Source organism: Hemiscyllium ocellatum, chromosome 17 (genome assembly GCF_020745735.1).
Source record: "Hemiscyllium ocellatum isolate sHemOce1 chromosome 17, sHemOce1.pat.X.cur, whole genome shotgun sequence".
NCBI lineage: Eukaryota > Metazoa > Chordata > Chondrichthyes > Orectolobiformes > Hemiscylliidae > Hemiscyllium > Hemiscyllium ocellatum.
The window spans coordinates 18182315-18243262 of NC_083417.1; the positions used below are offsets into that span (position 1 = coordinate 18182315).

The 60948-nt window shown below is 38.8% G+C and overlaps 1 protein-coding gene and 1 long non-coding RNA gene across 3 annotated transcripts; one reads left to right on the forward strand and one right to left on the reverse strand.

Annotated features, from left to right (window-relative positions):
• Positions 1–27607: 27607 nt before the first annotated feature.
• LOC132823882 (uncharacterized) lies at positions 27608–53066 on the reverse strand. Of its 2 annotated transcripts, XR_009645610.1 has the most exons (4): positions 53005–53066; positions 51998–52124; positions 33237–33501; positions 27608–29041 (listed from the first exon to the last, which is right to left on the reverse strand). It is a non-coding gene; the product is annotated as an uncharacterized LOC132823882 (long non-coding RNA). The 2 variants fall into 2 exon arrangements; XR_009645609.1 differs by lacking the exon at positions 53005–53066 and having other exon boundaries at positions 51998–52176.
• foxf1 (forkhead box F1) lies at positions 53008–58658 on the forward strand. The gene is made up of 2 exons (XM_060837973.1): positions 53008–54402; positions 56837–58658. Exons 1-2 carry the CDS (start codon positions 53421–53423, stop codon positions 56995–56997), a joined length of 1143 nt encoding a protein of 380 aa, XP_060693956.1. The 5' UTR covers positions 53008–53420; the 3' UTR covers positions 56998–58658.
• Positions 58659–60948: the final 2290 nt, after the last annotated feature.

Consider the following 60948-nt stretch of genomic DNA (forward strand, 5'->3'; position numbering starts at 1 on the left):
AAAGTGAGGACTGCAGATGCTGGAGACCAGAGTTGAAAAATGTGGTTCCTAAAAAACACAGCAGGCCAGGCAGCATCCAAGGAGCAGGAGAATTGACGTTTCGGGCATAAGCCCTTCTTCAGGCCCGAAACATCGATTCTCCTGCTCCTTGGATGCTGCCTGGCCTGCAGTGTTTTTCCAGCACCGCATTTTTCAACTCTGGATATTGTTCAGACCTTCTTGCATTTGAACATGAAATGCTTCTGTAACTGAGGAGCTGGGAAAGATGCTAAACATTGTGCAATCATCAGTGAACATCCCCACTTCTGACTTTACGAAGATCATTGATGAAACAGCTGAAGATGGTTGGGCTAAGGACAATATCCTGAGGAACTCCTGCAGTGATGTCCTGGAGCTAAGATGATTGACCTCCAACAATCAGGACCATCTTCCTATGTATCAGGAATGACTGCAACCAGCCCCCTAATTCCTATTGATTTCCTACTGAAAAACAAGTGTTATAACATGGGGTAAACCCCCCCTGCTAATTTAAACTAGCCACACAGAAAAAGTTCACCTCATGCCGTAATCTGTTAAAATTCGAGAGGCAAAGAACTATCTCAGAGGTTACAATTTAAAGTAAAAATTAACAACTTTATTCTTTAAGTCCAACAAAGAATATTAAAACCAATAAATATTTCCAGCTCCTTTCTCTTAAGCCTATCTTTTATCTCCCCCTTGACAATACTGGTCCGATAAAAATACTGATTATGATTTACAAAAAAAAATGTTTCACAAAACAAATCAGCTTTGATTATTCTCCTTTGTAGATTCTCCTCTGTAGATTTCATCTAGTCTGGTTTCGATGTTATGATGTACAAACTTCTTATAGACAGGTACCTTTCAGAGAGCTCTTCAACTAGCAGTCTATATTTGTGGATGTCCTTGGCAGTTCTTCTTACTGTTCAAAATGTCTGGTTTTATACCCCAAAACATTGAGTAGTTTCATTGGTTTTAATATTACCGAAGTACTAAATTCAAATTTGATTGGATTTTGGTATCTTGGTGTATAATGTAAACTGATTGGCTGAATTTAAACTTGTTTTTGTTTCATGGCAACCGAGTACTGCTATTTGTTTCAACTAAGTGTTATATTTTTCTTTCTGTGCTTTGTCAGTCCTTGCTAGCTTTTCAACTCTCTTAAAGATACAGTATACCTCTACACCTTCATAACACCTCCCCCCTTAAGAAAAAAATTCATATTCAAAAGCTAGTTTCTTTTTTCTCTGCTCCTTAATCACATTACCATGACATACCTAAAAGTTTAATCTAAGTTCATATTAACTTCTTCCCACACACACACATATATATATATAAAAACCTTGAACAGGTACCAATCTCATCTATACCTTATTAGTTAAATCCAAGTAACACATCTGTGATTACATTCTTATGATGCACAGCATGTACGATTTGTAAATTGAAAGTTTGTAAAGTAAGACTCCAATGAAATAGTCTCATATTCTTGTCTTTAAAGCATTCCAAGAATGTAAGAGGATTTTGATCTGTGCGCACAACCATCTCTGACAATGTTCGTGACATATACATTAAAATGTTCTAAGGCCAGTACCAAACTCAACAGTTCTTTATCGATCATGGAGTATTTCATCTGGTGGATGTGGAATTTCTTCAAAAGGTAACGAACTGGTATTTCAATCCCATCGTCATCTTCCTGTAGGAGTACAGCTCCACCTCTTATGTCACTAACATTGATGGCGCTTGAAAAGGTTTTGAAACGTTTGGTGTACGTAAAGCAGGTTTGGTAGTTAATATTGCTTTCAAATGGTTGAATGCCTCCTGGCATTGTTCTGTCAACCAAAACTTTGTGTTCTTCAGCAAATCAGTTAATGGGGCCACTACACTGCTGAAGTTTGGAACAAACTTCCAATCAAATCCACTTAGTCCCAAAAACTGAAGCACCTCTATCTTCAAGATTGGTCATGGAAATCCCTTGATGGCTTTTATCTTTGCGCTCCATAGAGTTGACCTTCCATGACCAATGTTATGTCCCAAGAACGTCACCTCTGCTTTTGTGAAGTCAGTTTTGTTTAAGTTTATTACCAATCCTGCTTCTTGTAGTTGTTTAACTATACCATGTGATCTTTCCAGGATCACTATATCGTCCAAGTAGACTGCACAGTTTGTTAACACAGTCACAATTCTGTTCATGAGTCTTTGGAATGTGGTCGGTGCATTCTTTATTGCAAAGGGCATCACTTTGAATTGATATAGCCTATTTGAGGTTACAAACACAGAAATTTCTTTTGCCGTTTCTGATAAAGGTACCTGCCAGCAACCAAGCAGTCAGACAACTTGGTGATGTAACTAGCTTGTCCAACTTTCTCGATACAATCCTCTAATCTCAGCATTATATGTGAGTCCAATTTTGTAATGTTGACCTTCCGATAATCCACGCAGAATCATTGAGTCCTGTCCGGTTTGGGAATTAAGACGATTGGCAAACTCCACTCACTCTAGCTTGGTTCGATAATATCCTCATTGAGCATGGCCTCCACCTCCTTCTAGACCTGTTTGGCTTTGAAAGGATTAAGCCAATAGTGGTGTTGTTTTATTGGAGAAGTATTCCCTACTTCTACTTTATGTACAACAGCATTAGTTCTCCCCATCTGGTTCCTAGATATATCCTCATACTGCAGAAACAAATCTTTTACATGTGTTCTATGCTCCTAAGACAGATAGTTTACTAACCTATCCCACTCCTCAAGGACTTCTTCATTTTTAACGTATTTTGAGGCACATCAAAATCCACCTGGATTTGATTCCTCTCTCTATGGGGCAGTAACTAATACTTGGTTCTCCAGTTCTTTCTCTCCTCTAGTTCTCTGGAGGGGACCTACAGTATCATTTATAAGCCATGTGAAAAGTTCTTCAAATGTGGGAATTGGCAACAAAGGTGCTGGCTTTATTACCACCTGTGGCTTACCTACCATTTGGCATGTATACCACATATGGCAAAGGTTAGCCACATCCTTGTGCATTCCAGGCCAGTAAAAATGTTTTTGTACCTCAGCCTGAATCTTTCATATCCCTAGTGACCTCCTACAGGTAGTAGGTAACACTTTCTGTCTGCTATTGGCAACACAATCTGGTGGAGTTCAGCCCATTTCTCCTCTGCAGCAACCTGCCATGGTCTCCATTTCCACCTGAGAATTCTACCTTTCAGGTAATAGCCCTCCGGAATATTCTCTGCCTCCTTTACGGAGTACGCGGCAGGGGCGGCACGGTGGCACAGTGGTTAGCACTGCTGCCTCACAGCGCCTGTAGACCCGGGTTCAATTCCCGACTCAGGCGACTGACTGTGTGGAGTTTGCACGTTCTCCCCGTGTCTGCGTGGGTTTCCTCCGGGTGCTCCGGTTTCCTCCCACAGTCCAAAGATGTGCGGGTCAGGTGAATTGGCCAAGCTAAATTGCCCGTAGTGTTAGGTAAGGGGTAATATGTAGGGGTATGGGTGGGTTGCGCTTCGGCGGGTCGGTGTGGACTTGTTGGGCCGAAGGGCCTGTTTCCACACTGTAAGTCTAATCTAATCTAAATACGCATTCATATATCTTTTAATATCTTGTCTTTCTGTTGCAAGTCCCTTAGCCTTTCAGGACTAAGCACTTCTGTCAGACCCTCTATCTGTTCAGGTTTTTCCTGCACCATTACATCAAACAGGGTGTCTGCTAATTGAACTGCAAATCCTTCAGCTTTCTCTTTAGTTTTGGCTTCATGTGTGAGTTATGATGGTGGGTTCTGGTTACTGCACAGTCTGGAAAAATACCAAGATATTTTTGTTTTATCTCCTCAGTTCCTTGGTCTTCCTTGGGCTTCTCCACAACAAAGGGTGTCACTCCCACTTTGGATCCTGCTAAATCATTCTCAAGAACAAACTGAATTCCTGGAATTGACACTCTGTCAAGCACTCTTATTGTTACTTCACCAGTCTTGAGGTGGCACTCCAAACTGATCTTTCATCGGAGAACGCTGAACCGCTATTCCACAAATTACCACCCTCTCAAGTTACAGATCAGAAAGTGTGCAAATTCACTCATCTCTTACCATTAGAGACTGGTTAGATCTTGTACCTCTCAAAATTATAACTTCTTGTCCTTTTCCCCCTGTTCTCTCTGAATAAGCTTTATTCACAGAGGCACATTCTTTGTAGAGATTAGGCACTAACTCCATACCCAGTCCCTAGCACTCTCCTGTTGTTCCTCAGCTCTTCTTGGGGTCTCCTTTACTACCTTCACTAATGCTACTGGCTTAGCTTCTTTTCCCACATCTTTTCCCACAGTGCCTTTCTTTAACGACCAGCACTGTGTCTTTACATGTCCCACCTTCTGGCAGCAAAAACACCTTTTTCCAGTGCCCTTCTGAAACTACCGGCACTGTACGTTTCTGTGTCCCACTCCATTACAGTGAAAACACCTAACCCTTTTCACCTCATTTCTACGCTCTTGGGCTTCTTTAACCTGTGGTAAACACTTATTAGTGCTCTCTACTCTTTCTTTCATAGTGAAGGATTTCCCCTCCTCCCAACTTCTATCCCTCACAGGAAAAAATTCTGGCTGGAAGCTTGTCTTACACTCTATCATGTCATCATCTGCTAATTCTGCTGCACTTCTCACTTCCTGAACTTACTGTTCCTTCACATGAATTCTTATCATCTCTGGAAGTGAGTTTTTAAACTCCTCGAGCAGAGTAATCTCTCTTAGAGCCTCATTGGTCCTATCTATCTTTAAAGCCCGTATCCATCTATAAAAACAACAATGTTTAATTCTTTTGAACTCAACATAATTCTGACCTGGTTCCTTCTTTATGTTTCTGAAGTGCTGTCTATATGCTTCTGGTACCAATTCATAAGTACTTAAAATAGCCTGTTTAACCTCTTCATGATCTCTTGTCCCCTCATCTGACAGCACGGCAAATACCTCACCAGCTCTGCTGACCAGTTTAGTCTGAACTAGCATTACCCAGAAATCCTCGGATCACTCCATCTGCCTAGCCACTTGTTCAAATGAAATAAAGAAGTCTTCAACATCTTTCTCATCAAAATGTGGCAGAGTTTTGACATATTTGTATATATCACCATCTCCTCTTTTAATCTCCATCTTATCAACTTGACTTTGCTGACTATGTCACAACTTCTCAAGTTCAAATTTTCTCTTTTTGCGTAGTTAATAACCATCTCTCTCTTTCCTTTTCCTCTCTCTCTCTCTTTCTTCTCTCTCTCTCTTTCTCTGTCCATTTCTTCAGCTAAGAACCTTCTCTCTTTTTCCTCTCTCTCTCTTCTCTCTCTCTCTTTCTCTTTCTCTGTCCCTTTGTTTATTTTCTAACTCCATCTTCCTCAATTGTAATTTAAGTTTTTCTACCTCTACAGCACTTGTCTGTTTCTCTGATGCACCTAAGCGTTAGAGTAACTCTCTTACAATTTCAGCTTTACTTTTGTCATTGGTTAAACCCAAATCTAACTTGTTTGCTAATTCTAAAAGTATGGCCTTTTTCTTTCCTTCTAAACTTGTTTGCAAATTTGAGAATCATCTTCAAACCCAGAACCTCTTTGGCAATTTTAAGAACTGTTTCTCTCACTTTTAATTTAACCAACCACAAGTCACTGAAATTAAACAAATTTTATTTGATAATTACATTTAAATTGCATTAAATTACATTTTATTTGAAGTTATAGGACACTAACCTGCAACCTAAATCTACTGGGATTTTACATACCACAAAGCTATTCAAATTTGTCCAAATCTCAGACTGGATCTGCCTCAACCTGTTCAAATCATGGGCAAAAGACCCCAAACTATACAAATCCTGGCAACAAACCCCCAAAGTGTTCCAACATGGACAACCCCCCCCCCCCCCCCCCCCCCCCGCCCCACCCGCTAATTTAAACTAGCCACACAGAAAAGATTCACCGCATGCCATAATCTGTTAAAATTTGAGAGGCAAAGAACTATCCCAGAGGTCACTATTTAAAGTAAAAATGAACAATTTTATTCTTTAAGTCCAACAGAGAATATTAAAACCAACTATATCCAGCTCCTTTCTCTTAAAACTATCTTTTACCTTCCCGTCTACAGTACTGGTCCGATAAAAATCCCAATTATGATTTATAAAAAGAAAAATCAGGTTTCACAAAACTAATCAGCTTTGTTGATTCTTCTTTGCAGATTTTCCTCTATAGATTTCCTCTAGGTCAGTTTTGATGTTCTGTTGCACGAACATCTTATAGACAGGTACCTTTCAGAGAACTCTTTAACTAGCAGTCTATATTTGTGCACGTCCTTGGCTGTTCTTCTTCTAACTGTTCAAAATGTCTGGTTTTATAACCCAAAACATTGAATCATTTCATTGATTTTAATATTACCGAAGTATTAAGTTCAAATTTGAATCATTTTTGGTATCTTGGGGCATAATTTCAATTGATTGGCTGAATTTGAATTTGTTTTTGCTTCATGGTAACCCAGCTGCTGGTATTTGTTTCAACCATGTGTTACATTTTACTTTGTTCAGGATTCTCTGTGCTTTGTCAGTCCTTGCTAGCTTTCAACTCTCTTAAAGGTACAGTACACCTATTGTTGACTATTGTTGAAATGTTGTCAGAACCCATAGCACAAGACCCTAGCAATATCAAGTAGATCCAACAATTTTTGATATCACATGGAGTGAATCAAATTGGGCGAAAACTGGTATCTGTGATGCTGGGGACCACTAGAGGAGGCTGAGATGGATTGTCCACTCAGCACTTCTAGCTGAAGTCTGCTGTGAATATTTCAGTTTTACCTGTATCGAAAAGGAAGGAAATATTTCAGAGAGAAGATTGGAGCAGAGAAGATTAAGAAGTGACTTTATTGAGGTGTTCAAAATTATGAAGAATTTTGACAGGATTAAAAAAGGATATTCTTTTTCTACTAGATGGGATGTCAGTAACTAGGAGTCACAATTTCATGATTGTCAGCAAGATTGCTAGGAATGAGATGAGGAGTAAAGTCTTTACTGTTTTGGATTTGCTTGGGAGAATAATGGTAGCAAATTCCATCAGAAGTTTTAGAAGAGAGCTGGATATATATGGAAAGTGATAGATTCACATGGCTATGGAGATAGGTCTGGAGAATGAGATTCACTGCGTAGCTCATTTGGAAGCTGTTACAAACATTATGGGTCAAATGGTCTTTCTGGTGCTGTTAAATTCTGTTTTTTCCATAATCTTTTGCACTGATATACTGGGCCCTTCCATCTTTGTGGAACCTCCTCCTCCAGTGAGTTGTTAATTGTCCACCGCGATTAAGACTGGGTGATGCAAGACTGAAGAGCTTAGAATTCATTCTTTGCTTGTGGGGATGCTTAGCTGTGTTTATCACTTGCAGTGTATGCTATTTGGCATGCAAGTTGCCCTGTTTGGCAGCGTCACCAGGTTGACACCTCATCTTTAGGTATGCCTGGCTCTGCTTCTGGCATACCCTCCTGCACTTTCCATTGATCCAGGGTTGATTCTCTGAGTTGATCGTAATGGTTGAGTGAGAATGTGTCAGGCCATGATGTTGTAAATTGTGTTGGAGTACAATTCAGCTGTTATTGATGGCCCACAGCACCTAAGGGATACCCAGGCTTGAGTTGTTAGATCTGTTCAAAGTTTGTTCCATATAGCTTTGTGATACTGCCATGCAACATGATGGAGGGTATTCTTAATATGAAGGTCAGAATTCAGCTGCCCAAGTCTGTGCGGTGGCCACTCTTCCCAATATTGTCATGGGCAAATGCATCTGCAGCTGGCAGATTGTTGAGGATGAGGTCAAGTATGATTTTTCTTCATGTGGGTTTCTTCACCACCTGCTGGAGACACAGTCCAGCAGCTATATCCTTTTGAACCAACCAGCTCAATCAGCAATACTACCTCCGAGCCACTGTTGGGAGTGGCCATTGAAATCCCCCTGAGTACATTTTGTGCCATTGCAACCCTCAGTATTTCCTCCAAGTGTTGATCAATAGCTAAGGGGCTATGGTACTTGGTAATCAGCAAGGGGTTTACTTGCCTTTGTTTAAGCTGATACTATGAGACTTCATGGAGTCCGGACTCAATCTTGAGGAGTCCAAGGGCAATTCTTTCCTGATTATATAGAACTGTGCCACCACCTCTACTGGGTTTGTCCTGCCAATGGGACAGGACATATCCAGGAATGGTGACGGTGATGTCTGGGATATTGTTTGTAAGGTAGGGTTCAATGAATATGACTATGTCAGGCACTTACTTGACCGCTCTGAGACAGCTCTCCAAATTTTGTCACTAGGCCCTAGATGTGATTAAATAGGAGTTTGAAGTGTCATCAGGGCTAATTTTGTCATGGGGCGGAGATGGGTACTGCAGATGTTGGAGGTTAGAGTCAAGATTAGAGTGTGCTCGAAAAACACAGCAGGTCAGGCAGCATCCTTAAAGAGCATTTGCCCAAAACATTGATTTTCCTGATCCTTGGATGCTGCCTGACCTGCTGTGCCTTTCCAGCACCACTCTAATTTTGCCATTGTCATTTCCAGTGCCAAGATTGATGCCAGGTGATCTGTCTGGTTTCATTTGCTTTTTTTGGAGACTTTGTTGCGATTGACACAACTGAATGGCTGGCTCAGCCATTTCAGAGAGCAGCTGAGAGTCAACCACATTCTCACCTGGTCTGGAGCCACATGTAGGCCACACCAGGTGAGAGTGGAAAATTCCCTTCCTTGAGGACATTAGGGAACTGGATGTTTTTTTTTTCTCCTGATAATAGTTTCATAATCATCAGTAGATTCTTAATTCCAGACATTTTTATTGAAATCAAATTCCACCATCTGCCATGGTGGGATTTGACCCTGGGTACCCACAACATGATCTGAATTTCTGCATTGATAGTTTAACAATAATACCACCAGGCTAATGCCTCCCACAGCACTTCTTCATTCCACCTTTAACAATTCTGTGACTTAACAACTTGACTGCCATTATTGTAAAATAATGTAATAAGAATCACCAGCATTTCTTTTTTCATATTAGTGGGTATTTCTGAATGGAAACACACTTAGCCTGCATATCCAGACCAGCTTTGAAATGATATTAGTGTCAAGCACAAATTATTTGTACGGCAACACACATTCAAATAAATGTGCCCCTGCATGACTATATGCATGTTTTGTTCCTGGATAAATAAAGCAAGTTTATTTCTCTCTAGACCTAGATTGCTCTTAAGATATTTTTCCAGTGGAGAATGCGTTGGTGTATTTATGGAACCCAATGCTTGATACTCGTTACTCATGCAATCATAAGGTCTGTGTGTACTTTCATTATGTGATTTTGTATAATCAGTTTCAAATGAGTAAACCACTCTCATACCTTCATCAGCTTCAGTAGTGTCCTTGACATTGAATAACTGAACTGTAAATGTGGAAATCCTGACCTCCAAATGCACTGAAGTATGCATTAGGGAACCCTAAATGAGTAACCATTTCTGCTTCTTGCCAGGAAACAATCTGAAGCTGTAAAATAGAGATTTATTTTTCAAAAGCATTGAGCTTACCTTAAAATAATCAAATAATGAAATCTTTTAAAAAATCTAAAAAGTAAGGCATCTATGCTTTAGTTCTGGATTAGAGGTGCTAGAAAAGCACAGCAGTTCAGGCAGCATCCGAGAGCAGTAAAATCGACGTTTCAGGCAAAAGCCCTTCATCAGGCTTTTGCCCGAAACACCAATTTTACTGCTCCTCGTAGGTTGCCTGAACTGCTGTGCTTTTCCAGCACCTCTAATCCAGAATCTGGTTTCCAGCATCGCCAGTCATTGTTTTTACCATCTATGCTTTAGTTCCAACTATATTAATTAATGTTTTAAAGGAAAGCATTGTGTTGAATTTGCATTAATATTCATAAAGGCTTAGATTTATCAAAACATAATTGCTGTATTGCTTTCTACATCAACTCAACATGCTGAGTCATCAGTCAACTAAGAATTGTAAAACACTTTGGGACTTCCTCTGATCATGAAAGGTGTTATATAAATACTGCAGATGTCTTTCTTTTTATACTGTTTCAAGCATTTTCTAGACTTTAAAATGGCATTACCTCCAAATGTGCTATGGATGTACTCAGAGCTGTCTCATTCTAGGATGTGTGAAAGATCTTTAAAGTGCTTCAGGGTAATTCTTGTGAAATTGCCATGATCATATTAGGTCAAGGTAAATTTTAGATGAGCTAACCATATAAATATTCATCAAGATTGGACAATCATTTTTGCATTCAAAAACAATTTTGTATTGACAAATATCACTGTGCCAATGTGAGGTTATGGGAATGCAACTAATAGCAGGCTCCTCTGGTTCCTATTATCAGCTATTGATTCGCCCAGGCTGACCTTTACCCATTCCTTTGTCTGCTCAACTACTGTTCTTTTTCTCTGGGCTCCATCTCCACCTACCATTACTCCTCCCTACCATGCATCTTCCACATGTACATTCCTGATGAAGGGCTTTTGCCTGGAATATCAGTTTTCCTGCTCCTCAGATGATGCCTGACCTACTGTGCTTTTTCAGCACCACACTCTCTCGACTCTAATCTTCAGCATCTGCCATCCTCACTCTCACCACATGTACAATATACCAACCTTTTCCTAGCTACAATCAGTTCTGAGGAATCACAGGACCTGAAATGTTAATTCTGCTCTGTCTCTACACATGCTGCTCGACATGCCAAATTTCATCAGTAATCCTGTTTTTGTTTTAGATTTGCAGCATCTGCAGATTTTTGGGCTTCTTTACCCCCTCTGATTCTTTATTTTTCTCATAATAAGTTTTCAATGTTTTATGTAAAGAAAGGGGTTGATTTAAGTGCATACACCTCACTTTAACCTAAAATTATTATTATAAGATTTTTTCCCATTTATATTTTAAAAGATGCTTGCACAATGTTGTCACAAACATAGAAAGTGCAGTTGAAAATAACATTGCAAACGTACGCATACTGCCGAAAGATTGTCTCAAACACTCTCAATCCATTGCAAGTACATATCTTTATTTTCTATGATTGATTGCTTGTGACTCCTATCATTCAGCATTTTTCTTCATGGAAATGCATCTATTGAAATAAATTCTATGATGAAAGATACTCAAAATTTGACCTCCCTGGTGGAAAAATATTTGATCCTGATCCTACAAATGCAAGCTTTTTAAATTGTATGTCCTTCAATTACTCTTTCAGGTTTTGGAATATTTAAAATTTACTTTTGCAGATTTTGGACACATGACCTGAAAATAGTTGGATGTATTTGTGAAATACACTTCACAGAGGCATAACAGTCAACATTTCTATGAACTAAATAAGAAATGGCAGACTAGATGTCAAAATTATTCCAGATTCCATAATTTATTTTAATTTGGATTGATGACAGAGGTGATCACTGCCTCCATGTACTCATGAAGGACAAAATGTCATCCCCAAACATCCCTCAGGAAAATCAAACAAAACAAGTAAATCTTCAAGAATTAGTGGTATTTATCCTGCAGTGCTGAGAGAGGTCATGGAGATTTATGAAGCATTGACAATTATTGCAAGTGAGTTACTGGATACTGATAAAGTGCAGTCAGATTGCAAACTAGTTAATGTGGTATCCATACTCTAAATGGATAACAAAATAGAGACAGCCAATGACAGAATATTAAACATACCATGTAAACTGAAGGAATTTATAAGAGGGTTAAAATTAAAGCTTGTCTATGAAATGATACCTTATAAACAGCATTAACATTAATTTAGCAGGATTATAAAAGGCTTGATCAACATTCTTGAGACTGTAGAAACCAAAACACATGGTGTGCCTAGATACACAAAGGTATTTAACAAATTTCTTCATTAAAGGTTATTAGTTAAACTTAATGGCCATGGTAAATCTATGATCATATTACAAAGCACAAGTGAGTTGGATTCAGCAGTTTGAACCAAATTGATCAGATTTGCCAATGATAAACTGGAAACAGGAATGGAATCACACAAAATTATAGAACAAGCTGGCTAAAACATATAAGTGAGCACTGAATTGAGCCTGGAAGTTGAAAATTAGCACAGATAAATATATAAGAAGTCATGATTTGGAGATACCGGTGTTGGACTGGGGTGTACAAAGTTAACAATCACACAACACCAGGTAATAGTCTAATAGTTTACTTGAAAGCACTAGCTTTTGGAGCACTGCTCCTTTATCAGTGCTTTCAAATAAACCTGTCGGACTATAGCCTGATGTTGTATAAACAAATAAGAAGAAAATAGTAAGTTGAATCTTTACTCTATGAATGGTGATGACAAAATCAAGGGAAAAGTTAATGGGAATCTTTGAGTTTTCATAGACCTAACATTGGGTGGGCACTAAATGCTGCCCAACCATCAAAGTCCACATCCTCTGAATGAATGAAATAAAACTCAACAAAGCCAGTAAAATTGTGACTTATACAACAAAGCAGTGGAATAAAACCAAAGGAAATTGTGCTCCATTCAGACTGCACTTATACAATGCATTGATATAATGAAGTTATATAATGAAGACATTGATATAATGAAGACATTCAAGTAGTAGAACTACAAGACTCATTCCTTTGGGAGAAATTCCTGATGAGGGACTTATGCTTGAAACATCGATTCTCCTGCTTCTCCGATGCTGCCTGGCCTGCTGTATTTTTCCAGCACCACACTCTCGATTCATTTCTTTGGGCCAAATTTGCCGAGACCTGTGGAAGTAAACACAAACTGTGGGAAGCTTGCAAAAAAATGATCTACACAGTCTCAGCTGTTCAAAGCATATCTATCAAGTGACTATTCTTGTCAATTACAATAATTATCTTATAAAAGCTGTTGGAAATTGAGATCCTGTTTAAAACTGAAGTTTTTTTCATTACTTCATATTTGTCTTTTCTAGTTACTGTATTACAGCATTAGCAGGCCTTCTGCAAATATAAACAGATCACTGGTAAATGAAAACAAAGGAGAGGATATAAGATTCAGTGAAGTCATAACTCACGTCAAAGGTTTACCAGCAATGTTTTGGAAAACAAGAAGTTTTTCTTCTTAAAGGAATGAAAACTAATCTTCAAAAGGAGGTGGCAAAGTTTTTAAGTCTATTGGCTCACATTATGAGTAGCTGCCCGTGGTTGTTGGCCAAGAGGGTTCAGACAGGTGATTGACAAAACATAGACAGACAGCCTCAAAATAGGCCGAAACAGGGATAGATGGTGAGATAGGAGGAGCAAAAAGGAAATGAGTCATCATCCTTTTGGAAGAGGACCAGGAATTCCCCTACATCAGGCCAAGGGAAGAACAAATGCTGCTGCTACCGAAGAATACCGCCAAAGATGAGAAGATGTCTTACAGCTATAGGGATCCACTGCCCCTGCTCCTCCATTTCACGGAACAGCTTCAGGATCGGTAAAGTGTTCTCATCTGACACAGGTTATAAGTTTCCTTTCTTTGCCTAACCAATAATGTATCATATCTAGCCTGCTGTTTCTCAACAAACTATGAGAACTTTGCGACAAATTGTTGACTGTGTATATTAAGTTACAAGGATCACAAATGTCTCTTCCCAATTACTTTAGCACATGGAACTAAGGAGATCTCATCTAACATAAACAATGTTAGAAAATAGAAACAGAAGAAATTATCATGGGGAATGAGGAAATGGCACAAATGTTAAGCAAATATTTTGAGTCACAGCACATCAAAGATACAAGTAGTAGTGGGTAACCTAGGAACAAATAAGACTGAGGAAATTAATGTAATTAATATCAATATATAGAAAATACAAGAAACATGGGGAACTAATATCAGCTAAATCCCCTGCAGCCTAGAGTTGTAAGATCTGTAAAGAAAATGTTTACATTGGTTATGATTTTCCAAAATTTCCCAGCTTTTTATTTGTAAATGGAGTGTGGGCTTGCATGTATTGTCAATGTCTGATTGTTCTTGCTGAGATGGCGTTGCCTTCTTGAACTGCTGAAGTCCTTCACTTAAGATGTTGGTAGAAAGGTTGTTAGGAATCCCATGATGTTCACCCAGCAAAACTGAAGGAATATCAATGTAGTTCCAGGACAGGATGGTGTGTAAGTTGGAGGGAACTTTGCAGATAGTGGTGTTTCTATCCATCCACTGCTTTTAACCTTCTTGGTGGTCGAGGTCACAGATTTGACAAGTGTTCTTGAAGGAAACTTGCTGCAGTGCATCTTATATTTGGTACGCATTTTCCCTGAGCATTGGTGGTGAAGGGAATAAATGTTGAAGATGGTGGATAGGGTCCTAATCAAATCAACTGCTTTGCCCTAAATGGTGTTGAGTTTCTTGACTATTTGAGTTGCACTCATTCAGGCACATTAGAGGTATTCCATTATACTCGTGACATGTGCTTTGTAGATGGTAAATGGGTTTCGGGATACAAGAAGTTAGTTACTCATTGTAAAATACTTTTATCTCTGAATTGCTCTTCTAAGCATAGCATTATTTGGTTTAAAAACAAAAACAGAAGTTGCTGGAAGAACTCAGCAGATCTGGCAGCATCTGTGGAGAGCGAAACAGAGTTAATGTTTTGGATCTAGTGACCCTTCTTCAGAATCAATGAGTTTCTCTCTGTTTCTCTGTCCACAGATGCTGCCTGACCTGCTGAATTTCTCCAGTAATTTCTGTTTTGTTTCAGACATCCAACATTCACAGTTCTTTGATTTTTCTTGTTTGGTATTATTTGGTTTGGCAAATTCAGTTTCTGGTCAATGGTAAATTCTCATTTAAGAAAGGTAAGAGGGACAAAACAAGAAACATAAGTCATTGGGAGTGTGCTGGAATCTATTATTAAGGAACTCTGAACAATGTAGAAATCACAGCATGATCCAACAAAGAAATATGTTATGGTTGAAATGGAAATTGTGTTTGATAAATCTACTGCAGTTTTTTTGAAGATGATGTGTATATCTGGATTACATAAAGCATTCAGTAAGGTGTTAAACAAAATGTTAGCACACATGATAAGGGCTTGGAGAATATATTAATACTTAATATACAATGGATTGGTTAAGAGGAAGTGAAGTATAGGAATTAATTGGGCTTTCTAAAGCCCATAGCCTCTACCTAATGGAGAGCAGTAATGATCATTACTGGAGCCTCAGTCATTTTTAAGTTCTGTTAATGATGTAGAAGAAGATTCAGGGAGTAATGTATGTAAGTTTACTGGTGGTACAAAACTAGGTGGAAAAGTAAACTATGAGCTCAAAATGAGGCTATAAAATTGATAGACTAAATACATGCACAACAAGATGGCAGACAGAATAGCATGCAGTGTAATGTGAGGTTATTCCCATTGGAAATAAGAGAAGAAAATTGGAAATTTTTCAAAGGCATGAAATTTATAAATGTTAATATTTTTGAGACTACAGATCTACTCTTACTAGGAAACAGAATGTTAGCATTTAGGTACAACAAGCAATTAAAAAGGCTGATTGCATTTTTCTAAAAGAAAAACTTTTTTTGCAGACGAGAGTGTCACTGGCTAGGGAGACTTAATTAAGAAGGTGATGGTGAGCCTCCTGTTTCAACTTACCTTATGTGATGTAGTTGCACCCACAGTTCAGAAGATAGTTTAGGCTAACTATAATAATAGAATGACTATATCATTCTAAGTCAAGCTGATTTGTGGATTAGAGGCAAGTTTACAGATGGCGGTGTTCTCATGCATATGCTGCTGGAGATTAGCATTTGGAAGGAATGCCCAAGGAGCTTGGTGAGTAGATGATGTACATTAGTGCCACTATGCACCAGTCGTGGAGTGACTGAATCTTTGAAGTGTTGATGAGGTGCCAATCAAATGGGCTGCTTTGCCTTGGATGGTGTCAGGATTCTTAAATGTACTCATTCAGGTAAATGGAGAATATTCCATCTTACTCTTGACTTATGCTTTGTAGATAGCAGATAGCCTTTAGGTAATCAGGAGATCAGTTAAATACCAGATTTCCCAGCATCTGACATTTCTGATGGAGGGTGCTGTCTCCTCCAACAAAGGGGCCTCTTTCTATTGCAACTAAGATACAGTTGCTTGGAAGCGACTCAAAATACCAAGTCCATCAGCTCTGTTACAATGATTCCAATGTAGTTTGCATATATCATGACACTGAACCAATCATTCTATTGGCTGTTTTATTACTCCAAATTAAAGATGAGTGTTTGTTTTACTGGAACAGCCAAAACAAGAGGAATACAAAAGAAGACAGGTCTAGAGATAGTGACTGGGAACATAATTGAAACTGATGGTTAAAAATATATTGTAATTAGAAGGGAAAGGTGAAAAATATTACATTTCCATGTATGACATCTTTGGAACATGTAGTAGAAGCAATAGAAGACTTCTTGGCTTCAACTCTGTGAATGTACGGGACTGAAAAATGCTTATTGGACAACACAAAATATATGCACAGGGAATAGAAGCATATGATTCAGGATGCTGAATCAGGTTGATTTTGAGAAATACATCTATGATTGATTGCCAATCCAGTTATACAATGTTTATTGTCATTTACTATTTAATTATATCCGAGTCAAGATACAAAAGTGATGTATGAAATTTCATGAAGGGACATCACATCCTGTAGGGCAGTCAGAATAAATGTGGTGTGCTTCCCTTATTTATACTGCATGTTGTACCACTGACAGCCTTACCAGTTACATATATATGCAGTTCCTGACCCAAGCCTGACTTCCCTCTGGGACATGCAGATACAGGATCAAGGCACCTCTAGAAATAGGTTGAACTGCTGCACTAACAGCCTCAGCTGACTGATGGGATACTCACCATCAAATTATATCAGCAGACTGATTACAGGATAAAGCACCTGTTGCTGACTCCTTCAGGGTAGGCATGGTGCTGACAGATTGGCTAAAAAGATTAATGTTGATTATTAGAGGTGTTTTAGGTCATTAATGTTCAGTCCATAGAACATAAGAACCACTGTCTTTAAAAAAAATGCAAGTACTTAATTCTTCAATCACTGATATTGATAACTTTCACAGCTTATCAATTTGGTGTCATATCAAACGGCTGTTCGCTCGCAGGTTTTGCTATGTAAAGTTGCTGCTTGCATAGTTTATTCACATTAACTTTACACAGCAATATCATTCTGCTAACCTCTACTGTTTTTGCTCATAAAATCCTCGGATTTCTTTAATGCAGTATCATTCACTGAAGTCTTCACAAGATAAGAAAATCCTCTTGATAATGGGATCTCTGGTATTACAAATTTATATGGTAAACTAAAACTAAAAACTATGAATGTTGCATATCAGAGGTTGCTTTTGCTTCATAACTCATCCTGTTTTTTCAATCAGATGGCACGGGGTTCATAAATATTCTAGATTCAAACTTCTGGAAAATTCAAAACATGAGGATACTGTGTAAAAAGGAAATCTTCTTAACATATTTTTAAACAAATTAAGGCCTTTGAGGATTATGAAGCACCTTCAAATAATCTTCCTTAATTAAGTATACCAGAGAGAAATCTGGAGAGCCACTTAATACACTACTTTATCTTAAAACTGTACTTGTACAGCTCCTACTATTCATTCATTATTTATTTAATTGCAATTGTTGTTCCTATGCAGTGAACAGAGAACTGAAGCTTAGCATTTGTATGTATGGCAATTCATTCTTCCTGTGTCTGAATGGGTTTCCTCTGGGTGCTCTGGTTTCCTCCCACAATCCAATCATGTGCAGATTAGGTGAATTGGCCATGCTAAATTGCCCTTGGTGTTCAGGGATGTGTGGGTTAGGTGTATTAGTCAGGGGCTAATGTAGAGTAATAGAATAGGGGAATGGGTCTGGGTGGGTTTCTCTTCAGAGAGTCAGTGTGGACTTGTTGAGCCAAATGCCTGTTTCCACACTGTAGGGGTTCTATGATTCGATGGCAATCTTTAAGTCAATTCTTTAGCTTTATTTCAGCATAACGATATTTTTGCCATTTATTAACATGCAGTTTATATGTCTGACACATCAGTCAAAATGGTTAGAAATTCTTTGTCACTGGCTCAAAATCTTAAAATCTCCCTTTCAAACTATGCTATGTGTGCCCTTATGCCCCAAGGACCATGAGAGTTTAAGAAGGTGGCTCTCACCAGCTTCTCCAGGGCAATAGGAATTCACAATAAACATCAACCGAACCACCGATGTCCACCTTCCATCAATGAATTTTTAAAAATTAATATTGTGAGGCAGAATTCTATCAGAAAATTTTTTAAAAATTAATGTAGGTGGATTGGAAATCTGACTTGCTGACTACATTTCCTGGGAGCAGACAGATAATTAAACTTTTAGCCTTTAGTGCAGCGTATCCCAAATTATCTTCCAGTGCGGATCCATTTTGACAGCTGAAATTTAGTGCAACCCCAGATGTCAAGAGAAAGAAAACAACAATAAAGCAGCATGATAACATGCAGTGTATAATTATTAAAGTTTTGTATTACAGATCAGCATATAACACATTAAGGATGAAAACCTCTAATCAAAATCACAGACTCTTGGTAAATGGTCTTTTGATGATGTTGCAATCTATACCTGCCTTCATCATTGTGTTCCACGATGCTGTCAAAGGAGCTCGATGTATTTACGTAGATACACTGGCACATTATAAATGCACCTAATCAGAGCTGCCACTGCCAATCTACTGTAATGCTGGGTGTTCATACTGCATTCCCACTACTGAAATAATGCATAGAGTCTGAAAATAAATTTCTCCTGAGCTGGTTATGTGATCTCAATTGGGATTGCAAGTCACAGTTGGTAAACACAGTCTTAGCCTTTGAATGTAAGATTAATGCAAACTGAGACATGCTGACCTGAATTATGTCCAATAATATCTTCCATATCTCATCCCGGGTATGTATATAATCATTTGTATGGCCAAATGCTTTCACTTCTAATATTTTATTTCTGCATATTTTTCAACAATTTATTCCAACATATCCATAAATATTTGTAATATCCTTTGAGCCATTTTTCAAGTCATTCTGTTTCTATTGAACTTTCCATAGTCTTTTCAGTTACATGTTGCTTTGTTTGTTAATTCTTTTACATACTTGGGGGGTCAGGCAAGCCATCTTCCCCAATGAAAAAACGTCTTTGGTTTCCCATTTTTCTTCATAGGATTGCATTGAAATGTAGTCCATGAAAACTATACTTGTCCATGGTGACTAAATACTTTACAAGTGTCAAAGAATCAAATTAAGCAAATAACGCTTAACAGGAATTGGAGGAACTGCACAGTCCTACCATGTTGCTACTTTGTTGTAAATTCAGCACAGAAATAGGACAATTGATATTTGATTGAACTACAGGGTGAATTCTTTTTTCTTCTTGCATTAGTAAATATGTGGAATCAACTCAGCAAAAAGCTCAGGAAGAATCCAAAAACAATGGCTGGATGGACATCCAGTTACTAACCAGACTAAAGATTTAAGGACATGTATGAATGTATGGAAATGATCATATTTTATAGATAATACAAATCCCATTCTCCAGGCTATCTTGATATTGCCAATGGAATGCAGGCATTTAGTTTTACTGTGCTAAAGGCTACATTTGGAAATAATTTCAGATTAATGCTCTAGAGCTTTGTTATATTACAAGAGAAAATTATACCCTTGAAACATTGACCTGTAATCCAAAGGAAACACAATTGAGTCATGTTTATTTAAATTAATAGGCCTTCTTGAAGGAAAAGGCCAAATGGACCAAAATAGTCCTCTTCGTTCTGTACTTTCTTAGAAAATGAGAGCTTCACATATGCAGGTGAAAGTCTTCAGCTAACCATTTCGTATTATACACCTGAAAACAATTTAAAAGCCATTATTTTTATGTAGGAGTAAAATAGAGATGTTAGGATTTTGACTTCAGTTGGATGAAATCAAACGAAAAGAAAAATCCACAGTTTGCTATTTTGACAAGAGTTAAAGTTAAATAGTAGATGTAATGCCGGCCATTTAACCCCCAAACCCTAATTTGCTTCCATCATCCAGGATCTTATATATTCTGTACAAGTGAACAGTGATTCATTTGCACTTCCTTCAACTTAGTATACTGCAGTCACAGTTCATGATGCTGCTTTCTCTACTTCGGGAAGAGGATAGAATCCCTACAGTGTGGCAACAGTCTGTTCGGCTCAACATGTTCACAACAACACTCCGAAGAGTATCCCACCCAGACCCATTCCCCTACATTTACCCCTGACTAATGCATCTAACCTACACATCCCTGAACACTATGGGCAAGTTAGCAGGGGCAACTCGCCTAGCCTTCACATCTTTGGATTGTTGGAGGAAACCGGAGTACCTGGAGGAAATCCATGCAGATATGGGGAGAATGTGCAATCTCCAACAGACAGTCGCCCGAGGCTGGAATCGAACCTGGGTCCGTGGCACTGTGAGGCAGCAATGTGGTTAGCTGCCACGCCGCCCAGATCTAGTAAAATTTAATGATCAATTTTTGGAACACCTCCATCCACTTCGACAACATGACCCTGTTGACTCCCATTTTAATTGCCTGTCTTACTCCCACTTTGACACCTCTACGTTTCGTTTCCCACACATTTCCATGGAGCTCAACATAGGTTCAATGATATCCTGTACAGACGTCCAGACTCAACCATTTTACCTACATGGTTTCAACCATTTTAAATCATAATCACTTTCCATTATTTTTCCTTTTTCCTGCCTCTGTACTCACTTAAAACCTGTTTTGTGTGTGTAACTTTTCCAGTTCTGACGAAAGGGCGTCAGTTCTCTTATCTCTGATGCTGCCCGACCTGCTGAGTACTTGCAGCATTTTACATTTTCATTTCAACTACAGTGTTTTTCATTTGTGTTTAATAACTGCCTTTTGTTAAAATAATCAGCAAAGTAATTTCATATAGATATAATTGTATGCTACCAGCATCTATCATTAATTTAACGCAGAGTTGATTTATAATACCGAATAGATGAACTTGATGGGAATTGGGTGTACTAAAATGCAAGTGGTAGAGGAACCTACACATTCATCCAAACAGATTCAATATTCTTTCTCTTACATCATGTTTGACTCAACCTCACAGCTATGCTGATGCCCAGTATTTAATAGAGAAAAAAAGTAAGTGTTTTTTTTTAAATTTCCTCAGATTATGTTTGTGTGGAGAATAGAACATGTAATGCAATATGAGGTTTCAGATGACATTTACATACTGCTCATGCTGTGTTTTCATTGTTTATGATATCATTTGAACTCCTTGAGTTGATTACAACCTTAGTGCATTCTGAATTAGTTTTTTTTAAAATATGATATCCTTTTACAGTGGCAGAGTGGTACTGGGCCAAGATGGTAAAAAAAATAAACTAGTCAATCACTAATGAGTTGCTTGGTCTAAATATATGATGTAATTTTGCATTCTAAATTACATCTTTTAAGTCTGATTTAAGGGTCAAATGAGGCAATAGATTTTAGCTACTTCTGGCAACAATTTGTTAAATACATGTCACACAGTCTAGAATTTTTACTATTACTTCAAACCTATACAGTCTAATTTGTTTTGCACTCATGTATAGATTACAAAGGTTAAAATCTAGGTGGTCTGAAGTAACACTGTGATAATAAAAATTTTCAAATAAGTATTGGGTTCCTCCTGATAAATATGTGCAGCCACAAAGTTTTTCACAAATGCTTAATTTTCTCATCAAACTTTGAAAGTTAGCACTTTTATTTTAGCAGTTCAGTGCTGCATTGGTGGTATCTTTACTAGGAAAATAAAAGAAAAGATTATCATTTCACAAGTGCTGCAATATTTTAGTGCTCTGATATCAATCCTATTAAATGAATGGGATATTAAAGGGACACTAGAATGGAATTTTAGAAATGCAATCATAGAATCATACATTACAGAAGAGGTCCATTGACCCATTGTGTTTCTTAAGCCAAAAATATACTAGCACCTGGACTGCAATGGCTCAAGAAGGCAGCACATTACCATCTTCTCAAGGGCAACTAGGAATGGGCAAAAAACCCTGGCAAGTCAGCAACAATCATGTCCCACAAGAGAATGCACTACACTAGTCCCATCTTTCCACACTAGGCTCATTGTTTTGAAAGTTATGACACTTCACATGCTCATCCAAGTATTTTTTAAAGGCTGTGATGTTTCCTGTCTCAACTCAGTTCCCAGGCATTGCATTCCAGATTCCCTCTCAGTAAAACAACTTTTCCTCAAATCCCTCCACATCGCCTGCCCTTCTCTTTAAAATTATGTTCTCTTTTTGTTGACCCTTCAACTAAGGGGAACAACTGTTTCCTATCCACCCTGTCTGTGTCCCTCATAACATTATGAACCTTTATCAGGATCTCCTTAACTTTCAATGCTCTAAAGAAACAATCCAAGCTTGTCCAATCCAGAGCTGAAATGCTTATCCTAAGCAACACCCTGGTGAATCCCTTTGGCACTTCCTCCAGTGTAATCACATCTTTCCTATGGTGTAGAGACCAGAACTGCATACGTTACCCCAGGTGTTGCCTACCCAAAGTTCTGTACAGCTCTAATATGACCACCCTGCTCTTAGAGTCTAAGTTGAAAACTGTAAACTAAAATGTCACAATAGTTAATTGAATTTATTTCTTAATAAATAACAATCTAAGCTGTCATATAACTTTAGAAGTAGAGGGAAAATAATTTATCTGATCATAAAATCTTAACAAAAACAATCATATTTAATCCCTTTAATTCTGATTTTTAAAAATATAATTTGCACTGCACAACCTAAGATGACAGCATCAAAGAAGTTGTTACAGAGGTGATCTCTGCTGGTGTATGAAATTGTAGCTGTGTGGGAACCAAACTGAGAATGGGCTCAAACACATTGTCCTGATGGACACAAGGAACCCATTGCTTCTACCATGTTGTAGAGTTCTGAGAAAGACTTTTCTCATCAGTCTATACCCTGAACATCAGTCTTCTTCTCTGATATCACTGGGCATCATGATCTTATTTCTTTTTCCACTTCCATCCAGACCTTCCAAAACAGGCTAATCATTCTGATGACTGAAAGATAAAGCATTTCCTGCAAATATTCTTGAAACCTGATCTCTTGGATTGTGCAACTGCTGCTGAGAGTGGAGGGAGAGCAAGGGAATGGGAAGCTTCTCATTGAAAACTCACTGGCATACTACAAAAGATAAAGGTCCGTTATATTATTCACATATCTGCCACCATGCCAACTGCCCAATAGATTTGATGGTTATTTTGGTACACAACTTCTAAATAAATCAAAATGCTTGGAGGATATATGGTTCACTATCAATAGGAAGTGTTGACCTAGACAAACTTGTATGTTTTATAAGTTTACTGGTTTCTATTTACTTTTGTATCAGAGCATACAATAAACAAAGTCAAGGATTGGTTGACACTTCTGTTACACTGCAGTACATAGATACCAGTTTACCTGCTTGCAATAAATTTTAGTTCATTTTAAAATATTTATGCCCCAGATTAGAGCAATGAGAATAGATCTGATCCCACTATAATAACATGTAACATTTTGTACAATGGTAATTTTGAGATTTCTACAACTTGGATTTTAAAATGAATGTTAATAGAACATAGAACATTACAGCGAGATACAGGCTCTTTGGCCCTCGATGTTGCGCCGACCTGTGGAACCAATCTAAAGCCCATCTAACCTACACTATTTCATTTTCATTCATATGTTTATCCAATGACCATTTAAATGCCCTTAAAATTGGTAAGTCTACTACTGTTGCAGGCAGAGCGCTCCATACCCCTACTACTCTCTGAGTAAAGAAACTACCTTTGACATCTGTCCTATATCTATCACCCCTCAATTTAAAGCTATGTTCCCTCATACTAGCCATTACTATCTGAGGAAAAAGGCCCTCACTGTCTACCCTGTCTAACCCTCTAATTATCTTTTATGTTTCAATTAAGTTCCCACTCAACCTTCTTATTCCTAATGAAAACAGCCTCAAATCCCTCAACCTTTCCTCATAAAACCTTCCCTCCATACCAGATAACATCTTAGTAAATCTCCTCTGAACCCTTTACAAGGCTTCATAATTTTTCCTATGATACGGTGACCAGAACTGCATGCAATACTCCAAATGCGGCCGCACCAGAGTTTTGTACAGCAGCACCATGACCTCATGGTTCTGAAACTCAGTCCTTCTACCAATAAAAGCTAACATGCCATATACCCTCTTAATAATCCTATAATCCTGGGTGGCAACTTTCAGAGATCTATGTACATGGACACTGAGATCTCGCTGCTCATATACCCTACCAAGAATCTTACCATTAGCCCAGTACTCTTTATTCCTGTTGTTCTTTACAAAGTGAATCACTTCACACTTTTCCACATTAAACTCCATTTGCCACCTCTCAGCCCAGCTTTGCAGCTTATCTATGTCTCTCTGTAACCTGCCACATTATTCCGCAATATCCACAACTCTACCGATCTTAGGGCCACCCACAAATTTACTAACCCATCCTTCTATGCCCTTATCCAGGCCATTTATAAAAATGACAAACAGCACTGTCCCCTTTTTCATCAATCACCATCCTCTGTCTTCTTTCAGCTAGCCAATTCCTGATCCAAGCTATTAAATCACCCTCAAACCCATGCCAACATATTTTCTGCAATAGCCTACCATGGGGAACCTTATCAAATGCTTCACTGAAATCGAGTGAGTGGGGGAAAATATAAAAGAGACCTACAGAGCAACTTTTTCACACTGAGTGTGGTATGTGTATGGAATGAACTGCCAGAGGAAGTGGTGGGAGCTGGTACAATTGCAACATTTAAAAGGCATTTGGATGGGTATATGAAAAGGAAGGGTTTGGAGGGATATGGGCCGGGTGCTGGCAGGTGAGACTAGATTGGGTTGGGATATCTGGTCAGCATGGACGGGTTGGACCGAAGGGTCTGTTTCCATGCTGTACATCTCTATGATTCTATGATATCAATCACTTTACTCTCATCCATCTGTTTGGTCACCTTCTTAAAGGTAGTCATGACCTACCCTTTACAAAACCATGTTAATTATCCCAAATCAACATATTCCTTTCTAGATGATTATAAATTCTATCTCTTATAACATTTTCAAACACCTTACCCCACAACTGAAGTAAGGCTAACTGGTCTACTCCCTTTTTTGAACAAGGGGACAACATTTTCTATCCTCTAGTCTTCTGGCACTTTTCCTGTAGACAATGACGACATAAAGATCAAAGCCAAAGGCTCTGTGATCTCCTGCCTGGCTTCCCAGAGAATCCTAGGATAAATCCCATCCGACCCAAGGACTAATCTATTTTCACACTTTCCAGAATTGCTAACACATCCTTCCTTGTGAGCCTCAATCCCGCCTCTTCTAGTAGCCCGTATCTCAGGATTCTCTTCGACAACGTTATCTTTTTCCAGTGTGAATACTGACAGAAAATATTCATTTAGCATTTCCTGATCTCCTCTGACTCCACTTCCCACTACTGTCCTTGATTGGCCATAATCTTACACTAGTCATTCTTTTATTCCTGATATACCTATAGAAGGTTTTAGGGTTTTCCCTGATCTTATCTGAAAACAACTTCTTAGGTCCCTTCCTGGCTCTTCTTAGCTCTCTCTTTAGGTCTTACCTGGTTAACTTGTAACTCTCAAGCACTCTAACTAAGCATTCACATCTCATCCTAACATAAATCTTCTTCTTCCTCTTGACAAGAGATACAACTTTTTAGTAAACAATGGCTCCCTCGCTTGACCACTTCCTCCCTGCCTGACAGGTACATATTTATCAAGGACATGCAATTGAATAAGCTCCACATTTCAATTGTGCCCACCCCCTGCAGTTTCCTTTCCCATCCTATGCATCCTAAATCTTGCCTAATTGCATCATAAATGCCTTTCCCCCAGCTGTAGCTCTTGGCCTGTGGTATATGCCTATCCCTTTTCCATTGTTAAAGTAAACATTACCGAATTGTGGTCACTGTCACTAAAGTGCTCACCCACCTCCAAATCTAACACCTGGCCAGGTTCATTTCCCAGTACCAAATCGCCCCTTGTTGGCCTGTCTACATATTGTGTCAAGAAACCCTCTTGCACAGATTGGGCAAAAACTGACCCATCGAAAGTACTCAAATCATAATATTTCCAGTCAAAATTTGGAAAGTTAAAGTCTCCTATAACAACTACCCTGTTACTCTCACTCCTATCCAGAATTATCTTTGCTATCCTTTCCTCTACACCTCTGGAACTATTTGAAACGCTATAGAAAACTCCCAACAGGGTGACCTCTCATTTTCTGTTTCTAACTTCAGCCCATACTGTAGTAGTAAAATCTTCTCAATAGCATGCTGCCTGGGCAGAGGACTGCAAAAGTAAAATGAATGAATTAAAAGAAATTGTAAGGTAAATTACACATGTAAAATATAATACACATTTCAAAGTAAATTGTTAAGTCAATATCTATTATTGTAAGTGGGTGCAAAAACCACAAGAAACAAAGTTTTACACATGTAAATGTGTACTTTATTAGCGTCACAAATGATAATATTTACTTACAATCACATGATATTATGTACATGGGGTAAAAGGGCAGTTATAGCATGGATAGAAAATTGCCTAAGGGATAGGAAGCAAAGAGTTCTGCTAATTGTGTATTTTTTTCAGGTTAGAGGGAGATATGCAGTGAAATTGCCTGGGATTCACAACAGGACCAGGGCTGTTTTTGATGTACATTAAGATTTGAATTTGAGAATATACGGCCCAATTTCAAAATTTGCAGATGACATGAAATTTGGAACTATATCAAAGACGGAGGAAGCTGGTAATAAGGTTCAAAAGGACATTGCAGGCCAGAGGAATGGTTGGACATATGGCAGATGAAATTTAATATGCAGAAGTGGGTTTGATACATTTTTGGAAGAAGAATGAGAAGAGACCACACAAGCTAGACAGTACAATTTTAAAGTGGATGCATGAAAAGTGAGAGCTGCAACTGTTTGTACATAAATCTGTTACATGCCAGGTTAGCATTTGAACATATGGGATAGCAAGCTTTTCAAATACAAGGTTAAACAGCCATAAATCTTTGATCCAGCTGGAATAGTATGTCCAATCTGGGCACCACACTTCAGGAAGGATGTGAATGTTTTGCAGAGATTTGCTAGAATAGTTGCAGAGATTTGGGAGGTGTAGCCTAAAAAAATCGGCTAACTGCCTTCCATGGAGCAGAGAAGGAGAAGGTTTAGAGAATAGATTACATGGACCATATAAAGAGAAACTACATCCAATGGCTGAAGGAACAGTAATGTACAAGCAATGAAAGATTTAAGCTGATTAGCAAAAAGAAAAATTGATATGAATTGTTTTCCCTCAAATGTAGCATTTGACTTCTTCTGCCTGACAGGGTGATGGATATAGATTTAAAAGTAGCTTTCAGAAGTTTATTTGATAAATACTTGAAGGAGAAAAATTTGCAGAGAAATGAGGTAAAAAGTTGGGAAGTGGAATTAACTGGATACCTTCTAAAGTTTAAAAGCCTCTTTACAATCTTCACAGACAGTGAATTAGAGAAGGAAAGAAGAATCTCATGGCAGCACAATGTTGGATGCTAAACAAATATTTTCATCTTGTGGGAGAAGTAGTTGAGGAATAAAAGGTCACCAAATGAAGATGGAAATGAGAAGAGCATGGCATGATTTTGGAATTCTCCACCCCAGGGAACAATAGCAGTAGAACATTAAATCATTAAATTAGACAAATACTTGACTAACAAGAGAGTCAAAGATGATCAAGGGTAGGAGGTGTGGCCACAGCCATTTCAGCCATTTTTATTAAATGGCAGAGCAAGCTCAAGGGCTGAATGGACTATGCATACTCTGAATCCATAGGTTCATATGCACACTTCATCTTTCAGGGCATCTCGGAGTATAGATCTGAAAACTCAAGAGTCAACATCAGCATCTGGCACCTTCAAAACCACAATGACCACTGTGAAAAATTGGACCAACTACACTATCAGAACATACAGAACATAGCTTCACAGTTTAGCAATGCCTTCTTGCTTTTCTTCCTCTGGGCAGTCTGAGGACAATGGAAATTCTTGATGCAAGCTGACAGAAGGAAGGGACCCACCTGTCTAACCAGGGGAACCTGGACAGAGATTTTAGTGAAGATAGGCATCTGTGGGGTGTAGGAAAGAGATTGGGTCCAGTTCAGGAAGAGATTGATTGAACACATAGGTGAGTTTGTGTAAGTGATGTGCATACTGTTATTACACAGGGAAGAAGTGAAGGGTTGTTAACTTGGAAGGAATCATAAGGGCAGTCATGGATTAACTTGTTCCTTGCCAACAGATGTCGAAGCAGATGAGGAGTCTACATGGATGAAAAGTCTCTCTTTCTTAGTACTTCAAGTCCTATGACAGTGGATGTGAGAGAAGAGTCCACTGTGAAATGAAGGATGACAGCTGACAAAGGATAGAACAGAATATGTTCTGGAGACCTATACTCACCTTCGACCTGCAGGGAAAAGGGACAACACCAAGTACAAAAGGGCAAAGATAGAAGGAGGAACACCAGACAGTTGAGCTATGTCTCCTATCCAATATGCTAACTGTATTAACTCGGGACTGACATGATTTATCAACTGACTAGTTTAAAACAATTTCTTCAAAAGATTAGTGGCATATGTGAAGGCAATCAAACCTTACAAGCTGGGCAACAATTTGCACAGCAACACAAACAGTACATGTTTCAGTTCTCCAAATATTTTGCTTCTCATACCATAGCAGGTCAACAGACAGTACTTTTACTTCTCCGTCAGAGTTTCTGGTCTTCACCTACCCTGCTGTCTAGAGGGTCTGAGAGTTCTTCTCTTCTCCACTATCCAGATCCAGGAAGGACAGCTCCTTTTAAGTCAGTTCTCTCTTCGCTGATCCTGCACATGGAAGTCAATCCTAAATTTCAGATAGATGAATCATGGACAATGCTGATGTAACACAAGCAACAACCCCACGAAAAGCACGTTCCTTTAAAACACATCTTGAGCAGGTTTTTGATTTTCCCAATTCCTTTGATCCTCTAAACTCACACAATTGGTTAATTTTAATAACTCCAATTCATAGCTGGCTTAGAGTCATAGAGATGGACAGCACAGAAACAGACCCTTCAGTCCTACTAGTCCATGCCAACCAGATATCCCAACCCAATCTAGTCCCACCTGCCAGCACTTGGCCCATACTCCTCCAAACCCTTCCTTTTTGTGTACCCATCCAGATGCATTTTAAATGTTGCAATTGTACTAGCCTCCACCACTTCCTCTGGCAGCCCATTTCATGCATGCACCACCCTCTGCATGAAAATGTTGCCCCTTAGATCTCTTTTATATCTTGCCCCTTTCGCCCTAAACCTATATCTTCTCATTCTAGACTTCCCCAGCTCAGGGAAAGGCCTTATGTATTTATGCTATCCACGACCCTCATGATTTTATAAATTGCTATACGCCTGTGATGGTCCAGGGAAAACAGCCCTAGCCTATTCAACTTCTCCCTATCACTCAAATCCTCCACCCTGGCAACATCCTTGTAAATCTTTTCTGAACACTTTCAAGTTTCATAACATCCTTCCGATAGGAAAGAGACCAGAATTGCTCACAATATTCCAAAAGTGGCCTAACCAATGTCCTGTACAGCTGCAACATGACCTCCCAACTCCTGTACTCAATACTCTGTCCAATAAAGGAAAGCATACCAAACGTCTTTCGTCTTTTTCACTATCTTATCTACCTGCAATTCTAACTTCAAGGAGCCATGGGCCTGCACTCCAAGGTCTCATTGTTCAGCAACACTCCCAAGGACCTTACCATTAAGTGTATAAGTCCTACTAAGATTTGCTTTTCCAAAATGCAGCACCTCGCATTTATCTAAACTGAACTCCATCTGCCACTTCTCAGCCCTTTGGCCCATCTGATCAAAATCCTGTTGTAATCCAAGGTAACCTTTGTTGTTCACTACACCTCCGATTTTGGTGTCATCTGCAAATTTACTAACTATACCTCCTATGCTCCCATCCATATAGTTTGTATAAATCATGAAAAGTAGTGGACCCAGCACTGATCCTTGTGGCACTCTATAGGTCACATGCCTCCAGTCTGAAAAACAATCCTTTACCACTGTGCTCTGTCTTCTACTTTTGAGCCAGTTCTGTATCCAAATGGCTAGTTCTCTCTGTATTCCTTTGCTAAACAGCCTCCCATGGGAAATCTTGTCAAATGCCTTACTGAGTTCCATATAGATCACGTCTACCATTCTACCCTCATTAATTCTCTTTGCTACATCTTCAAAAAATCCATCAAGTTTGTGAGACATGATTTCCCATGCAAAAAGCCATGTTGAATATCTCTAATAAGTCCTTGCCTTTCCAAAACATGTACCTCCTGTCACTCAGGATTCCCTCCAAAAACTTGTCCACCATTGATGTCAGGCTCACTGGTCTATAGTTCCCTGGCTTGTCCTTACCACCTGTCTTAAATAGTGGCACCACGTTAGCTAACCACGTATCACGGCACCTCACCTGATACAAATATCTCAGCAAGAGGCCCAGCAATCACTTGCTGAGCTTCCCACAGAGTTCGAGGGTACAACTGATCAGGTCTTGGAGATTCACCCACTTTTATGTGTTTCAAGTCAACCAGCACTTCCTCCTCTGTAATATGGACATTTTTCAAGATGCCATCATCTATTTCCCTACATTCTATATCCTCCATGTCCTTTTCCACAGTAAATATAGATGCAAAATACTTGGTTAGTGTCTTCCCCCATCTCCTGCAGCTCCACACAAAGGCCGCCTTGCTGATCTTTGAGGGGTCCTATTCTCTCTCTCGTTACCCTTTTGTCCTTAATATATTTGTAAAAATCCTTTGAATTCTCCTTAACTCTATTTGCCAAAGCTATCTCATGTCCCCTTTTTGCCCTCCTGATTTCCCTCTTAAATATACTCCCAATGCCTTTATACAGATTCACTTGATCTATCCTGTCTATACCTGGCATATGCTTTTTTCTTTTTCTTAACCAAATCCTCAATTTCTTTATCCATCCAGCATTCCCTATACCTACCAGCCTTTCCTTTCACCCTAACAGGAATATACACGTCTCTGGACTCTCATTATCTCATTTCTGAAGGCTTCCCATTTTCCAGCCCCCCTTTACCTGTGAATATCTGCCCCCATGACAGCTGTATTTCTAAAACTGCATGAGCAACAAAATAATCAGAAACAAGAACAATCTACATTAGCAGTAACAAGAACAGCCGTTATTCATATTCACTTTTCACACAAGTGCTTCACAGGTGCATTATAAAACAAACTATGACACAGTATAATTATGAAAGGAGTTTTTTTTGGGTAAGAGGCAGAATTCAAAGCGAATTTGGGAAAAAAAAACTTTTTCAGTCAGTGGATGAAGAGAATCTGGAATATACTGCCTGGGGAGGTAGTGGAGGCTGGAAGCCTTACACTGTTCCAAGAATATTTGGATGAATACTTTGAATATCATAGAATTAAAGGATAGGGGACAAGTGCAGGAAATTGGAATTACCACAATTTTAGTGTCAATTATGTTGGTGCAGACTCAATGTACCGAAGGACCTTTTCTGTACTGTATGAATCTGTGAACCTATGAACCAAGTCACAAAGAAAATTCTGTCAGATGACCAAAACTTGGTCAAAGATGTATGTTTTAAGATGTGCCTTTAGGGAACAAAGTGAGGTGGAGAGGTTAAGAGATGTGGGGCAGCAATTACAGGGCTTACAGGTTAGAAAACTGAAAGTACAGCCATGAATGATGAAAGAATTGTGAATGGCAATGCTCAAATATCAGGAATAAAATGAAAGCAGATCTCTCAGAGTGTTCTGTGGAAAGTAATAGTTCTGAAGGAGTTAATGTTCATGTTAAATTGACTCCATCCATTCTACAAACAAAGTCTGTGGGTGAAAACATGGAGTTCTTCTCTAGCCTTCAGCGAAAACAGATGGATGCATGTATAGTCATAAACCAAGGTCCTAGTAATTGTGCCTGACCAAATAAAGTTCAACTTATTACTGTAGGCAATAAATCATTTTGGTATATTTTGTGTTCATTCTTGGCTTGTGCATGCTGCTGGATAGGACAGAATATATTACCTATCCCTAATTGCCATAAGAGGATGGTGGTGAGATACCATCTTGAGCTACTGCAGTCCTTGTGGTGTAGGTACATCTGCAGCACCATGCAAAACAGTTGGACTAACCTAGAGTCTTCAAGAATTGAAGATCAATCTCTAGGACATGGCAGTGTGCAACCTTGGAGAAACTTCACAGTAATATTAAAACATTGCTTTTATTTTGTTTCAATATTTCTCTTTACTAGGTAGAAAATTATTGAAAATGGAGTTAGAAAAGACTGGCTGATATTCAGACACTATTCACTGAGGAAAAGGATGGATGTGATGGCTGACTAATGGCTGAGGCATGGAAAACAAACATGTGCTGCAATGTCCAGGAACATATTTAATTACAAATGGCAACCTTAAAATTTACACTGTTTCTCTTTTTTCAGATGCTGCCTGACCTTTTGGGTATTTGAAGCATTTAAGTTTTTTAATTTCATGTTTCATCCGCCATATTCTCTTCTCCAAATTTAATTTGCCTCCTCCATTTTTCACCTGCTCTTTATATATTTATCTTTTTTTATTTTCCCTCCATTCCAAAATCTCTCACTGCCCTGCACCTTCTTGAAGGGTGAAGAAGTCTCTGACTACCTCATGTACTAACTGACCATTGTCTTAAAAGCAAGGGAACAACCCAAAAGGTAATATGATGTGAATGTGGATATGTACAGCCACTTGTGAGTGTGGGTGCTCACCAATCCATTCATTAGTCCCATCCCTATTGTGGACTCCAATTTAATTCTTTTCTCTGACTTCTATAAATTCTGCCAGCCCATATGTATCATTTCTCTCCTTTCCTATTCAAGGAAGAGTTCCTTTATGTCACTTATTCATCTTTGAACAACTAAGTGTGTTTGTAAGGGACTCCTGGCCTTACATTTATGAAATCACACTAAGGGATAGGTTTGTTTGGGAAATCTGTATTATACCTTCTGAATTTTGATCTCTGCTTTTCTGACTCATCCATACGTTCACATTCTGATTTGATTCCCTTTTCATACCCACAATATTGACCTGGATGAATCCAATCCACAATTGTGAGATTTAAACATTAAATTAATTTGTCACTGTTCCATCTTTTCATCATTCCACTGGGCGTTGGCAGGGTTGATTCTCGTTGATGATGATCACACTTCTTGTTGGGATGATCAGGAAACGTATCATCATTACCGCAATGAATAACCATTCACACATCTAAGAGTAGAAAAGAACAGTGGACTATTTAAAATCTGAAAGTTTTTGACTGGCTGTACATATAAATCCTTTGCATTTGATTAACTATTGGGCTGACTCGATTCACATATGGTATGATTTTATCTTAATTCATTTATAGGGCAAGGACATCACTGTCTGGACCAGCAAGTATAGCCAATTCCTAATTGCCTCGAGGGCAGTTAAGAGTCAACCACGTTACTGTGGGTCTGGAGTCACATGCAGACCAGACAAGGATGGCAATTTCCTTCTCTGAAGGACATTAGAGTCATAGAATCATAGAGATGTACAGCACGGAAACAGACCCTTCGGTCCAACCTGTCCACATGGACCAGATATCCCAACCCAATCTAGTCCCACCTGCCAGCACCCGGCTGATATCCTTCCACACTCTTCCTATTCATATATCCATCCAAATGCCTCTTAAATGTCGCAATTGTACCAGCCTCCACCACATCCCTCTCGCAGCTCGTTCCATACACGTACCACCCTCTGCGTGAAAAAGTTGCCCCTTAGGTCTCTTTTATATCTTTCCCCTCTCACCCTAAACCTATGCCCTCTAGTTCTGGACTCCCTGATCCCAGGGAAAAGACTTTGTCTATTTATCATATCCATGCCCCTCATAATTTTGTAAACATCTATAAGGTCACCCCTCAGCCTCCAATGCTCCAGGGAAAACAGCCCCAGCCTGTTCAGCCTCTCTCTATAGCTCAAAGCCTCCAACCTTGGCAATATCAGAGGACCAGATTGGCTTTTCTAACAATTGGCAGCAGTTTTATGGTCTTAATTGATTTTTTTTAATAATCCAAATTCCACCATCTTCTGTGGTAGGATTTGAACTGAGATCTCCGGAATATTGCCTGGATGTCTGGAATAACAGTCCAGTGATAATATCACTAGACCGTCACATCCCCACAAAGATTGTTTTCACCTTGGGTCAATAACTTGCTTATTTTCAGATTAATATAGCACCATGAACACCCATCTGATGTTCAGTTAGTTGTTTCTTTCATCAAAGTACATTTTGAATCTGCTTTTGGACTTATCCAAGTTCACAATAGCAAATTGATTTGTTTCATTTGCCCATTCCTCCACTTGACCTGACCATTTAGAATTACATTACAACAGAAGCCTTGAGAACATAGGGACAGGAGTAGGCATTCAGCCCACTGAACCATCTCTGTCAATTATGCTTTTATGGCTAATCAAACATTTACAAGACTGAGCTTCTACAGAAAATTCAAAGGATTCTCCATCTTCTGAGTAACTCTTGACTGCTTTCTGAAATAGCCTAGTGAGCCAGTTGGTTCAAGGGCAATGAGAAATGGGCAATGAACCCGGGCCTTCCCAGTTACACCCTCATTCCATTGGGAATGAAGGACCTACTCCAACTTTTATTTACTATATTCCTTGGTATATATTCTCACTTAAATAAAAAAGGATACAACTCATCATGATCAATGCATTCTGAATCCTATTGTAACTGACAAAGTAATTTTTTTCTACGTTGATATAACCATTGATATAATTTTGTTGAAAAGGAGTAGTGGAACTATCATTGTGCTGTAAGAATTATACTTTACCATCTTGTATATAACTCAATTTACTCCATACTCAGAAGAAATGATCCTTTCCACCATTTCAATCCTCAGCTTCAAAAATAACTGATATTTAAGAATTTAAAAAAGGAAGTAGTCTAGTTAAATTATCAAATTCTGATAAAAATAAGAAATCTTTTCTTGAGAATGAAACAAAAGTGACAAATTAACTCTGCAGTTAAGTTATAATTTATTTCCGAAGTGCTCACAAGCTAAGCAGTGTGAGACACGTTTGGAATAACTATCTTAAATCGTGTGGTTTATTATTACGAAGGGAACGTGTCCAGTGTAGTCAAATAGGTTTACACATTGCTCAGGTAGCCAGTTGGATTTGTAAGACATTTATAAACATAAACAGAATCCCTTTTCATATCATTTGGAAGAATTGGATCTATGTGTGCATGTAAGGCGGACACATTAAGATTACTATCAAACAAAAAAAACAAGACATCCACTGCGATGTGCCCTGCATGTAACTCAGCCTGGGAACTCAGTGCATCAACAGTGCAAAATAGAAACAAATTACACCCATCAAATCAACAGAATAATGCATTCTAATTTGCATAATTCTATTCACTTTTTAGAAACAGCGATGTTACCCACCATACCTTTTAAATTCTTAACTGCTGGATTATATTATCAATCTCTGTTATGGGATGAATATCTGTAAAACCCTTTAACACTCAAAAGTTAATTTAATTGAGTAAATGTTATTTGCACTGAGGTACTGGTAGTTTTAAAGAAAACAATGGTAAAAAAGTTATTGTGCGGAATGAAATCAGGATGTGTCGTATATGAGTCATAGAATTGGTACAGCACAGGAGAAGATAATTCAATCCATTGTGTCTGCACCAGTTCTCCAAATGAGCATTTCACTTCCTGCCATTCTCCTGCCCTTCTCCCTGTAATCCCACACATTGTTTTCAAATAGCCATCTAAGTCCCTTCCCAATGTCTCAATTGAATCTGCCTACAACACATTCTCAGGTCATGAGGTTTAGGCCCTAAGCACAAATTGTTTGAAAAAAGCTTTTCCTTATATCACAGTTGCTTCTTTTCTGACCAACAACACTTTAAACCGAAGCCCCCTTACAGCCGATTCCTTTCATGAGTAGGAATTTTTTTTCCCTCTTTACACATCAAGATTTTTCATGAGAGATCTCAAAATCTAGTGTGTGTGGTTCATTTTGGGCCTTATTACCTCCCTGATTTTAAATTAACAAACTCTTATAAACCTGGTTTTCAGTACTTATTTTCCCTCATTAGCTTCTTATTCACCATGAACAGCCTTAATAATTTTAAAACTCTGTCTATCCAAGGCCAGATTACTGTAGTCATATCTGAGGAATTGTGTAATATATGCTTCAACATGTCAGCGAGAGGTATATGAGTCTTTTATTTGCTTTATGAGTACGGTCATAATCTTTTCCATTCATGTCGCTTCTCAACAAGTTCTCTCAATTCTTCCATCTCCCTGCAGCTGGCCTTTGTTAACCTGGGCTTACTGAGTTATTGCCTATACTAATGTGTTCATTCCCAGAATTTCAAGCATGTAAAGTTCATTATTTTTCTCATTTGTCATCTGAAAAATTACATAATTTTAAAATTCCAAAAATGTATCATTCATGTCTTGATTTTTCACTCTTTTCTCAATTATCTTACTTTTCCAGTCCATGTTAATTATTCCTCCAAATTATTAATTCATAATGCTACAAATTGGTAAGTGAAGATAGACCGATCTATATTCCTAATGTATAGTAATTCAAATCTTAGTTTTATCAGTTTTCCCAATCAAAAGATACTTTATTGATTACTTTCAAAATCTATTGAAAAGGTTAATTTCAACACTTACAATTTACTTCTGTTGCAGTTCCTCCTGGATACATATTGAATATTATTTTGTTTCAATGTTCATATTTAACACATTAAACAATATTCCAAGCACTTTTCATATCAAACAATGAGTTCAGTTGAAAAGTTATGGAATAACATTACATGTTTTCAACAAAGTGATCCATCGAATGAAATTTAAACCTTGAGGTATTACCAAGGCAACTATCTGAGAAATATAGCAGAAAGTGAGGACTGCAGATGCTGGAGATCAGAGCTGAAAAATGTGTTGCTGGAAAAGCGCAGCAGGTGAGGCAGCATCCAAGGTGCAGGAGAATCGACGTTTCGGGCATAAGCCCTTCTTCAGGAAGAGCTTATCTGAGAAATATTTAAAAACTACAATACTTGGCTTAACTTTAATGAAAATAATGGACAATTTAAAACGAAACATATTGTAGTTTATTGTTTACATATTCTTGCAGACTAAATAAGATTATTTAGTTTGGGCTTTCTAATCACAATGCTTAGTCAGTTTGTAGCTTGTGAATATTCTGTTTAGCTTTAGAAGGAAATAATCCATTTGTAAACCAGTATAACAGAGTAGCAAAAAGACTAATGTTCCATTCCAATATTGCACTACTTTCTAAGATAATATTTTCTTAAAATCACTGAACTTTCATTATCTTATCACCTATCAACATTTCACTACATTCCCTAAAACTGCGCAAGTTTATAAAACTGAAACATAGTTACCTTTTCTCATAATAAACTATCACAGACATGGTGCAAAAAGAAGGAACCTAACTTTTGCCACGTTGTATATACTTTTTACACAGGTTCCTTTCTCCAGAAATTACAAAAACTGTAATGCTGCTGTTTTAATGATGCTTCTGTCAGTTTGTGTGGAGGGAAAGTGCTGTATATCTATGACATATGAATGTTTCCCTCTAGTAAGGATTTAAAATTTGCACATCATTGTAGTTCATTGCATGAAAAGTTGGAATATAGACAATGGATTACATCACAGGATGAAGATTTTCATAAATCATGCATATATACTGAATTATCATAAGGTATAAATTCAAATCATACTATTGCTATAGCATTAAGTAATGCCAAGTAGTATATCTGGTAAACAAAATAACTTGGAATGATTTTGAGTTTTGTGTCTCACGATTTAAAATATATTACATGTCTCATATTTTACTGACATGCGTAAGTGTATGCAACCATACAACTACACTCTGGAATGTCAACTTCTCAGAAATGTAAACACGTTTTAATTCTGGGTGCAGTATAAAATAAACACTCTAAACATTTAGTGAAAAGAAAATTTGCAAATTGAATTAGACTCCAAATGATTACCATTAAAATATGTTATGGCAAGAGATTCTGGAAAAGCTTTCAAATACTATCTAATAAATCAATCTGTAGTTATCATGCCACCAACACCACCCATCTTTGCCCCCTTCTCCCAAAAGCTGCTAACCTAACCTTTCACATGCAATACACATACTTACACATCCCTATACATTATATCCCACTTTGAGTAGCATCATTGCTAGAATCATAATTAGGTTTGGTTTGAAAGTTCCATAGTTATTCATTATGCAATCTTCCTGAAAATATAAGAAACATTTTTTTATAAACAAAAGCATTAAGATATCTCTTGTAACCTTGCCCATGGTAAGTCAAATGATGGTGTGTTCCATGAGCACAGGACCGCCATACTTGATAACACATTGTGCATTTTGTCTTTATTTTAAAGCAACAAAGCCCAAGTGTTAATTGATACAGGCTCATCTTGATCAGAATTCAATGATTGTTTGATCAGATTGGAATTTGATCAAACATCAAATTATCAATTTTTCAGATATAGCTGAAGGTAATTCATAAAGGGCCCAGGTGCTGAGAGATTATATTCACAAGAGCACCTAACATAATTTCAACACAGAATCAGGTTGGTTATTGACTTCAGGTCAATTGTGTACTGTATTGTCACTGTGACAGCTCATGGTGGAACTACCATTTAATGCCATCCCATCTATCACATTCAACATTCACTGTCTTCACTACTGATACATAATGGCAGCAGATTGTACTATTTCCAAAAAACAATATAGAATATCCTTCAACAGCACCTTCCAAACCATTGACATCTACTAGAAGGAGAAAGGCAGCAGATGCAGGTGCAATCATTTACAAGTTCCACACCAACTCATGCAACACCCTGACTTGGAGCTATGTCACTGTTCTTTAATTTTCACTGCAATCAAAATCTTGGAACTCCTTCCTAGTAGCACTGTGGGTATTGCAACATAACAAGGAGTGTTCTAGTTCAAGAAAGCAGCTTACCATCACCTTCTGCAAAGCAAATAGAAATCAGTAATAACTACAGATCACTAGACTCTTTTTAAAAGTGTAGGTGAATACTAAAAGTCTCTTATAGAGTCATAGTGTGTATGGAATGAACTGTCAGAGGAAGTGGTAGAGGCAGGTACAGTTGCAACATTCAAAAGACGTTTGGACAGGTACATGAATAGGAAAGTTTTAGAAGGATATGGACCAAACACAGGCAAATTGGACTAGTTTAGTTTGGGAAACATGTTCGGCACGGATCAGTTGGACCAAAGGGCCCATTGCCGTGCTGTCTGACTCTTTTTTTCCGAAAGTCATGTGAATCATTCCAGAAATAATACATATGGCAACAAGAACAAAATTTACATCTTCATTGATATTTTGAGGATGGGTAACAAGAGACACTTGTTATAGGTAAAGCTAATGTCCTACTTTTGCAACACAAGCAGACAGCTCCAAATACTTGTTCCTGAATCACTATGAAAATCAAAGCTTATCTTAATAAATATTACAGCATGTAAGATGTTTTACTCAACAAAATACTGTTGATGATACTATCTTTCAGATGAAATGAAACACTGAAAGCTCAGATAGCTAAGAGGTTAGGTTAATATAAAATATTTCATTACACTATTTGAGGACAGACATTGGAGATACGCCTTAGTATCGAGGAAAATCTTTACTTCTCAATCCCTATCACAAAAAAAAATCTGGTGAATATCACATTCCTATTTGTGGAACCTTTCTATATGAAAACTGTTTTTTCATCAGTGAATAAACTTCAAATGTATTTCACTGGCTGTATAGAATGTTTGGAAAGTGCTGCAAAGGGCAATATATAAATGCAAGCATTTCTTTTTGGTACAATTTTTGGCTGTCATCCCATTATTAGCATTAACCCTTGCATTTTTTTTCTGGGGATGAAGTGTCACTGGAGTCAGCACAGGGGTCACCACAAAGTAATCAGCAATTGCATGCAACTAAATCAAAAGACTTAGATAAAGTGAATGGTGTTTTGAATGTTCTTTTTACTTAGTGAAAAGACTGAACAATGGTTCACGACGAGACATTGTCATCAACAGAATACCTCTTCCATCGAAAGGGTTGAAATTCAAACTCATTTCCAGACTTCTGTGATTCAACACTCCTGGCTAATTGTGTTTAACTTTATTCAAGTCTAAATTGCAATGGTTTCGATGCCGGTTTTCATGGTGGGTTTGAACGGTGGAGCAATCTGACAGTGATAAATATTATACTTCGTCAATCAGATTTCAGGATGCGTTTGCAAAAAAAATCAAAGAAGGCATAAAAAAAATTCCCAGATGTTACGCAGAGCAACTGCAATCGCTGGTGATGATTGTGTGGCATAAAAAGTAATTGCATCGATTTTGATGAAGCTTTTTTTTAAATAAGACTTGAGACTGCATTCGGGGTAAGAAGGGTTGGTACATTATAAACTGTGCGGATTTTAGTTGACAACACATGTCTTTTGAAGTATGCCGTATTGGAGAACAAAATACAAATGCACGGCATAATACCTCCTTCACTCACAACCCGTCTTGTCCTCCATTCTAGCTTGGAGAAACGTTCAGTTCAACAAATGCAGAAATTGAAAATGAGCCGAATCACTAGCTGTGGCAATTTTGACCATGATTAATCGAATGTGCGTTATATGATTTATGTTCTTTGTGACTATAGCATCGATTTATCAAAGCGTGAACTTAAGAGTAGCTGCAGTGAGTTGCACAGATACCACCCATCGAGAGAATGATTGGCTTATTTAGCTTTCTGCAATGTGAGTCATGAAATAATGAAGTTTTTGTTAAACCCACTGAACCCCCAATTTCTGAGCCGCTCTCAGCCCTCTCTCTCTAAACAAACAGTGCCCTGAGAAGGCAAAGTCGAGTTCCACTGAACACAACAGATTGTAAAGACGAAATATGTCTTCTTTAAAAAAAAGTTACTCAACTGTGCTGTGTGAGTTTTGGGGATGTAGTTGGCGAATGTCACCCCATACATGAGAAGGTTAAATCCAGATTGTGGTCTGTTTTCGTGCAGCGTGCAGGAAGCAGAATGCATCAGTCACGTTTATTTTTTCTTCTGTTGGTTGGAAAACGCTTTCTTCAAACAACTTAGAACATGAGCATTTTGCTGATTAGATTGTGTGCGGACAGCACGAGTAAAGCAGAATTTCTCATCTAGAAGGAGTGGTGTAGGTTAGAATCCCGGATTATAGTTGCAAACATCATCGTATCCCAAAGTCTCCATGAAACCGTTCATATTAAAATTGGGATGTCGCTTGATTTATTTTTCAACTTTATTGAACCCCCGGGAGTAGTAAGTTGCCTGTTTGTGCGGGCCTAGAAATAATTAATTTTCTGTAAGATGGGGATCGCCAAATCATCTGATGATCGAGTTTGCTCGCTTGAAATTATTAAAATGAAGTATGTACAAAAAATGAATACGAGTCATTGCAACTGTACACTGTCCACGCGGGAAATAGTGTATCCCATAAGAATCGGCACCGTGGTTCAGTGATTAGCACTGCTGCCTCACAGCGCTAGGGACACCGGTTCGATTCCAGCTTCGGGCGGCTGTCTGTGTGGCGTTCCCTCCGGGTTCTCCGGTTTCTTCCCACAGTCCAAACATGTGCAGGTCAGGTGAATGGGCAGTGGTACACTACTCTCTAGTGTTAGATGCATTGGCCAGAGGGAAATAGGTCTAGATTGGGTTACTCTTCGAAGGGTCGGTGTGGACTTGTTGGGCCAAATGCCTGTTTCCACACAGTAGGGAATCCAGTGTTGACTGGAATGTGTCCATTGGTTGGTGGGCAATGGCACTCTTCAGGTGTTGATGTTTAAATATAGCTTGCATTTTGTTTTGTGTGGTGGATCTGGTATTCCCCAAATTGAGAAACGAGTCAGTTCTATAGTTAGACTTAGAGAATGCATTAATTTTGAAAAATAAAATTGCATGCACCAGTGATTGGAGTAGTTTGATTCCAGTTTGTGACAGCAAATCATAATATGTCATCTTGGTCATTTACATGAAGAGATGCAGTTGCTGCACACTTAAGAACCCTCGTGGAAAATGTTGGCCGAGGTGGAGTACAGAGTACAGAGTCAGCTCTGTATAACAAAATCGTTATGCTCTTTTTTCGAAAAGCCCCCGTTGAAGCGTGATTTTTTTTTGCCACATATTGGTCAACATAAAGTAGACTGGAACACCAAGGGTTTGTATCGTTCGCTCATATCGTGTAATCATTTCCAATGGGAAAGGGCGGGATAGCAGTAAACTAACAACAATTTTACATTACTGATTCCACTTATCAACCCATAGTGTTTCTAAAGAGATTTCACTAGTCAACAATGATAAGACGAATAAGCAATTATTCGTGGAAGCAATTGAACTCACGTTACTAGAAATACAGACTTATGGCTTCTGACTAGCATAAACTGACTTGAACTGTCTAGAATTATTTTGGAACAGCAATGTATGACATCACTGAGAAGGCTACAATCCCGTAACGTATCACTGGGAAGGATACAGTACTGTAACACATCACTGGAAAGGATAAACACTGTAACATATCACTGGGGAAGATACAGCACTATAACATAACACTAGAAAGTATACTATACAGCACGTTAACGTATCACTGGAAAGGTTACAGCACTTCACTGGGAAGGATCTGTACAACGCGCACAGGGGAAGGAGACAACACTATAGCAATCCTTGGGAAGGATAAATCATAAGTGACAATCCACAGCAATTCCTTATTTAACATAGAAACAAAATAAGCCTGGAGGAATCATAACGTTGTATCAATTCATGAATAAATAAATATTGCCAGTTTAGTCATTTGTAATTAAAATAGCAATCCGAGGTTAGCAACGATATTAATAAAAATATAAACGCTTTAGTAGACAAAATACAATGATAGATATATATTTCACGCAGCATTTACATTTTTCGTTATTTGACTATCAAGCAAAAGACAGCAAATATTACTTTTAGTTTCCATGCACTACCAATAAATGAAAAATACAATTTTGTATTAATTCAACACCGAATTGTCTGCTCTTGAATACAACACAACGAAAATTGCCGTGAATTGCATTGTATCTAATCTCAGAATAACTAAACTGCAACCTTATAAGAATCATGTGATAAACGGCTGAGGAATTGAAATTGTAGCAGTTTTATTCTTAATCTAATGTCGACCTAATTTAATGATATTAGATTAAGTTGTAAAAATCTAAATCAGGATTTCCTAGCGAATGAAGAAAATGTGCCAAGTCATAATGTAACTAATTGGATCGCGAAATCCAAAGCACGAAAAAACATTTTCTTTAAAAATCAACACATTAAATTCTTAAAACCTATACTAATACATTTCATAGAAATTGTTTGCAAACGAAATAAGTTGAACCCCGAAGCGGAAACGCCTAATGATTATTTTGTTTCTGCTGTGTCATACCAAGTTTTAAAACTTTGCTGAACTCAGTGTACATATGTCCTTATAGTGCCCTCGGGCCAACATAGAAACAAGTCAATGATCCAAAAATATAATTCACTTAAGATGTATAATCCATCTTAAATTACATCTAAGATTTCAGGAGATTAAACGTGACAACAAATTTTATATCATATTTTTAAATATTTGTTTCCAAAAAGTATTTGTTCCGATTGATCTGATCCGCTACATAGCTTTTGTTAGATTCTGACAACAAATCCATGTGATTTTTCATGCGTTTCTCTACAGTCATTTTCCGCACTGATGCAAAGGAAACTGTCTATGGGGCAAGTCGAAGAAGACAGGACGACGTCGTACATGACTGACATATAACAAATTGAGTACAATCATCACTAATACCATGATAACTTCTGGACATTTAACCAGAGCTTTCTCATTGAGACGATGAAACGTTTTCTAAAGCAACAAGCCTTCCTAAAACTAGTTCTAAGGCGGGAAAGAGCAATCTAGAAATTGAGAAGGATGTAATTTTTCGGTTCTCACTCAACTGTTCAATCACCTGCTTCGTGCTACTAATCCAAAACTTCGAAACCGCCTTGGCGTGAGCCTATACAAATGATTTTCCATTTAAAAACTGGTGTGCATGTGTTACCGTCTGTTCTTGTGCGGAAATTGACGATAAGCTTCAGCTATTTTGCAAGAATGAACAGTAATAATTATTTGGAATTCGCTGTCAGGTCGATCCTATCATTGGATGGCTATCTACTCGGTCATCCATTTCTCAGATACAAATCTCCTATTTTCTCGTTAATAGTAACACACGTATTTCTCTAACCCTATTCTTTACTTCCGTCTATGAACCATCCTTTCAAACAATTTTGACCGATCTGCTGTATCATTTAATATTTTCAGAATCTGTTTCAATTTTCTTCTCGCGCTCCTTAGAAGAAAACGACTGAATAACCTTTGCACATAAATAAATTCGAGAAATCTGAAATGACAACTGCAATTGCTGAAAATGCTCAGCAGCTCTGGCAGTATCTGTGGAGAGAGAAACAGAATTAACGTTTTGAGCTGAGTGTGACTTCTTCAAAACGCTTTGCTCCTACTATGGGAGGCAACATTCAATAGCTACTATAAAACCATAAGATACAGGAACAGGATGAGGTCGTTCAGCCCCTGACCCTGCTCTGCCATTCAATAGGATCATGGCTGATCTAACACTCCTCACTTTCCTACCCATTTCCCAAAATCCTTGATTTCTCCTGCTGACCTCTCAGTTTTAAATATACAGGAGGACTCAGCCCTGCAGCTCTCTGTGACAAGGAATTCCAAAGTCTCATAAACCTCTGAGAGAAGAAATTCCTCTTCATCTCAGACTGAAATTGTTGCCCCTTAATTCTGAAGCTATGCCCTCTGGTGTGAGACTCTGCCGTGAGGGGAATAATCCTCTTAGCATTTACCCCGTCAAGCCCCTTTAGAATCAGGATGTGTTTAATGAGATCACCTCTCATTTTTCTAAATTCCAACGAGTAGAGTCTTAGCCTATGAGATATATGTTGTGTGCTAGTTGGAACTGGGTTGTTTTTTCTCCGGATGTATTTACTCTCTACTGTAAGATCATTGACACACACACGCAAAAACATGTATTTTTGCTTAGTTTCTTAATGTTGACATTATTTTGTTGGTATCTCCATTGAGTGTGGATGTAACTGACGCTTAAACTGGCCAAAGTTCGCTAAACGATCACATTGAAACAACAGCAAATATGTATTTTTCAATTCTAGTCTCTTGACAGTGATAGTCCCGTATCACGTGTGTTTATTTCAGGTCAAGTCGGCCATGCCCTTCAATGTTCAGCGCTGCTTTCAATCAATGAAGAATCTCGAAGAAAGACCTCTAGTGCTTTATTGGCAGAACTGCAATTTCCGAACACAATAACTATCATCCTCAACACCACGCTCCCTTAAAACAATGCACTCTGTAAACAATTGACATTTACAACTTTAGCATCACTATTTTCCCAACCGCATGCATTTTTAATGGGTCAATCTCTTCTCAAAAAGTCACTCCAACAGGAGTAGATCTGGAAATCATTATCTCGAATTGACCTGAGCTGATAAAAGTGACAGTTTGAAAAATGGGCAAAGATACTGCATTTTGATACTAATTTAAACTGGATTGGAAATAGGAGCCGCCACTAATTCACCAAAGTCAAAATTATACTGCCACGTTGGGGTAAACATTGAAAGTGATTTGGTTTGAGTTGACAGTCAATCGGGGCTAAACTGGGGTGTTCTATTTAGAAACACATACTTGCTTGCACCAAGCCTCTGCAGATGGATTTATTGGTATTTCTCGAAAACCCTGCGTAATATTTTGAATTTTGCAGGGAAGAGCAGAACTGAAGGCCATCAAGATAAGACAATCGCCAAAAAAATCCAATAGGGGATTCAGAAGGAACTTCTGAAGAGCAGTGAAAAAAAAATGTGAAATTGGCTACTGCGGAGAATGTCTAATGCCCACAATATAGATGCCAAAGATCCTTCATAATCCTGCGTAAACAAGCAAACTTTTTTTTTCCCGTCTGCAGCGTCTTGGTCATTTTACAAGACAATACATATGCTTTGCTGGTTCTGGCTGAGATAGGCGCGTCCGTTAAATGCTTGCATTTGTGAGAATCACGTAAGTCACTGTCTACAATAAAACACCAATACAACCTTCCCCTGCCGTGAGGTTTGAGTCTAGGAAGATTAAACTTGCTTATCACCACTGCAACAACCAAATCTGGCCCTTTGCAAGTCTAGTTGAGCGAAGCACGAAAAAAAAATGCAATGCTCTTAAATGTAGTTGGAAATCTTGCAGAGGGTGCCTGTTAAATTAGAACGTTAGCGATCGAGATGTTTCGTTTTCAGCAAAATGTATAGTGAAAGTAATCTATCTGATCGGAAAGCAAGCTCGTGGTGCACAGAGTCTCTGTAAACTGTCAAAAACCAAATCCGGTCAGATAGCTATTTCATTGGTCAAAACATAGGCGAACGAATTTTAGTTCCTCGATGCTTTTATTAAGGATATTTCTCACAATCATGTGCATTGTGTATGGAGATTCCAATTTGCATTCATGCTCTATTTCGCATGAGAATAATGAAACCAATTACCCCCCACTCTCTTAATTAAATAGGCAATTAAAAATACAATTCGAAAGACAGCGACAGCAATGATAAAATATTTGACTGAATTATGTTCAGGGTAATCTTACCTTAGATGCATCAACTTGGATTTTTTTTTAAAAAAGCATCTTTTTTATCTTGAAACACCCATGGAGAAAAATCTCTATTAACATAAATCCTATTTTGTGAATTGTATTCTAAAAGCTTGGTTTGTTATTTATTGACAGTGATTGCGATAAAAGCAAGTGTCCCTTTCCAAGTAAAGAGTAGTTGCAGGTTAGTTTTACCGGACTTTGGTCTGCCCGAGAGATATGGGTAGATTCATGGTACCTTTAATGTAATAAGCTCAGAGTCAACGAGGAAGGCTAATCGCCGCTCGGCATATTGGCGCAGACGCATGAAACCCATTGAAATTTTCATTCAAGAATCGCAATGCCTTTGAGCAGGTAAAGGGACAAATGGGCTGAACATGCCTTACAGTCATGATCACGAAACCTATTCGTTTCCTTTATAATAACACGTATATACTTGGACGTATTCCTGCATTTTATTACTTAGAGGTTGTCAACACGCGATTCCTAATACTTGAGTTTCAGAGCCAAGACTGATACTGTTGTATGGGCTTTAAATGGCTTTCCTTCTTACAGTTTGGAATTCTGATAGAAAAACTGCCAGTAATTACATATTTTGTCAGTTGACTGACGAGCCAATGTTTGGGTTAAAGCAGACTCGAATTGTACTTTTTGTTTAATGCTGGCGGTACAAGTTCAGATCATAAAACTGTGGAAGAGGCTGTAAATTCCCTCAACTACAGAGTTGTCACATATTTTGTGCAATCACGTCATGGAAAATCTGTCCCTTCGACTGAAGAGCCAGCCGGAATAGGTCGATCGAGGGACGCCACAAAAGTAATTTAGATTTTCTGAGCCAAGACGTTATAGCCGGGGCTTTTGTTGTTAGTGACTGTAAAATAGCGTACCAAGTTAAAAGTCACACAACACCAGGTTATAGTCCAACAGGTTTATTTGGAAGTACTAGCTTTCAGAGCGCTGCTCCTTCATCAGGTAGTTGTGAATCTAAGATCGTAAGACACAGGATTCATAGCAAAGGTTTATAGCAAATCTAGAACCTGGTGTTGCGTGATTTTTAACTTTGTACACCCCAGTCCAACACTTCCAAATCGTAAAATAGTGTGAACGCTCTGCTGAACTCCATCTCCTTTACACAGCACAGGGTTCGACCAAATCTCCTTGTTAATGAAATCTGTGGAGATGTGACATGTTCAGGAGTCACAAAATAGGGACTGTGGAGCTCAAGAATGTTTAAGAGAAGCCCATGTGAAGAAGCTTAAATTCTCGAGCAGCTAACATGTATATAATGAGATAGCTGTTCTTGCAACAAGGTGAAGTAGTAAATGCACCTATCATCCAGTCAATGCATTTTATCCATTTCAATCCGTTTTGTTTCAAATGCTTGCTGTACCTTGTTTAAATAACTCTTGGCACGCATCTGCTATTTGTATGGTTATTGCAAATATTGTGCCCCTGCTGTATTCGAGATTATAATTTACAACATGAGATAGATCTTAGGGCGTCGCCTCACTCCACCTTCAATTATGTGGCATACTTCTTCCGGGCATTTCCAGCGTATTTGACATTTAAAGTTCAGCAACGAGACCCCGTCAGTTGTGGTTGCCGCACAAACTTAAATTGTATTAACACGTCAGTACGTTTGCTCCCTGTCAACACACCCCTGATCATACTTCAGCAACAGAAAACACGGCTAAACTGGGAAAGCATTTCCTCCACGCCAGCCGGTACCCTAATCTCTCCCATCCCATAAAGTCCATTTAAGAGAACATCATGCGCCATTAAGTCTTTCCAGCCTAATGCATGGTTCACTGGAGCCAGGTTGCCAGCCGTGTTCCTACTTAGATAGTACATGACTAAAATAAGCAATTACTAACAGTAATCCCCAAGAAAGCAGCCAGGAAAATACGTTTACTACTTGCTTTTCTGTGTTATGTAGAATTATTTACAACGATGCACATCAAAATAACGACCTTGCACAAAATGTGTGGACTGCAGATGCTGGAGATCAGAGTCGAGAGCACTGCACCGGCACCACACTCTCGACCTTATAAAAAATGATCCCCTTTTGTTTTGATAGTCACACGAATTGGCAAAATGCACGGGTCCTGCTTAATCCTTTTGCTTTCACGTGCCTCCTTCATTTCAATGTTACTCCTGGTTTCGGGCTTATCGACTGAATATAATGATGGGCAAAAGTATGGCTCAAAACATATGGCGAAAAGCGGGGAGGGGGCTGAGGCCAACTCAAGTTCCAAATCCTGGGTCCCTCTTTCGAGGTGGCATTTGCAAGTTTTGTGTGTGTGTGTGTGCCTGTGTGTGGATATACTGTATGTGCTGCTCATGAACCGTCCTCGTGCCTTCATTAAGAAGACACTACATTACTCTGTAAGCACCTTGTAAGGGTAGGGGGTAAGAAACTTATAACAGTTGATGGAATTACTCCTGTCACTACCCCCTTGTCTTGTATAAACGTTGAGGGATCAATTTCCACGGCTACCCTCAAGTTCTAACTTAGGGAGGGTTTTCTATTTAAATGCGCGCTGTTAAAGGTGATCGGTGTGTGTGTGTTTGTGGGGTTGGGGGTTGCTAATTAAACTCAGGGAGTGGAACGGGGCACACGCGTGCCTTCATTCCAGCGAGGTGGGTGGTCTCGGCACCTCTCTCTACCTCAGCCCCCTGAGCGCTGATAATTTCTGGCCCCGGCTAACAGGGTCACTGGTTACGCAGTCTGTTTACAATAGCATCACCCAAACCTGGGTCTCCGTACAGCATAATACCCCTTTTATTAACGTTATTTGCACCTCCCATGCAATCTCGAATATAATCAACACAGCTCGGTCGGTCCCGAATTTGATCTTAAACGGAAACTGCTTTTTAATGGGCGGTTGTGGGAGGCGGGTTGGGTGGGGGGGGGGGGGGGGGGCGGTGGTCAAATTGACCCAGGAGGATGTGTTGGGAAATGTAAAACGCTGACTTTCCAAAAGAGCTGGCTTTATACTTGACGATGTTTTAAAAATGCACATACTAACATCGATTGTTAAAAGTCAATTAGCGCTGTATTAACTGCAATATTGACTCAGTGGATCCCTTTGTGTCCTGGACACGAGAAAATGCTGCACAGTCAGTTCAGCATGGTGGTATTTGAATCAGATTTTGTTAAAACGAGTTCACTCGTCAGCTGTGATCTCAGACCATGGGTTTTCAAGATTTTTTTAAAAATCATTTTTTTCTCCACAGATAAATTGTACAGCATTTTTATTTGTCGATTCTGTACTTTAAGTGGAAATGTGGGGCGGATTTGCAAAGCTATTGCCTGTCACAGAAAGTCGAATTTGTCAAGTATAGGGCTCCAGCCACGCAAATCAAACTGTACATTCCAATATAAACTTTCTGTTCAATCCACAAAGGCTGGAATTTTCTTTGGTTCTTCGATAAAGTACTGAACTGTCGTATATTTTGTGTTTAAATTATATATGATTGGAACTACATGCATGAGATCGCAATATATTTTAACATTAATGTGCGCAATCAAATCCTACGCGTTTTTCTCTTGTCTGGGTATTTGCTTTACTCGAAATAAACATTTTCTAACAATTCTGCTGATGGTCAAAGTGTCTATGCATATGAATGATGCGTGTGAGTATCATCAAAGAACAACAATCCAACACATTATTACAAAAAGGCGTTGGTGTTCAGACAATCAAAACAAGGAATTTAAATAATGGAAGTATAATAGATCGGAAGACAACTTGACAAAAGTCCGTTCAATAATCAACCTCAAGCATTAACAAAAGAATCTCTAAATTGTTTAGGCAAACGTGTCACTTGAATGTAGCGTGTATTTGTAACTTTCCAATTTGTCTTATCCACTGGAACACACAGATCGGCTTCCGAACTCTCACTAAGGTTTAAAGAGGAACTCAAAAAGTTTCATAGTTTTGCTTTTACCCTACTTGCCAGTGTGTCTAAAAACAAAAAAAATCTCCAAGTCTCATTTTATAGTTACACTGCACCAAATCTTCCTTGCAATATTGTTAGCTGCTGCGTTTCATTTTCTTTTTGAATTTTGCTTTCCTTTTCCTATGACCAATATTGTGATTTTTTTTGCAAAAGCTAGAAGACACAATCGCTTAAGTCGGTAAGTCCAGTATATTCCCGATTTCCATCGTTTGAAAAAAAACGAATTAGCTCTCTGCTGCCAGATTACACTAAGGATGTAATCTTGTAAACCACGACTTTGTTTTAATATTATGATGCGATTCTGCTCTTGCGAGAAACACAACTCAGACCCACAGAAAATGTTCAGCGTTGATGGGACAACTCTGAATAGGTCGGCGCATTGACGCGGAATATAACACATTTGTTGAAAATCGTGATACAAGTCAATTGGCGGCTTCTTCACGGTCGCGCTATTTTGGAAAGTATGTTTCGTGTAGTAAATAATATAAAATCTTTTACTATTCGGTAAATCTTACTTGTCGCTGCAAAAAGAGAGCAAGTCGCTTACAGAATCTCTAAGGTGCAACACATTTAATTTGAAGTTAACTCTCGGGGGAAATTAGATGCAAATTCCCTTGAAGATCAGATTTGATTTACAAAAGTGTAGTCCTCCTAGGAGTTAAATTTTATCTGCATTAAACAACATTTTCTCAACATAATCCCAGCCTTATTAGAAATCTGGCGTTGTATAGATACATTACTTTTTGAACAAGTTTGTGATCTCACCAGAGAAAGAGAGGGGGGCGAAATTAGGGTTACAGGCGCCGTCTGGTCGTGTCGCATACATTTGCTTTTGTAGTTCATCTTTTTGAACTAAGGCAACCAGCAGTAAGAGTGGCACTTTCTAAAACCAGGACGCCGATTGAAAGCAAGTCTTTCTCACCCTTGGCTTCTAATCACACTAAAATCTTTCACTTTGTGGAAGAAGTGCGGAGATATTTCTGATGTCTCTTACCTTGGGTAGTGTTTTTTTTAAAAAAAAAGATACGACACGTTATTGCAAACGATGCCAGGCGCCCAGGCTGCTCGTTCACGTCGCTGCTTTTCCCTCTCTCTCTCTCTCGGAGTGTGTGTGGCAAAGTCTGTGCAGGGCCAGAAACTGGGCACAATTCAGCTTGCAATGACTTATTTATGTATACATATATAAAGAGAATATCTAAACAGTCAGGCGTGAGGCTACAAAGAGCATTTTATAAGTAACAGAAAAGAAAGAATTAAATGGGATTTCACTGAAATTTCTTTAAAGGAGCAGATTGCAGATGTTTACATTGTTTTTGTATAAACATCCTGTACATGTTCCTGTCTATTAAACATCAGTTTTCAAACAAGGGGTGGAATGTGTATCTGATCCACATTCTAAATAGCAGAAAACCTAATCGAAATTTATTATCACCGATTTCTCTCTCTCGCTCTCTCTGTCTCTCTCTCTATATATATGTGTGTGTGTAAACTGGTTCTCAAAGTCCAGTACCCTGTCCTGTTATGGTATTTAGTATTGTGTCTTTAAATAAGACAAGCCTCATCAGACCACCAGTTCTGCACCTTCGCTTCATTTTCGCCAACCTGAAAATCAACGCTCCTCACGGGAACACTTTTGCAATGATTGATTCTTTCAAATAACATACGTATTTTTGAAATAATTCTAGGTCAGTTTTGTGGCTCTTTTTGTGGCTTAGAATGGCGTTCATGGTTTAACATTTATATTTACTCAAGTTCCCTTTTAAATGAACTAACTGTATTTAATATTCGTGCGTGTGCGTGTGTGTGTGCAGAGATATATACGTCTATCTGCATAAAGATTCCCCCACCGCCCCCACCCATTACAGCTGGTTTGAACTACGTAGAGAAAGACAGACACCACATCAAATCGCTAATGAAGGCGGGTGTTGAGGAGCTTTCACAGCCCACCAGTCCTGACCGAGGTGGGAGGGGGGTCTGGGCGGGGAGTTCCTTGTTCCTTACGTCTTGACAGTCGAGAGATTCGAGACGCTGATGACAAGAGATAAGTAAACGCGATCTGTTTGGCGTGGCAGATCCCAGAACAACTGCGATGGAAAGTTGCTCCATATCCAGGCGACCAAGGCAAAAACTAACAGAGTGGAAGAAATAACTGCGCCCAGGCTCCCTCCCCAGTTCAACTGCATTCGGCTGACTTTGTGTGCGTGTTATTTTTGGTGGTGGGCGGGGGAAAGATCCGGTTTTTTTAAAAAATCACTCTACAGCAACAACAACAGAAAGAGTTTTATTTTGAAACTTTTTTTTGGAGGGGAGGGGAATATTGAAGGAAACGGCGGAGTTGAATCAAAAGGACTATAACAAAAGAGGTTTAGTGCCGGCGAGTTTTCGGTGTTAAAGTGCCCGGCGACATTAGTTCCTTCATGACGGCCGAGATCCAGCAGCCGCCGGCTCACAGCACGGCCCAGAGCAGTCCCATGTCTGCAGCTCCCGAGAAAGTCAACAATCAGACCTCTGTGATGGAATCGGCCATCTCCACCACCAAAACCAAGAAAACAAACGCTGGCATCCGACGCCCCGAGAAGCCGCCGTACTCCTACATAGCTTTGATTGTTATGGCCATTCAAAGCGCCCCGACCAAGCGGCTGACCCTCAGCGAGATCTACCAGTTCCTGCAGAGCCGCTTCCCTTTCTTCCGGGGCTCCTACCAGGGCTGGAAGAACTCCGTGCGTCACAACCTTTCCCTGAACGAGTGCTTCATCAAACTGCCCAAAGGCCTGGGCAGACCCGGCAAAGGCCACTACTGGACCATTGACCCGGCCAGCGAGTTCATGTTCGAGGAAGGTTCCTTCAGACGCAGACCCAGGGGCTTTCGTCGGAAGTGCCAAGCGCTCAAGCCCATGTACAGCATGATGAACGGACTGGGCTTCAACCACATCCCAGAGACCTACAACTTCCAGGGATCTAGAGCGCCCATCTCCTGTGCTCCAAATGGGCTTTCGCTAGATAGTAGCATCAGCATGATGAATGGACATCTGCCCAACAACGTGGATGGAATGGCTTTGCCAGGACACTCGGTCTCTCACCTGTCGACCAACAACGGGCACTATATGGGAAGTTGTACGGGCTCTTCTGTGGGAGACTATCCCAATCACGCCGACAGCTCGGTGTCCGCCTCTCCCTTGCTGACCGGCGGCGGGGTGATGGAGCCTCACTCCATGTACACATCCACCGCTTCGGCGTGGGCACCACCAGCCTCTGCACTCAACAACGGGGCTCCTTACATCAAACAGCAGTCTCTATCACCGTGCAACCCGTCGGCGAATCTAACTGCAAACCTGCAAGCACATTCCCTAGACCAGCCCTATTTACACCAAAATAGCCACAATGCGACCGATATACAAGGTACAGAGTCATGTATAGCCATTACCAAAAAAAAGCTCTTAAATCGCGGGAGTTAACTATACGTAGAAACGACAGAGCAGCAACATACTGCCAAATTATAAACTAATATCGTAATCTAATTTTAATCTGATTTCTAAAGAATGTACGTTGAATACAGTAGACGCAATAGTGTGGTTGAATTTAATTCTGCTCCATGCTATTTGGATGAGTCAATCTCGATGTGAAGCCCATAATTTCACAATTGGGTTCCCCCCTCCCTTTTATTGTATTGGAGCTGGTGGCCAGTCATTTGGGCTAAAGTAAACATCTCTACAGGAAGCAACAAAAACAGGGATAAGTTAAAGAAACCACTTGGTGCTCAAGCGGTTTAATGAAAACAAAGGGTTAGATAAGATTTCAAGTAATTCTTTGACGGAGCTTCACTTCTAATGCAGTCGTTCCAAAGAAAGTGATCTTACTTTTGGAGTGAGAGCAATTCTAAAACCAAGACTTGGTGCTTAAATTTAATTTGGTCACTGGTCATTTTATTTGAAAGAGAAACTATTAAAGAGAGATAAAAAGTGCTTTTCATGCACTTTGCCTCTGTATAAAGCGTTAAGAAGCTTTACACCAGTAAGATTCATTAGGAATTTGGTCGAGACTGGATTTAGAGCTGTTGTCTTGGAGGAGAGTTTCAGAAGTGTCATTAAGTTAAGGAAGTAAGTCGTTTTCGCTTCCTCTAGGCGCACGTAATTGGTTACTGGGCTACAATACTAACAAACTAAAAAGAATATACCGGACTTTGTTTTTCCAACAAATTCCAAAATGTGGTCAAAGAAAACATCTCGATGCCATCCCCGCGGGGACAGTACTTGCTGTGGTGCCAACTCGACGGCAATAACAACATCAGAATGTAAAAGGGCCGACTCCCTGCCTTTGAGACCGTCTATTGGGGATTCATAGCGTGCAGTTCAGCCTCAGAGCAACTCGGCCAGGAGCCCGATTAACTGTGTGAATCTGCAGTGTGGGGGTGGAATAATAACTCTCCAGTAGCCCAGATTCCCATTCCCAATTATCCCGAGAAAGATATGAGAAAGATATTCCAGTTCCTGAACATCTTCTCTGGGATACTTAATGTGTAAAAATGGACCGGGTTGCAAATATTCCACGTTACAAACAAAAAAACACCAAATGCTTGCTCTCTTAAACGGGTCCATAATAGAAGCAGCTTTAAAAGTCTAACCACAAACGGTTTGACCTGGTCGGTCTTTCTGCCACTCTGACAGACATCGAGTTAACGCTTGTGTACCAGTAACTGCAGATAGACTATGTCCCCATGTGACAGGGGCAGATTCTCATTTTAGATGTACACCAACTTTAAGCCCAGGTCGACTTTGTGAATCAAAGCAGCCACGAACTGATGGCGTAAAGTAAATCCGCAAATCATAATTTCCCCTGTGGAAACATTTCCTTTGTGAAATGTTTGCTCATCCTGCAATAGCTAACAGTATAATGATAGTAAATATGGTACTTGAGCTTTCCGAATAGACTCAGTTTAATTGGTGCAGCTATATTGCATTGTGAAAGTATATAGACCGAGAAAACTGAAGCAGGCGGCCAGTAGCAACTTGTAAATGCAATGGAAACAATTCATTTATGTGACTGCTAAGTTTTTTGACCGTGACAAATTTCAAAATACTAGACCACGTGGAGGAATTTCATTTTGAGATGAAGCGAAATAGCTTTGACGCGGTGTTTAAATATGTGGCCATGGGAACTTGCAAAACCTGGATTTTAGTTAACAACTAATCGCAATGTCGTGAGTCAGCCTCGCCGCAAAAATCATGGTGAGCATCTTTCATTGCAAGGTTGAAAAAAAAATCAGACCGGAGAAATTCAATTGCCCGGTCGGCAGTTTTACTTGAGCAGCCTTTGAAACTATCAGAGAGAGAGAGAGATGCATCCTCTAATCTTAATATAAAACATGAGATGACTTGATGGGACGAAGTTATAACATCAAATGATCCCTGAATGGCACTTTGTGCTTGGATAAGTTAAATATTGGTGAATGGATTGTTTAACAATGACAACTGATTTATTGCATCCAATTTATAAACATTGATTTAAGGAAAAAAATGATACATTATTAGGTAGTGACTTATGGTAGCATTTATTGGTCTCTGATAGACACATTATAATGAAGCATTTAGGTGAATCTATTATTTGAATTACTGATGTCCAATTAAAAAGTGTGATTTTCACAACATTGGAAAGGATTCTGATGATTCGTTAACCATCGGGAACTTTTATTTTAATTTTATTCTTCACATCCTGGCCTGAAAACAATATATTACTAGGCGGCCCTTTTAAATGTTTGATGTTTAAACATATTCTCTTGAATGGCATTTCTTCATCTCGGTGTGTTTTTTTTCTCTCTTCCCATTTTCTTTAACAGGAATTCCGCGATATCACTCGCAGTCTCCCAGCATGTGTGATAGGAAAGAATTCGTCTTCTCTTTCAACGCCATGACGTCCCCTTCAATGCATCCATCAACTAATGGATCTTACTATCACCAGCAAGTGACTTACCAAGATATCAAACCGTGTGTAATGTGATCCTATCGAGAAAAACCAGTGGAATATGCTCTCCCTAACCCCACCACCCCCGGTCTTGCACTGCCATAGTTCGCAATAGCGGTGCGTTCCTACCCATAGAAACATTGTTTTGGATCCTTATTTAATACAATAAGCGGATCCAGACTTATTACTAGAGAGAGAAAAATACCATTTGTGAAGGCACTTTCAGCGAAGCTCAATTTAATAGTTCCTATTTATTCTAATTTTTAGCTACCCATCATAAAAAAAAACACCACATAGCCTCTGAAACTGATCAGTATTGTAAAATAAGTCAATGGTGCAGTGTGATGGCAATATTTGCCATTCCTGTAGTTTTTTTTCATATAATGTAAACGAAGCCTTAACATGCATTAAAAAAAAACAAAGTCATCCTAACCTTTTTAAAATTTGAATATGTATTGAAAAAATACATAATTTAATGTCTCTTGGCATTGGGAAAGATTTTTTTAAAAATCGGTATTTTGACACCTGACTTTTAACGTAATCTTATGCACTGTATACAAATGTAATTCATGTGGATTTATAGACGAGGTGGTTTGTACCTTTTTGTAGATGACCAAAATGAAATGCTCTGTTAATCTGTGTATGAAGTCTACATGATATTGTACGTTTCAGTAAAAATAATAATAAAAAAGAAACAACACGGCCTGCAGATTTAGGCCTGGAATGTGTAGTCTGGTTTATAGGCGGAGAGGTTTAATCGTGCAGACCCACCGCAGGTCGCATTACTCCTGAGGTTCTGGACAACTGAAACTGCGAAGTTTCAAAGTTGACATTTCAGACCTGTGGTGTAATTTATTTGAAAGCCTGTTCCTCTCGGATTATCAGTGTTATTTAATTCTGTAATTGTAGTGCAAATAAACAGCGACCCCCAAATGCAATTTTTAACCAAACACAACCCCAGACGTTAACAAGCAGAAAGATCCGAATTGGAAAACAAACCCGGATTAAAGTTTTTTTTTAAAAAAGAACTATTTTAAATACAAGGAAATAAACTGACAGAACAAAACTCTGGTTCAGACTGTTTCTGAAATTCTGTTTTTATGCAAAATAGAGAGAAAATACCGCTGACAGTTACATCCCCAAAAGGCATGTTCCAGTGTTATTTTTGTGAAAATTGTGGTCAGTGGAATGCAATTGTTGCATTATTAACGAGGTTATCACAGAATTATAACTACTAATAGCAAGTGCATACCAAGACGTTCACGTAGGTATAATTTATATGTTTTACTTTTAAGAGTGTCGTGCCATTTACGTATATTTTTCCCAAAGGATGTGGATGTCATTCTATTAAAGTTATTGTACTTATGCCCACTTCCATTTCGATGCGAGTTCTCTATTATTCCTCCAAGTTTCTGCACATTATTTCCTCTTATTTCTTGACAGCGCTGATTTCACGTAGACATTCCATTGCAACATTTTTTGTTATGGAGCTTGATCTTTTTTTTAAAGTATTGAATACTTTTTTAAAAAAAATCATGGACAGTTTTGCTGATGTAAATAGATCGTTAAATTCACACGTGAACTCATCATTTGTTCTAAGTTGCTGAAATCACATTCCAGTCTCTATCTCTATATATACATCTACATTTATGTCCGTGCAATTGTGTATCTCGTGTGAACAGGCATGTAATCTGTATATGTGGACATTAAAAACTCTAAAATGGTTTACAGCTGAGAGACAACATTTTTGGGGGTGGGGGGATGGAACGTTTACAAACCTGGCCAACAACACATAAAAAATGCAAGTTGTTAAAGTTGATCAATCTCCCTGTTGATTTGGACGCACATTTGGGCGCTGGGAGTGAGCTGTAGAGGGTCGTGTGATAGAGGAACCGGCGACCCTCTGGAAGGATCAGGGAGAATATATTCTCTTGTAGCGCCATCGCGTGGCCCCTCTTCACTGGTTTTAAATAACCGAGCTCAGAATCCCCAATTCATTGTCCAAAATCAAATCTTCACGCAGGCCGAAGAAATAACGCTAAGACTTGCATTTTGATAGCGCCGGACACAATTTCAACATGTCCCAACACATTTGCTACACGCAGCGCTTTTAAAGTTCTAACAGAGCCTAATTTATTTCTTAAAAGGTCATCAAACAAACAGAAAATAAAAATCGACAGTGCATCTAAGAAGAAAGACAAATAATTTGCTCAAAGTGGTGGGTTTTGATGAGCCTTTTAATGGAAGAGGGGAGAGGGATGTGCAGGGACGGTGATCCAGAGTTTAATTGGCCGAAAACACAGCCATCAGTGGTGGGGCGGATTGAGGATCAAGCGATTCGAACTGCGAAATAGTAACACGTACTCAGTTGGAAAATCAACAAGAATTAGAATTGTTCTGAATGCTTCTCTGCTGTTCAGAGGTCTGCTTTCATGTTTCATGGGGTCTGTAATGATTTATGTGATTCGCGGTTAATGGACTACTCCAAAGTTTGACTAAAATTTTGATTCCCGAAGAAGGGTTATTCCATCCGAAACGTCGACTTCTGCACCTCCAGATGCTTCCTGACTTGCTGTGTTCTTCCAACCTCCTGTCTGTATACTCAAGTTTAAAGCAGGATGTGATACCTGATGCCCAAACAGGGGCCCGATGGATGAGAACTCCCTGAGTTGGCCAATTGCAATTTCTGCCAACTCCATTTGTATCATACAACGGAAAAGGGAATGGTTTGCCCCATCGACCCTCTCTTTCGCATGTATTACCCAATTACTCACTCTTCCGAACGTTCTCCATTGCCTTGCTGATGAATAAACAATGACGGGGGAAGACCAATGCAAGAGTGGAAAATCCTTGTAGGATAATAGAGAGGTTTGTAAGATTTGTTCCAGTCTATCTACACTGCGTTAAATGATTTTTGTTTGCAAAAATATACTTTATTCATAAATTAAATATAAGTAGAAAGGTGCAAAACAATTCCATAAGATTTTACAGAAAATACAGTGGCATTTGACATTCTTATTAGAGTTTCCATTCAGCTGCAACTACACCGTATCAAATCAGTTGCCCTAACTACAGTTCAATTGGATAGCGGAGCTCATGACACGTAATGAGTAAGAGATACATATGAGCAAATACACTATTAGCAAAGATGCATTTGGGAACATAGTTATTTAAATTCGACACTGCATTTTAACGTCCTTGCATTGTTTACTTCAGTAAATCCTCCCAGACAATGTCCAGATGATGTAATGAATGCTATGTTTAATGTAGAGATATATATTTCAGTATCCAAAATTAGAATAATTTATTAACATTGATTCTGAGATCTTGCAGTGCTGGATAAGTACCCACTTTAACTTATATTGAAAATCGTAACCCAACTACAACTATAGTAGGAAGTGGATTTCTTATAACCACAACATTTTAAACACATCTCACATATACACGATAGGGATTGAAATCTTACTTTATCATGAGGGTTGGCCTGCTGAGTTGCTAGGTTGTTGATTCTGAAAAAGAAGGTCCTAACTTCAATTAAAGATTTCAGTATAAAATTTAAACTGATACTCTCGTATTCACGGACATTGACAAAGATATATCCTGGATGACGGAGTGTCTGCCTAATTAAATGTCAGCCACCACAATACAATATTTGAAATAGAGGAGAAAGCTCACGGGTTTCCAAACCACTATTCTGCCTGCAAGCAAAATCAGATTAGTTGGTTAATCACTAAATTGTTACAATTTTGAAGGAGGTCATTCAGCCCATTATGCCTCTTCTGGTACTATTACCCATTACCAGTCTCCTGCCTTTTGCCCATATCCCTGCATACCGTTTCTATCCAGATATTGTCCAGCACCATCTTGAATGTCTCATTTGATCCTGCCTGCACCACATTTTTTTGGCTGCCTACACTTTGGCTATCGATGTTTTCATCAACAGGTGAAAAGTTAAAAATTGTAAAGCAAAAGGAAAAAAAAACAAAA

What these genes read in the sequence shown, in the direction of transcription:
- foxf1 (XM_060837973.1), top strand. Translation starts at nt 53,421, where the DNA reads ATGACGGCCGAGATCCAGCAGCCGCCGGCTCACAGCACGGCCCAGAGC. An exon ending in CAATGCGACCGATATACAAG is followed by an intron (nt 54,403 to 56,836) that starts GTACAGAGTCAT and finishes TTTCTTTAACAG; the next exon opens with GAATTCCGCGATATCACTCG.